Source organism: Copadichromis virginalis, linkage group LG8, assembly GCF_057382275.1.
Source record: "Copadichromis virginalis isolate Kocher_CV1m ecotype Utaka linkage group LG8, C_Virginalis_male_GT1.1, whole genome shotgun sequence".
Taxonomy (NCBI): domain Eukaryota; kingdom Metazoa; phylum Chordata; class Actinopteri; order Cichliformes; family Cichlidae; genus Copadichromis; species Copadichromis virginalis.
This window is the reverse complement of record NC_140625.1, coordinates 25,071,744-25,143,832: the sequence shown is the minus strand read 5'-3', so window position 1 is coordinate 25,143,832 and position 72,089 is coordinate 25,071,744. Positions and strand designations below refer to the sequence as shown.

General features: G+C 40.9%; 2 protein-coding genes across 2 annotated transcripts; both read left to right on the top strand.

Moving 5' to 3' along the window:
* Window positions 1-18,064: 18,064 nt before the first annotated feature.
* cox10 (cytochrome c oxidase assembly factor heme A:farnesyltransferase COX10) lies at window positions 18,065-51,844 on the top strand. The gene is made up of 7 exons (XM_085466744.1): window positions 18,065-18,188; window positions 19,427-19,569; window positions 19,755-20,151; window positions 21,062-21,186; window positions 44,199-44,269; window positions 48,058-48,290; window positions 50,799-51,844. The coding sequence occupies exons 1-7, from the start codon at window positions 18,158-18,160 to the stop codon at window positions 51,230-51,232; spliced, it is 1,434 nt and encodes a 477-aa protein (XP_085322870.1). The 5' UTR covers window positions 18,065-18,157; the 3' UTR covers window positions 51,233-51,844.
* A 3,585-nt stretch (window positions 51,845-55,429) lies between these two features.
* On the top strand, window positions 55,430-71,855 carry hs3st3b1b (heparan sulfate (glucosamine) 3-O-sulfotransferase 3B1b). Its single transcript, XM_085466745.1, has 2 exons — window positions 55,430-56,293; window positions 71,102-71,855. Exons 1-2 carry the CDS (start codon window positions 55,713-55,715, stop codon window positions 71,718-71,720), a joined length of 1,200 nt encoding a protein of 399 aa, XP_085322871.1. The 5' UTR covers window positions 55,430-55,712; the 3' UTR covers window positions 71,721-71,855.
* The last annotated feature ends 234 nt before the right edge of the window (window positions 71,856-72,089 follow it).

The following is a 72,089-nucleotide window of genomic DNA, read 5'->3' as shown; positions in this document are numbered from 1 at the left end:
ATCCAAGCTGGAGGGGGGGAAAAAAGTCCTGTCCTTCCTTAGTTTTTCACCAGAGTAATTGAGCAATTAGCAGTGATTGATTGATTGGGGAGAGCGAGAAGAAGGAAAGCTGCCCGAGGACATTGAAGGAATCAATACAGTAGCTTTAAATTAGTGAGAGAAATAGCAGTAAGCGACTGAGGCTGCCACACATCTGACTGCAAGTGTGGCTGGGGAGGTGCAGTCCCTTCAGCTTAGAAGGCAGATAAGAAAAATAAGACTGTGTGCGTGTGTGTGTGTGTGTGTGTGTGTGTGTGTGTGTGTGTGTGTGTGTGTGTGTGTGTGTGTGTGTGTGTGTGTGTGTGTGGACTCATGCATTTAACCGCCCGTGGGAGAGATAGATGTGCGTTTAGAAAAAAGAAATCTGTGAGGAGGAGGAGAGGTGGAAGGGGAATCGACAGTGTAATTAGTCTCTGAGTGATAGCGAAGTAGCGTCCAACCCGGGAACACTGCAAGTCCAGCATGCATTTTGGGAAGATATTGCTGTTACATGCTGTTAAATTCATTCGTTATCTGGTCAAGAGACAACTGACACAAGGGGATCTCCTTTCTGCATAGTCGACCTGAGGCTTTAATCCCAACCTCCAGTGGACATTTTGAGGTCATTATTGATGAAAAGCTAAGAAATTCATACATTTGGTTTGTGGGCTGTTTTGTTTTTAATACCTGCCACTGAATCATGTCTAAATATGTCAGCCTTTTAAAAGAACTTCGTCTTGAATATAATCTTTGCAGAAGAATAATAAACAGTTACACTGACTTAATGTCTAAAGAATTACACCAGCGCCATGTGATACTGATTAATATTGGTTATTTTATTAGTTGCCCAAAGAGAATGAACTAAGAGATAGAAAAAGGACTTAAATGTGCAGACAATTATCTCTAGGGATCTGTCTGAGCCTGTTCTGCATGTATGACTCCTGCCTGTTCTTTTCCAGCCAAGTATTAATATATGGGCATATTAAATATGACACCTGTGCCAGAAACAAATCTCCCACACTGGGGTTCAACCATCGCTAGTTTATCTGCTGCTGGTGGCAGCTGCGTGACAGAGATTACCTTGCAGTCCTTGGCCCACCCAGGCAGAACAATATCTATACATTAGCTGGGTCTTCACGGCTGCAGCTTCACACATACAGTGGGGCAAAAAAGTATTTAGTCAGCCACCGATTGTGCAAGTTCCCCCACCTAAAATGATGACAGAGGTCAGTAATTTGCACCAGAGGTACACTTCAACTGTGAGAGACAGAATGTGAAAAAAAAATCCATGAATCCACATGGTAGGATTTGTAAAGAATTTATTCGTAAATCAGGGTGGAAAATAAGTATTTGGTCAATAACAAAAATACAACTCAATACTTTGTAACATAACCTTTGTTGGCAATAACAGAGGTCAAACGTTTACTATAGGTCTTTACCAGGTTTGCACACACAGTAGCTGGTATTTTGGCCCATTCCTCCATGCAGATCATCTCGAGAGCAGTGATGTTTTGGGGCTGTCGCCGAGCAACACGGACTTTCAACTCCCGCCACAGATTTTCTATGGGGTTGAGGTCTGGAGACTGGCTAGGCCACTCCAGGACTTTCAAATGCTTCTTACGGAGCCACTCCTTTGTTGCCCGGGCGGTGTGTTTTGGATCATTGTCATGTTGGAAGACCCAGCCTCGTTTCATCTTCAAAGTTCTCACTGATGGAAGGAGGTTTTGGCTCAAAATCTCACGATACATGGCCCCATTCATTCTGTCCTTAACACGGATCAGATGTCCTGTCCCCTTGGCAGAAAAACAGCCCCATAGCATGATGTTTCCACCCCCATGCTTCACAGTAGGTATGGTGTTCTTGGGATGCAACTCAGTATTCTCCTTCCTCCAAACACGACGAGTTGAGTTTATACCAAAAAGTTCTACTTTGGTTTCATCTGACCACATGACATTCTCCCAATCCTCTGTTGTATCATCCATGTGCTCTCTGGCAAACTTCAGACGGGCCTGGACATGCACTGGCTTCAGCAGCGGAACACGTCTGGCACTGCGGGATTTGATTCCCTGCCGTCGTAGTGTGTTACTGATGGTGACCTTTGTTACTTTGGTCCCAGCTCTCTGCAGGTCATGCACCAGGTCCCCCCGTGTGGTTCTGGGATCTTTGCTCACCGTTCTCATGATCATTGTGACCCCACGGGATGAGATCTTGCGTGGAGCCCCAGATCGAGGGAGATTATCAGTGGTCTTGTATGTCTTCCATTTTCTGATGATTGCTCCCACAGTTGATTTTTTCACACCAAGCTGCTTGCCTATTGTAGATTCACTCTTCCCAGTCTGGTGCAGGTCTACAATACTTTTCCTGGTGTCCTTCGAAAGCTCTTTGGTCTTGGCCATGGCGGAGTTTGGAGTCTGACTGTTTGAGGCTGTGGACAGGTGTCTTTTATACAGATGATGAGTTCAAACAGGTGACATTCATACAGGTAACGAGTGGGGGACAGAAAAGCTTCTTACAAAAGACGTTACAGGTCTGTGAGAGCCAGAGATTTTCCTTGTTTGAGGTGACCAAATACTTATTTTCCACCCAGATTTACGAATAAATTCTTTACAAATCCTACCATGTGAATTCATGGATTTTTTTTTCACATTCTGTCTCTCACAGTTGAAGTGTACCTCTGGTGCAAATTACTGACCTCTGTCATCATTTTAGGTGGGGTAACTTGCACAATCGGTGGCTGACTAAATACTTTTTTGCCCCACTGTACATACACTCATGCAGTCAAATGTTAACAGTGTTAACACGGTAAACAGGAAAATGCCTGGATTTTACAAGGACTTGTGTCTGTAATTATGGAAAATGTGAAAACAGACCTGAAAGCTACTTTACATATGTTTAACATAACGTGATTCCAATCAGCAAGCAGGGGCAGAAATTACAGGCACTAATTCTCATTGCTGACAAAGCTCTTTGTTAATGGTCCCACTTTGAACATGCAGCGAAACTTGAAGCAAAAACAAAGTGTGTCTTAAATGGGTGATAAAGGGGTAATAAAAGTAACAGACAGTTGGCATAAAGTGTGGGTCAACAACTTTTCGGAGATTGAATTAAACATGAGAAGACTGGCTGAGTTATTCATGAACCAGGGGGGAACAACCAGAAGGCTGAAGACTCACCGTCATGAGGATGTGCTGAGCGTTTAGCATGCAAGTGCTGCTCTTAGAGCATAATCGATATCTGGCCCAGTGAGCACTAGTGCAGATGTGCAAATATTGAATACATAGAAGGAACTCTTGTGAAATTACAAATGTTGCTCTTATTTGTCTGTAAAAAAATTTATTTGAGTTTCTTACTATATATGTACATATATTTTTAAAAACTGGAACCCTTTCTAAACAGAGTGTAGCATCAAGTCAATTAAACGTCTAAGATATTGATCTGGTCAGTTAAACAGCAGAGGGGCTGTTGCAACTCAGTTTCAGCTGCTTTGGTGTTAAGGAAGGTAAACAGGTGCACCAATGAGACAGCCCCTAAAACAGGAAAGATTTAAAAGGTGGAGGCCACTAACGCTTTTTCCTTCTTTACTTTTTCTGACTGTTTGTTCACTAGTTTTGCATTTGGCTAGTGTTAGCATCACTACTGGAATGGTGAGGCGATCCCTGGACCCTGCTGAGGTTGTACATGTAGCCCAACTCTTCCAGGATGGCACATCAATACATGCCACTGCCAGAAGGAATTGCTGTGTCTGCCAGCACAGTCTCAAGAGCATGGAGGAGATTCCAGGAGGCAGGCAGTTACTCTAATACAGTTGGACAGGGCTGTAGAAGGTCCTTAACCCATCACAAGGACCTGTATCTGTAACCTTGTGCAAAGAGGAACAGGGTGAGCACTGCCAGAGCTACAAAATGACCTCTAGCGGGCCACTACTGATGCTGATACTTTTTCACAGATGAGAGAGATGATTTAAGTTTTCGCTTAGTTTTGCCATTTACTGATTGACAATTGGTAGCACCATGTCCTGATCTTAGATACACACACAATATTTTGACATATGGACTTGGTCATGGCCTCTTGGAACCATGGTTTTTAAGCAAGCTATAAACTTTTTTCTGAACCCTACTTTTGGTGTCTAAACTTAATACTAACTGAAAAAAAAAGTGAAAAAGAAAAATTGTGCAAAACAAACAGCTCAAAAACGTAACATTAACTCTACTCTACTGTTAGACAGTCTTGTGATTTACTCTGACAGTAACAGTTGTATTTAATGCCCTGAGATGAGAAGAGTAATAATTTAGTAATTGTTGCTGTTTTGTCTTTTAATTTTGGAGGCAGCAAATCAAGCAACAAATACAATATTAAAATATGGATACAATAATGTAAAGATTTCATGACTTACTAGAAATAACACAGCCCATTTACCTATGTAGCTCACAGAAACATCAATGCTCACACACATTTCTGGCCACTGGATGAATTTAAGTCCAAAATTCTGTCCACTTGCAGCTCTGTTTGTTCTCCATCACCTCCTTATTTCTTTAAACTCCTGAGGAAAGTGTTCAACAGTTAATCTCTGACTTTATGTCTGTTGTTATGTAATAATACTTGTACAGCTGCTGTTATTGTGTATATAATATTTATATTTCTTCATACATTCTTATATATTTCTATACTGTGTATTGTGTATTTTGTTGTACAGTTATTTTATTTTCAACTTTAATTTATATATTTTATCTTATTCTTTCCCAGTTAAATTTACCCTTCAGTCTAATTTGCGTTGTACAGTTATTTCATTTTTAACTTTAATTTTTATATTTTATTTTATTCCTTCCTAGTTAAATTTACCCTTTTTAATTTTCATATTTATTTCCTATCTTATTCATAGCCTTTTCTTTTTTCTTTTTTTTTAGGTCACGAGCAGTTGTCTAAGCATTTCACTGCGTATCGTACTGTGTACGTGACAAATAAAATTTCAATTTCAATTTGAATTTAAGCAGATAGCATACAGTGGATTTATCATTGGATTTTGGATAAAAAAAAATGCCTCATGCACATTTGTGGTCAAAAATTTAAATTCGCAATTCTCAATTCTTACATCATGTCTGAGTTCTGGACTATCCCACTGATCTGAGTATTCATCAGTCCAGTGAGTGCTGTCAAACAAATCCTTTTCAGGCAAAGGGAATGAACAAGCTGTAGTCAATCATAATCACTAATGAAACGTTAATAGACCCAGGCTGTGTCAAGGTAAAAGTAAAAAAAAAACCTTCTGCACCAATTATTAAAAGATTTAAGTGAGTGTATGTACATATTTGAACCTGTGTGTATACTTTTGACCCTTTATGGATCGGAAAAAATCCAAAATAAATTCAAAGTTGTGCACCCAATTGTTGTTTTCTTAAGTAATTAAAGACGTATGCTGTACATTCATACCGCCATGGAACAATTGAAAGAAATCATTAAAAGCCCAAAATTACCGTGACAATTAAGAATTAAACAGAAATGTGGGGCAGAAAACCAACACAAGAACCTCAAAGAGGCTAAAATGCACCACAAACGTTTTCATGAAAGTATTTTTCATATCAAAAATTAAACGAATGTATATTTAGGGAATAAAAATTAATCAAAATTAAAGAATTCTGTTTGAAGACATACTGGAAATATTGGAGGTGGTGTAGTATGTTGCAATTATTATTATTATTAATAATGTTGCTTATCCGAAGGTACGACCGTAGCTCCCAAAAGCAGTTTTGGTGTTGCCAGTTTTAACCCCAACTTTCTAGCAAAACTTTACACAAGCCAGGTGTCAGCATGGGAGGAAGGTTATATAGCAGACAGCTCTTTACCACTCTGTTGTTTCTACTTTAAACATAACCATCAACTAAAATCTTCATTTCCTTGTCCAGACCTCTGTAGTCCTCCCTTTTGAAAGTGATACAAACCACTGGCAGAGATTCATCCAGCACCTAATGACGGGCGAGTCCATAACAAGCTGGAATTCCAGCTGCAGTATTGCCCAATTAAACAGGCTAAACTGATCCAGTAATACCCATTTACAAACAAGCTTGCCCTTGGTTGAACCTTGTCTTTTTCATTTCTCTCCATCCAAAAACCCTGTAGAAACTGTATGTATTTACTTATTTTAATTTTGCATCTGTGAAGATGCCGCATGTAATCACACCCTGCTTTGTTCTCCAGCCTGAGGTGTGACCTTGGGATGTTTTTTCTTTTCTTTTACACTTGAAATTCTTCCAATAAATAGTTTTGGTTATGGAAATACTCTTAGATGAGTGTAGCAATGAGAACCACTTAGTGAGTAAATGTTTATACAGTAAAACTGTTGAAAAATAAAGTATGGTTTTGGACTTCGATATGACTAGCTACAAATAGCACAAAAGTTTTTTATTAGATATACAAATGTTCCAGAGATAATGCAAGATAATAAAAGCATCATCTTGTCTTTCCAATTTCAGAGAAAAACATGACCCATGGGAAAAGGAAATCAATGTGTTCCCATACATCTGTGGCTGAGAAACAGCGATGGTCTGCGTGTGATTAGCAACACTTGTCACCGAGGGAATGACTGACATTACTCTCGCTTAGCAGCAAGGTCAAAACAAATCTTAACAAAATATGAATGATTGTGGCTTGTGCGTCCCATCACTGATGACTTGTTTACAGGCCAGTAAAGGTCCCATAAGGGCATAATGTCCCGCATGGCCTGCAGTTGGAGGGAGAATAAATACACACGTTCTCTCATCTTAATATCTGGACATGGATAAATCTAATTTATCGTGTTAAATGGCCATGGTGGATTCAGGATTTTATCAGCAAATTTAATTTTGTGGAAGGTTTTAGATTAGAATTAAAATCAATAGGCAATATCAGGCATGAAGCAAGTTAGTTAGATTGGCTTATGTAAATGCTTCAGTGGATTCACATCATTTTGCAGTTATTTGGGAGGTTGTTGGGAGATTTAACAGTGCATGCAGTAGATTCATGTCTCCAGTTCCAGACAGTACAAGCGTGACATTGGGTTCGTCTTTGCATACTTATCAGCAGCTCATCATTCTTCTTGTTTTAAGGGGGAAGATTATGACAAATGTTTGAACGCTCGTCTTTTCTCAGATTTAAAGGATACAGACTGTAAAACAGCAACGTCACATGGAGAAGTATAAATCACAGCTCCATTTTTATTCATTAACATAGGAGCGGCATACCTGGATATGTGCGTGTATTCTGAACCGACTGGCAATTCTTTAAGTTTTTATAACCAGGAGAAAGCCGAGATTATCAAAAGTGTCTGTATTGTGCTAAAAATGTATGGAAATGAAGTGCCACTGGAGGCATTCGAATAAAAACACACACAAAAAGATTGCTTCTCAACCTGGCTACCACATCGAGCACACACATGGTTTTCATTGAGGGGTCAAAACATGTTTTCCATTTTAGTTTAAATCAAATTAGTCCGACAGTATTTATAGGCCCTTCAAAGTGTGCGTACACCTGAATCTGGATAACAGACATTTTTAACTGCGCACAGACATAAAATGGAGCATGCAATGACTTTCCTGGGCACATTTACATAAGAAAAATACAGCTTACATGAATGTGTGCTGTCTACGTCACCTCTTGTGATTTGGCGGGTTACAGAATTCTGGATAAAGCTGAAAACCATTTGGATTCACAGCCGTTCTTTTCTTTTCCTTACATAACTCACAACTCGTTTTCTGGGCATTGTTTTTTCAGGAATGCTGATGGTTTAACATTTATTTACAGCACAGCAGACCTATCGCAACAGCTCTCAAGTCCTATAAAGTTTCCTGGGATTCCTGAGTACGGAATGTCCATCTAATCCTCTTGTCTTCCTTCCGCCCAAGTAACTATATAATGACTATTCCACCTGGCACAAATGGTCTAAAAAGGAGCAGAATCAAGTTGGGAATGAAAAAATAAATCAGTGTGATTCGTTATGCCGATGCTGATACAGAATCTAAAGGTATTAAGCAATTTCATATGGATTTCTCTTAAATCTACATCTGCGACTGGTGACTGTCAGATGGGGGAGATTTAGGAAGGAAGGAGTAAAAACAAAACAGAGCGTCTAAAGTGTTTGACTGACACTGTGACACATACATGCACATCATTTTTTTCCGCCCATTTGTTTTTAAGTAGCAGAGCAAGCGTTTGGCATAAGGAAGCACTTGATTCAGGCAGGGTGATTCAAGTCAAGACACCGGATGGGAAGGGGACATAAAAGAGACCCTTCATGAATCCAACTGGCCCTCAGATCAAGTTTCAAACAACCATCCCCGTCTTTCTACACACTCAAACACACACACACACACCCTTGTGAATACACACATTTCCCTTTAAGATGCACAGTCAAACAGGCTCACACAAAATATACTCCACTGGACACCATGTGTAAAATGTCTTTAGGCTGGAGACATGTACCTCTTAATATCAGGCGATTGTAAACACTCTTTAAAAGTCTGTAAATTAGATGAACCCACTGAGCTTTCGAAAGAACAGGAAGTTAAGGAGATAGACGACTATAGTGTTAAAGCTTGACAGTATAAAAACATTAGCTGTTCTGGGAATGTGTTGTTTGCAAATCCAAAAACTGCATACTTATAGTCCAGGGACACTACTCAAGCTTGGTGCTCACTTACTTGAGTGGTCTATTGACAATGTGTCTGTTTTTGGTGGCTAGAACATTCCTCTCTCTCTCTCTCCGTATCGGCATCTGACACCACAGCAGTAGCTAATATCTCCAGTTTTCTTCCGATTGCACATTTACAGTAGAAAATTGATGCACAGACTAAATGAATCTCATGTCAAGACATACGAGTTCGAATCCTTTCTGTGATTGCTATTTTGAGGCTTCCATTTTGCTTTCATCTCCATCCAAACTGGTTTGGATTAAAAAACAAGCATTCAACTTACAGAATCTCCCTAAGGGTCAAGAACCAGACATGGTTGAGTGGAAGAAATGTCTGGCTAGGGTCTGTCAGTTCTGTGCAATTGTAAAATGGCTTTCTGTCTGCTATTGCACTCTGTTGTAAAGGTAGTCCACTGTAATCTGGGCTCTGGTGGGCAGGCTGTGGTGCTCCTCTGCCATTTATTTCAACAGCAGATGACAAATTAGGCCAAGTGGGGGAGAGAGGGCATAACACTGAAGCTGATTTCAGCCACCTGTATTCCAAAGTGCCGTGCAAGTTTTCCCCCAATGGTACACAGAGAACAGATAATTCCCTCTATGCAAATCTTTTTGGGTGAAAAGAAATTATTGATCATCGATCAGAGAAATGTGGCACCGTGTAGGAAATACAGAGGAGGGGCGAGGAGGCTAGGGCAGGTTGAAATGAGAAAGGCGAAATGAATTATGCAAGTCTCTCGCACATCCACCTTTTCCTCATTATGTGGCGCCATCTGAGTGGTAATTAAATTCATGCACTGATAGGATTCCCTCGTTTTCTGCCACCATGCTTTTCTTATGCACTTTGTCATTGTGGCACTTTCCGAAAAAGGGAGGGGGAGTCATGTTGGAGGGTATGTTAGTAATGAAAGCAGCTATGGAAAGAGAATCACCCTTCTATTGTTGTTCAAATTACTTACAAATAATAGTAATAGAATATTGCAGTGGACCGTAATCCCGATTGGAATCTAATACAAGAGCTCTAACGCTATGTTTGCAGTGCAGGCAGATCACAAGACATCTTAACCGAGGCTTCAGTTCAACACATTAGAGAGTTATAATTAGGATTTAATTGGGTAATTTTAATAATATTGCATTTTATTACGATGACTGCAATTAAGAGTATAATCCAATCCAATCAAATGCTATATTCATGTAAGGATAATGTTAGGGGTTGGGTGAGTGACATTTAGACCACCACCAGAGTAGCTGAGAGGGAAAGTGTAATGTGTGAAACAACTTTGTCCCCACAAGATAAGAAAGGCATCCAGGGATGTTCAGTATTTCTCTGCCTTACAAAACCACTTAGACCACAGCTGCCAAGACTCTGTCATACACCCAGCCATGCACGCTGACCTGCAGAAAGGAAGGTCCTTCTTTGAGGCCATCACACAGTGTGTGTAAAACTAGCTCGTCTCCACTGAGAAAAGAACGTTTTCTCGGAGAATAAGAGTGGGTGATAGTCATTACAGAAAGTGTATGAAAAAGACAAACGAAAGGTTAAACACTGAAAGTTTAAGCCATTTTATGGCAGAGAGATTGTGATAAAGCCACTTTACATGATCTGAAAAGAGAGAGAGAGAGAAAATGAAGAGACGAGCATGACCGTTTTGAACAATTCAGAAGGAATATGCTGAATGATACAGTGGTGTGAAGAAGTATTTGTCCCCTTCTTACTTCTCGTGATTTTTGCATGTCACACTTTCATGTTTCAGATCATCAAATAAATGTTAATATTAGATAAATATAACCAAGTAAATACAAAATGCAATTTTCAAATAATGATTTCATTTATGAAGGGAAAAAATATCCAAACTTAGCTGCCCTAGGTGAAAAAGTAAATAGTTGTAATGTGATGGACTTTGGCTGCTTGATTGCTTAAGAACTTGGATGATTTGCCGCAAATGATGGTACAGCAAATGTCCGGCCATCAGTTTGTGCCCAGAAGCTAAAGTGCTTGTGGGTTATGCAGGAGGACAAAATACACCAACAAGTCCATCTTTCAATTGGCTCAATGTCCAGACTTAAATCAGATTGAGATGCTTTGAGATGACCTTAACCAGACGATTCATGCTTAAAAACCCTTTAATGAGGCTGAATTAATAATAATAATAATAATAATAATAATAATACATTTTATTTATAAAGCGCCTTTCAAGACACCCAAGGACACTTAACAATAGAACGAAACACATAATAGAACAATGACAAAATGAAGAACAATAAAACAAAAGCACAAGATAAAATTAACAAACAGTGGGTTCACAGTGAACATGCAGATTTGAACAGATAGATTTTGAGTTGAGATTTAAACTAGGGGAGAGAACCAATGTTTCTTATATCTGGGTGTAGAGAGTGAGCAGCTAAAAGCTCTGCTTCCCGTGGTGGTGAGGCGGAAAGAAGGCACAGCAAGCTGGATAGAAGAAGAGGATTGAAGTGAGCGGGCAGAAAAGATAGTGCTTAACAGGTCAGAAAGGTAAGGAGGTGCAAGCTTATGAATGGCCTTGAAGGTGAGCAGAAGAAGTCGGTATATTATCCGGAATTTCAATGGGAACCAGTGAAGTTCCTGAAGAACAGGGTTGATATGCTGGTAGGAGGGGATTCTGGTAGTTTTGAACCAGTTGAAGCTTATGGAGGGATTTTTGGGGGAGACAGTGCAAGACAGAATTACAATAGTCAAGGTGGGAGGTAACGAGACTGTGGACAAGAATGGATGTAGACTGGGCAGAAAGAGAAGGAGGTAATCTGTTAATGTTGCGTAAATGGAAATAGGCAGAACGGATGAGATTATTGATGTGAGATTTAAAGGATAGTGAACTGTCTAGGATGACACCAAGGCTCAAGGGAAAACTGTGGAGTTATCAATAGTGAGTGAGAAATGATTTGTCTTCATTAGGTTGGATTTACTGCCAATAAGGAGGATTTCAGTTTTATCCTCATTGAGCTTTGGAAAATTAGAGATGAACCAAGATTTTAATTCAGATAGGCATTCTGTAAGGGAAGAATGTGGGAGGGAGAATGACAACAATTTTGCACAAGAAAGCAGCCCAAAATTCCTCCACAGTGATTTGAAAGACCCATTGCAAACTATCACAAACACTTGATTCCAGTTCTTACTTGCAAGGCTCGCACAACCAGTTATTAGGTTTAGTTAACTTTTTCCACATAGAGCCAGATAGGTTTGGATAGCTTTGTTCCTTTAATAAATGAAATCATCTAAAAACTACATTTTGCATTGGCTTGGGTTATCATTGTTAAATGCTAAATTTAGTTTGATGAAACATTTAAGTGACAGATATGCAAAAAAATGAAAGGGAAAGAAGAGGGGAACAAATACTTTTTCACAGTCCTGAATATATAAAATATGCTTTAGGTATATTTTTATGGTATTCCTTGTTTTTAATAATTATACTTCAGAAATGGATTCAAGTCTAGGACTAAGATTCAAATCTTCATCTGATGTTAAAAAGTAGCATTTAAAACCCTGCATTATATCAGCAGGGAGGAAGAGACAGTCCATTTTGCAAATTGACTCCTTCAGGTGACGGTGGTCTTGAAATATCCTCGCTTCCCCCATATACTCCTCTGCTGGGAGATACACACAAAGCAGGAAACTGATCCCGCAAAGACGGGCATGGATTTATGATGCGAAGGCAAGTGCGACTGAACAAGGCCTATTCCCGTCTGGGCTGGGAGCCGCTACTGCCCGGAGATTTACGACAAGGATGACACGGCTGATTACTCTTGGTTACTGAAGAGAATTGGACATGGACCAGCTACAGGGGTGTTTAGTATGTTTGTGTTTTTTAAAAGGGCAAGGGGAACCACAGATTTGTTTGCAGTCCTTATCAGACTTGATCTTCAGCAAATCACCATGACCTTCATCTGTTCCCAGGGACGAACATTAGGAAAGACAGCTTGTTGTGGTGAATGAATGAATGAAAAGTATTAGTGGGGGAAAAAGGAAAAGGGAAATGGAGGAATAAATAAATAACACACCAGGACTAATGGAAAAAACACACTGAGTGTTGCGCATGTTGTCTGTGGTTGTGAAGAAATGTGGAGGCTCTGCTGTGACCCCATAAACCGCATACACTGTAGGCCTTTTTTTCCCCTCTTGACAAATTTGTGGGCTCTGCATTACACTGTGGCCAAATCATGGACTTTGAGAGTTCAGCCAAACCAAATAACTGCTGCACATTGACTAGGGAGATGACCCATTTGACCCTGTCTGGAGTGTGCTTATGAACTGTGGTCCCAGACATGATGAACCGCTAAACTACCAAGCATCAAGTAGTTGGATGCTCCGTTACTGGGCTTTTAACTTTTCAAGCACTGCTATTCCTAAATAATTAGGTGAAAAAACAAAGTTCTTTGGTCAACACCTGGTTAACAATTCAGCCCAAGTTCAATAGAAGATAGCAAGGAAGAAAAAGTAAAGCCACAGACATCCCCATCTGTTTTGATTGAAATCAAATGTAAATATACAATAAGATTTAGTTTATTGTTGGGGAAGGAATGTGTGCATGTCAGGAAAGACAAAGGACAGACACATACATTGCTTGACATGAGCTTGGAAAAAGCGTGGTTTTCTCACAAACCACTTGCCCCTCCCTAAGCCTACTTTTAGGCCTTTGGGAGACATAGAGTCCATTCCATGGGTCTCATTCCTCTTAGCTGTTTGGATGAGATTTTGGGTGAACGGGGTTGCGCTGTGTGATTGATGAGCCATGGCCAATTAGAAGCTTAACTGTGGAGGCCCACAAAGACACCCGCGATTTCAAACGTAAACACTGATGGCCATAGGGCTTGAGAATACCTGTTGTTGATGGAAAGAGGGCAGGCATCCAGGAGGCAGCTGAGGATGAATACCGGTTCATCTGAGGAGGTTTTGGATGCTTCACCAACTCAGACCGAGTCACCGTGTATTTTAAAATGGAACAAGTGTCTGTCCCAAAGGGAAATTCCATGGCTGATGTCAGTATTCCAGCATGGTGCCATCCCACTGGGGGTAGGGCAATGAATGGCTGGTACGTCTTACACTGTGTGGTTGACGAGCAACTGGGCGCCAGCCAGGAGCTTGTTAGACCAACTATGACAACAAAATGTTGCCCTTGAAAATCAATTATAAACACAAAAGCGTCTCTGCATCTGTTTCTGCTTGGAGTTATGTAGCACTGTCTGCCTTTTTCATTTTTTTTAGAAGGTCTGACTCCACAGTCATTCAGATGGCTATTCCTGTGGGATTAGTGATGGCACTAAAACCTCTGGGACAGTGCTTATAAATCCAAGCAGATGAACTGAGCTGATGACAGGTCTGTGAGACGTCTGTTATTGGACTAGGCCATTTATTGAGGCTTGGAAGGAGAGTGTTTCATTATATGTGGTCAGTTCGTGCGCCAGTGTGAAACATGTTCAACCAGGGCCACTTTTTTTTTCCCAGCAGGCCTATTTGTAAGGAGCAACTGGCCCTTTGTTAGTAATGTCTATTAATTTTCTTTTTTCCAATTAATCTGTCAATTTTCATGTTTGTGAGTATTGAAAGCATATCCTGTGTTCTTTACCCTTACAGTAGTGCAACCACCATAGCATTTTTAATGTTTCTGGTTGCTGATGATCAGACACCAGCCAAACAAAGTTAATAGATGACTCCAAATTGTTTTCCTTCCATGTACGTGGAATTGTACTCTATCCCTGGCTTAAAAGGTCAGAGCCTAAAAGATGTAATTGCAGCTGATTCAATCAGGAATTATAGTCTGCATAGCATTGCAGGACTAAACCCCGTTGCAGTGGGTGTAGTAATTTCTTTGAAGCCTAATGTTCTCTGGCTGACATCAGCCTGCTCTCTGACAAACTATGTCACTCTGACAATGCAAGCCTTGACTCCTTTTGTTTTCTTGTTTCTCCCTGGAGAAGATGTTTACAGCCACTTCATTCTTTTTTTTCAAAAAGCAGTGAAAGCATCATGACAAAAGCCCTCATACTGAGACCACCATCAGGGCTAGAATAACAGTAGAAAATCCTTTGAAAGTCCCCAGTAGGTTGAAAAAACCCTTAGAAACCTATTGTTTCAAAACTATTCTACTCCACTTTGCCCATCTGTTCTTAAGATCCTGTCTTTTGGTCTGCCTTATGGACAGAAGGAGTTAAAAGCATGATTAGCTTTGTCTTTACCCACTGGAGTGCACCGTGCAATTATCTAAACAAGTGAAGCTTCCTGCCTTTCTGCCTTTAAGAGAACAACATCCAAAGTTTTATAAAACCTTATCAGTCTTGTTTTTCAGTATCTTAACACAAAGCCTGTATTTACCTTTAAGAAATGCCAAATTTAGCTGCCAGACTAATGATTAGGCAGAAGGCTATGCGAGCTGGCTCCTTGGCAGTTACTCCCCTGTATCTGTGAGTTTGTACTCACTGATAGATCTTTAATATTCTCAGGTGCAATGAAAAATATTATTCAGTTCCAGTCCAGAAGAGCAGTTTGTCTTGCTTGCCTATTTGTTAATATTAGTCCCTTATATTCTATTAATAACGCTATTCACTGGTGGCATCTGTGACATTGCTGCTCCAAAGATTGAATTTGGATGCAGTGCCCTGCTTTGCCATAAACTCGGTAGCTCTATACCTAAAGCATCTGTGTTCTTATAAAGCGGGCATGGAAAACTAGAGTTGTATAACTGTACCTAGATGTAAATTATAGGCCATAATATCAAGCAATAACCTCGTCTTCACCCCTCACAACGAAACCAAATGTAAAGCTGTAGGATGGGTCATTGTGGAGGGAAATATTGAAGAACAGAACATAACGGTTATATCCTGTAATAAAGGTGCTCTCATGCTGGTACGTGAATGGCCTTGTGTATTATTGGCATTTATCAGCCATTGCATCTTGATGGTGCATGAAGATTACACTGTATAATCTTAGGAGGGAAAGAGGAGTTGGCCGTACAGTGAAATGATTGGGATGAATCAGGAGAATTGGATGCTTAGCTTGGATTGCAGTACGATTTCAGTCCTTCAACAATATAACAACTGCAAAGAATACTCGCATCAAGGCCATTCATAACAGAAAACATGCTTGTCAGATGAGTCGATGTACTCCAGATAATGACCTGGTCTTGTATAGTTCACAACTGCTTATAGTGCAAAACTGTTAAGCAACAATGAATGTTTTTTCTTTACATTGAATATGAGCTCTACAATCCACTGACCAATCGGTGTCCTCCTCTGTGATTAAAACTGTTTTATTAAAAAGTATTGACTAAAGCCAATCTGAAAAATAAGGGCAGTGAAGAGTGCATCTGGCAATTTTTAAAGTTTTTTTAAAGCTTTTTTGTTCAGTTTTCTGTCATGATGATTCCACTTAGATCTGGGTACTTGGGAGGCCTATCCATGAGTGATAGTATTCCCCAGTGTGTTTCCAGATATGGTTTTACTGCATTGGCAGTGAGTTTGGAATCAATATCATGCTGACAAAAAAGAAGTAATTGCCAGTCAGACACTTGCCACATGGTGTTGTTCATCGGGATTCAAAATCTGATGGTACCTCAAGTTTCAGATCTGGTTTCATTACTTTGTAAGACCTAGCATACCTCGGTCTATTCTTCCTATTTCAGTTTCCACAGCTCATTATGCTAAGTTTTTGGATAACATGCCTTTCTCTTTGTCACTTTATGTAGGATTAGGCAATGTAACAACTACAAATCTATTATCCACTAGTGAAATTGGGGTACATGATGCTCTGTGCTGAGTCTGCATAATAAAAAGAGGGTGTGCATGAATGCAAAAACTTCAATATGAAAAAACTCTATTACTGGTTTGCTTTGTGTACAGATTTATGGAGTGGCAGGGTGATTTTCTAGCGTCTGTAATGAATAAAGCTACTTTTTATGTGCTTGATGATTTGGTGGACTGCCTCTATGTGATTAAGAGACTGAAATAATGTGCATGTTTCTTATCTGATCTGTTTTTCCTAAATAGTTCTTTCTTTATACTTCTTTAATGACTGAGCCTTTGCAGGATTGATAACCAAAGGCTCCACCATAAAACATGGAGATTAGATTGAAACGTCTGATTATTCATTCTGAATTATTCTTAGACACTAAAAGAGGTCATCCAACTAATTAGGTTGCCTTAGTTGAGGGTAACATTGAAAAGAGTTGATAACATTTGCAAGCAGAATATTTTATTGATATTGATTACAAGGCACTGCATGCATGACATTATGTCTGGGAGCTGAGCCTGAGCAGAATATCAATGGGATGTTTCGCTCTCTTTATTCATATATATATATATATATATATATATATATACATATATATATATATATATATACATATACGTATATATACGTATATGTGTATATATATATATATAAACACCCAGCGCGCCCCTGCGGGCGGTTTATCCTTCAAGCTCGGGTCCTCTACCAGAGGCCTGGGAGCTTGAGGGTCCTGCGCAGTATCTTAGCTGTTCCCAGGACTGCGCTCTTCTGGACAGAGATCTCCGATGTTATTCCCGGGATCTGCTGGAGCCACTCGCCTAGCTTGGGAGTCACCGCACCTAGTGCTCCGATTACCACGGGGACCACCGTTACCTTCACCCTCCACATCCTCTCGAGCTCTTCTCTGAGCCCTTGGTATTTCTCCAGCTTCTCGTGTTCCTTCTTCCTGATATTGCTGTCATTCGGAACCGCTACATCGATCACTACGGCCGTCTTCTTCTGTTTGTCTACCACCACTATGTCCGGTTGGTTAGCCACCACCATTTTGTCCGTCTGTATCTGGAAGTCCCACAGGATCTTAGCTCGGTCATTCTCCACCACCCTTGGGGGCATCTCCCATTTTGACCTCGGGACTTCTAGGTTATACTCGGCACAGATGTTCCTGTACACTATGCCGGCCACTTGGTTATGGCGTTCCATGTATGCCTTGCCTGCTAGCATCTTGCACCCTGCTGTTATGTGCTGGATTGTCTCTGGGGCATCTTTACACAGCCTGCACCTGGGGTCTTGCCTGGTGTGATAGACCCCAGCCTCTATGGATCTTGTACTCAGAGCTTGTTCTTGTGCTGCCATGATTAGTGCATGGCAGCACAAAATAAGTAGCAATTAAGCAGTTTCCCTGTTATATATATATATACACACGTGTATATATATATATATATATATATATATATATATATATATATATATTAGCCTGAGTTTAAAAATATGTTACAAGTAATATATGTTAAATATTATTTGTTATAATAACTGCACCAGTTTTAGGTGAGATTGTTGGTGTCTTAATACTAACCTCTTACGTGCCTGCGGTTCGTCCAATCTCACTTCCCTGTTTAACATCTCGTCCCCCGGAAGTACTTGTTTTTATCTAAGGAGGTCAAAATGGCGACTCGCTGCATGTGAAGGGGTCCTAACGGGAACCGGTTTTATGATTCGAGATCATGTATAAAACACCATGTAGCAGGCTGTCAGGTAACATGCAATAAAATTTGTATCTGGTTCAAAGGGACGTTATTTTCAGCGCAATTTTAATCTGCGGCGGCTTAAATCAGCTCTTGATGCTAAGGCATAAGCTAGCTCACTAGCTTAGCATTTAGCTAACTAGATGCAACTGAGCTGTAGGCAATAGGCTAGCATTGACCTTGTTTATAGAGGGTATGCGCCCCAAGCAGAAGTCGGTCGCATCTACAAAGGGGAAAAAAGGCTATATAGCGACTGTGGCTATTATTGCACCTGCGGTGTCAAAATACCGAACGTTTACCCTTAAGAAGAGTCAATATTGGACATAACTTCGATGCTTCGCCAGTCGGTCTAAGGACACTGTCAACAGCAATTTAGGATAACGTTTTATCCACAGTAGGATTTGCTGTGTTCGAGCTATCGTATTTAATGAAAATAACAGTGAAAGTGTTACCACTAATGTGAAAGTAAGTTTGGTGGGTCGGATTAAGTTTTAGGAAGGCTAGTAGCATAACGAAATATATATCTCTGAGTTGTGGCATTGCATCAGTGGTATGAAAACCACGTCAAAGGCTGCTGATTGTGTTTTATTTTATCTGTCTGTCCATCCATTCATTTTATTTGGTCATTTCCCCCCCCCTGTCCATAGAGTAAATGTGCTTTTTCCTCATGGTTTCTAGTATTTCTCACAGTATTTGTGGCAGTAGGGTGTGAGCACAAAAAGATGAACAACCATGCTTTTTAAAACAAATAGTAAAAAAATAAGTAGCAATTAAGCAGTTTCCCTGCTAATCTCCAAATCCTTTTTGAACTGCATGTAGCAACAAGGTTGTTTTCTGCTCTGCAGCCTTGGTTAAACATATAAACCAAGTCTCTACCTGCTGCAAATGCAATTTAGTGGTCTTAGAGCTTGCAGCAAACCTTCTGATCTTTACAGCCACCAGACAAGCGAATATGACCACACGTAGCTGAATGACAAAGATCACCACCGCACTGAGCAGGTTACCTTGCCAGAGAAAGACACATGAGGTGGGATGAGCTAGCTGGTTAAATTTTCAAATAAGAGCAATGGGATTGTGCAGTAGTAAATTGACTGTGGTGTTCTCTTGGATGCTGAAATGAGCAGCAAAATGTATCTGGGCAACAAATGTAGGAAAAATTTTGATTAAAGCATGTTTTAGTTTTTAATGACCAAGAAAATCTAACCAAACTGTGACTTTTAATAATTTTATGTCTTGCGTTTCTTGTAGGTTTTGTTGGTGTAAGTGTGAAACAGAAACTAGCTCGAAATGTTCCTCGATGCAACCAGATTGCTCGCAGCCTTATTCAGTTGCACAGAAGAGATCCTTCAAACTGGCTGACGTATCAACATTTTAACTTCCTCAAACGTCAGGTATCATCTTGTCGTCTTCGAACGTATTGTATCTCGTAAAATCAGTTTATTAAACATTTTTGCTCATCGTTAATGCTGATTTATCCCAGTATTCTGAGGCTAGCAGAGTTTCTTCTTTTGCCTCTTTTTTGCCATTAGAAAATATTTACCCAATAAGTCTCCTTGCTTTTGTTTTTTCCCCCCAGTATGTTTCAAAGAACACGAGTGAGCTTCACCAGCGAGCCATCCCCAAACAAGCACCCGTCCTGACTATTGTGGATGAGAGAGATGACAGCGTTGAAAGACAAGTGGAGCGAGTACCAACCATCAATCCTGCAGCTACAGATGCTGGTCCACAGGCAGAGGATGCAACCCATAAGCCTCAAGATAAACTCTCCGTCTTGAAGCACACTGCAGAAAATGCAGCAGCGCAGAATGTTTCCGTTTCCCATATGACTGGAACTCCAGATGAGCCTCCACATGTCCAGGTTGAGACTGAAGAAGGAAAACAGGCACGTCTAGATAGACAGTGGAAGCAGCTGAAGGTTGATAGGGCTGACTTACCGGATATCTATGCAAGACTTTCAAAAATTAAACTAACAGGTAGAGTATTCAACACTTACTTATATAGTTTATTATTACAATATTAGTTGACTCAATATTCAGGCTGTTCTAAATACTTTAAAAAGCTTTTCCTACTGTTGGATTCATATTAGGGAGGAGGGATGTTTATGTTGTCATCTCAGGCACACAACTCTGGTTTTGAGCACAGCAAACTCACCTATCTGGTTTTGAGACCTTCTGTTTGATAGGGGCAGCCAATCGGGAGAAAGCTGAACTAAAATGGCTTGACTGGCTCCACCAAGGCCCAGTATAAGAAGATAAAGGGATTATTTACTGTGAATTGTGCAAAGCTAGACGTGATGATGAACTAAAGGAAATAACATACAAACACTTACCCGACATGCAAACAGAATCACTGACATTGTGTAAAAATTGAGTAAGTAGAGAACACCAGTCAAATAAATAGAAAAATGTACAAGATTACTGTGGATGGGTTAAATGTGCACATAGACATGACTATGTTGTTGTGCTTAGTAATATAATAAACAGGGATTCGTGCCAGTCATTCAGTGAGTGAGTCAGTGGGACTGATCGTCTTCATGAGATTCACTATAATTCATTTCCCTCTGTATCGGAATGGGTTATAACAAGAAATCCGTCACTTTACATATTTAAGTGGAGCTTTGGAGCAATTGGAATTCAGTAGTTTTAATACAAGAACTTAAAGTCATTCTATTAGTTTTTAGATAAAGTGCATGGAAAGGGGCCTAAGCTGAAATCTAATGTGTTGCAGTTTGTCTTGTCCTACTATGTGCTTTTCCTTTGTTTACACTGAATCAACCTTCTAGGGATGTTAAATGTTTTACATATTATTTTGGAGAGATAATACTCTGAGAAACTATAATGGATTATGTTGTTTCTTTTCTTTTTATCACCTTCGTTATTTCAGCTCTGGTGGTTACAACTGCAGCTGCCGGCTTTGCAATGGCTCCGGTGCCCTTTGATCCAGTCATGTTTTTCGTGTCATCTTTGGGAACAGGCCTTGCCTCTTGTGCTGCCAATTCAATTAACCAGGTTTGTTTTCTTCTTTCAAACATATATATATATATATATACACACCTTTGTACATATTAGCATGTGGTTTTTACACAAACTAAGAAATTCTAGTCATCATATATGCATTAAAATCATTTGAGCTTAAACAAACATTGTATCAGCTTTCATAGTTTGGCAGTGAATTTTAACCAACAACTCGTCAATAAATTGTCATTGAGTATGCAGTTTAACAAGCAGCAGTTACTCCTGTGTTAATCTCAGCTAAATTTCCTGCAAATACAGAAGTCCCAGAAAGCAAGAAATATTAAACACATGGGCTGTTTTAACTGCTTCAAGAATCGCAGTAAACATTGCAGATGTTTGTGGTCTTGAATCACTTTGATTTTTAGTACCAATTTCCTTTTGGAACAAAAGTGACCCGTCACAGAACTGGCCTGATATTTGTTGGCCTTGAAGTTGTGTTATATAGTTTTTTTGTAGACATGTTATGACAACATGAACGTGCCTGTTGACCGAGACCCACATCCACAGTTTTCTTTTTAAGTTGTTTTAAGAGATGTTCCAAAAAACGCTAAACGGACCAGCACATCCCCTTATTTACCCAGCCTACATTCCTCTTTAGCTACGCATCTCAAAAATGCATTGAGCTAACTGTAATGCTATTATTAGTTCCATGCTGAAAGCTTTTTTGAAGGTTTAAACAAAGGGGAGCTAGTGTACTTAGACACTTAGAATGCCTAAAGTAGGGCCTTCTCTTGCTCTCTAATGTTGATGTTGTACATCGGAATTCTCTCTGACTTAATAATATTCACATAATGGGTGACCTCTTCTTCAGCCCTGGATTGAACTGTGGTTAGTGGTGTTCTTGGCCTATAATTTGACAAAGACCTTGATTACCCTGCAGGTTCATGGCCTTGAAACAGACTCCCCTACCCCCACCCTGGCTTCCTAGCAGTGTGATTCAGTCATGTGTTCACTGTTTTGCAACAGTGAAATGCCAGGAAGTCAATGAGTTTGTAATAACACTGATCATCTTGAACGTAAACTTGCATTGTGCCATTTAGGTGCAGATGTCTATGAATATGAATGTGCACATGTTTACACGGTTTTGTTGCTGGGACTAGGGCCTGAATAGAGTCAATCAGTCCATTGCTAGGGTTAAAATCATATTGTCTGTGAAACAGAACTGACTCCTCGGTACACCTCACACTAAGCAGGTGTGTAAATATCCTTGAGGTATTTGAAAAATGTCTCCCTCTTTCCACGCCAAATAGTTGAGCCCAGGCCTGCACTCCTAGACATTCATAGCATTGAGTGATGCAAGAGGCGGCAGCCACTGTTCGTGCCACGCGAGTCCCTGTATTTGTTTGCCCTCCTTGACATCCGTCCTGTCAATCTTCATTTATTCCACTAACTCGGCCTGAGGTTAGGCTACAACTTGGCTTCATATTTCACTGAAACTGCGGTATTTCCCTTTAGTGCCTCGATCTACTTGCAAATTGAGTAAATGTGTGTTAAGACCTGAAAATACATAGAATTAAGGTTTCTATTGTAAAAAAAAAAAAAAATAAAAAAAAATGGAAAAGCAAAGAATAAAAATCACAATTTTGAGGAGCAGCCTAGTATTGTCATTTTTGAACCCTAGACCTGAGAAAATGCAGTTGGATCCACATCACGCCCCCAAAATCAGTCATTTACTTTTAATGAATGAGTCACTTTTTTCTCATTCTACGTTGACACCACAGGTGTATCTCTGGTTGGCTTAATGTTCAGGTAGGATCTCAAGGCACTTAGTCTTTTGCATGCAGAACTCCCTGAATTCTTTGTGGCACAGAATCAACAAGGTGCTGGAAACTTTTCCCAGAGATTTGGACGCCTGTTGACATGATAGCATCACACAGCTGCTGCAGATTTGTCAGCTGGGATGATTTGAGCTTTGTGACATGACATATCATACTGCTGGAAACTGCCATCAGAAGATAAAGGGAAGGACATGGTCACCAGCAATAGTCTGGCAGGCGATGGCATTTACACAATCCTCATTTGTGTGCCAAGAAAATATAAATATGCACTATACACTGCCAGTATGAACCACTGAATATTGTAGCAGAAAGGCTCATCAGATCAGGTGAAGTTTTTCCTTACTTCTGCTGAGCTTGTGGCAATTGTAGCTTCAGTTTTCTTTTTCTTATTGACTTACTGATTATTGACGTAGCACCCTTTGCGATATTCTCCTCCTGTAGCCTCTCCTCTTCTCCTTGCTGCTCTTATGCATATATTGCTTGTGACAGGGGTTATTTGAGTTACTGTTACTGTATCTGTGCACCAACAACTATACCACTTTCAAAGTCCCTCATCTCCTTCGTTCTGATGCTTAGCTTGAACTAAAGGCATTGGGTTGCTACCGTGGAATTGGCTGATTACATATTTACGTTAACAAGCAGATGAACAGGCCACTAATGAAGCTACCAGTTAGCATACATTAAACATTCAGGCCTATTCATTATTCACACCATGAAAATGCTTTTCAAGTTCAGAGTTCATTCTGTTTTCAATCTCCTTTTGAGCTCCTTTGACTTTAAAGAACCTCTGACTTACTATTCATGTATATTCAAAGGTGGCTCAGGGACTTTGTCTGGTTAACTTCACACAAGAACCTGATGATCAAAAACAGTGGCATCACTGTAGTTGATCCCTCTGTCTTTGTGTGCCACTGCTTGAGTGAGATCGTTGATTTCCCTGCATAATGTTACAGTCCTTACTCCCATTACTACAGGTTTGCAGAGATGTAGAGGGTGTAGAGATGCATTCAAGGATGACAGGGAAAATTGTCAAGCACTATGTTCAGTGAGTGGAGCAAGAATACCCCTTGTAAGCTTGATGGCTGCACAGGTTCAGGTGGCTGCAGTCTTTTCTTCCTAGGATTCCCTACTGAGTGGCTTCTGACTGATAGATGAGAGGTATGTGGGGTGTATATCTCTGCATGGAAGGATAAAACGGTCTCAGAAGTGTCATGCATTCCAGGTAATTGCTTTTATTGTGGCTTTCAGCTGTTTCAGCATGACCTTGAATGTGCATTCCTTGTATTTACTTCCGCAACACATAGCAGGCAATCCCTTTTTGTCCTTTATTTTGAATGGAAAACACTGCTTCTGACTGCCTTATGATAAACTGATCTCCCAATAGAAAGCTGAATTCCTACCCATCAATCTAATTGGCCAGATAGTCAATTTCTATTAGTCTATTTTTCCTGCAGCATACCCTTACAAAAACACAAACTAATTGTTGATTTAAAATGATAACTCCTTAATTGTGAATTTGAAAGAGGCTGATATAAATGTCGTAACACATCTCCCAGTTCATTTTGCCTTATTAATGTGGGAAAAAGTGTCACATGGAAGAACGTATAGTATTTTAGGAATGCTTCACATGGTTTTTGAAGATAAATACACAATGTCGTGTAAGGAGATCCCGGTGGCAATATTACTCCTCTCTGTTTTCACAAATGGCCTTGAGTATTTAAGCCTGAAATCCATCAGTGTTTACTTTGAGCCCAAGACATCCCTTTTTGTGGCTAGATGCTGGGTATGTGAGCCGGATCCCCCACACAAGTTGGATTCATTCTCCTTCTTTATCCCTTGTTCTCTGTGGGCACATTTTGCATGTCATCATAGTCTTAACTGGAAGGAGTTTGCGATGAGCTTATTTTTTCAGACAAATTAACCACCTGTCTTTAAGGGAAGTTGACTTTGAAGTAGGTTGAAAGTCATGCAAGCGGAAACCTTAAAAGGTGATTTAAAAGAAGAAACACTGTCAGAAAAGCAAACCTGTTTAGTGTGGTTTGTGTTCGTTTTCCTCGGCTCGGCTGGTATAAAAAGTATGTGGCCTTCTACAGACAATCCAACAGTTGTTGTTTGTTTTGCTTTGTTTGGAGGAGAATGTAATTATATGCACAGAAGCAGCTGGGATGTTGTTTGTTATATAATTGCCAGCTGCACTGTCACTGCCGTCATACGTTACACCTCTTTCTAAGATGTAACCTCACCTGGCTGCAGTTGAGCTCAACACCTTGGTTATGCATTTGTTATTGATAATCCAGAAAATCAAGGAATGGAGAAGACAAACATCCCATCTTCTGATCTCCTGACTTTAAAAAAATTCTTTTCATCTTAAAAATACTGGGACTTCACTAATAGTGTGGTTAGCTGTGATCAAAGAACTTTTTTAATATACAAAAAGTAAATCAAACAAAAGCTTGACAGACAAATCAAAGCAGATAGAAACTCTTGTGAAGATCACTTCCGATGGATTCTGCCGCTCCGCCCTAATCCCTTAATGTTCAGCATCTGAAGAGGCACAGCAGTATGACCACAGAGTTGTTGAACCACCTTGAGGGAAGGAGGAAAGTGCCCCGAGGGAGAAAGAAATGCTTTGGCAGAGAGAGCTTGAGTTGAGCTATCAAAAGCAAGGCTGGGTTTTGTCCCACTTGGAAGTGCCCGTAGGGCAAACTGCAATGTTGTGGTTTCTTTTTAAGATGTTACTCTATTTAGGAAACTGACGGAAGGGTGTAAGCGCTGGAAGTCACGTAACAATGGCGTTTTGTCGTCTAGAGTTTCCTGCCACAGTCAAAAGGCTTAATGCTGTCATGTCTGTCATACAGTGTGGTCCGAGAGCAAAGGGATGTAATTATTTGACCTTCCAGTTAAAGTAGCTTAGATTTCCAATGAAGTCTGAAAATGAGGAATGCTTCACACAGACTATACTCTGTAAGGAATGACTACCTCAGAGGTTTGCAGCTTCCTCTTGAGCAGAGTGTCTGTGGTGTTTACACTGTAGCTCAGATTAGTTAAAATATGCTTATTGCCGGGGTCACGTAACTCCTGGACCCCACACCGAGAGCAGCAACTGCAGGTGTTCCAGCTGTCATCGGCTTCTAGTCTGGCCACTACTTCAGCTAATTGGATAATTGGGTCAGATGAGAGTTTGAGGCTAGAGCCTAAAATACCGAGGGGTGGTCTGAAGTCCCCGGCAGTGTAAATAATATAACCCGATATGGCCTTTTACTGTCAAATAATTACTGCTCAGCTATTTTGGCAGCATCGTCACTTTGTGTGTTTGTTTTGATGAAAATTCAAGCTGGCTTTCTCTGCGGCTGACTGGTGTCATTTCTGTCTTTGTTAAGAAGGCACAGAGTTTTCGTTTCTGCGCGTCTGCTCTGTGGTGAGCTGTCTGAGGCTGGCACGCACAAGCGAGCCCCCACAAGCCCCCTGCCCATGCACTCCACACACTTGAAGCTACATCCTTCTCTCATGTCCTGTGTAGGCATGCATTATTTACCCTCGCAGCATGCTTCCTTCTCGATGCATCTTGGCCAGCCCTTTTAGAGTAGATTGGTGCATGACTGAACACACGCACAGGCTGTGCAGAGAATCATGTGTTACCAGTGTATATAATACAGCTGTGTATGAATATGTGGTTAAATACGGTCTAAATCACTTTGAGTTGGTCAGAAAGGCTAAAAGAAAACTATATAAATTCCAGTCTATTTCCATTTCCGTGTAGCGGTGTGTTTGGTTTGCTTTTTCCTAAAAATTTTAAAATACAATACTGGTTAAAGGTTTTGAGCCACTTGAGTCATTTCTTTATATTTTCATTCCAAGGAGCCAGACTTTCTTGGCATTTGTCGTTGTTGTCTTTCTGAAGTTCTTCCAGAAATTTTCTTTGCTGCTCATTTTAGTCCATCCTTGTACCTGACCAATTTTAGAGGATAACACAGTCTGACCAGCATAAAATAGTATTTTTTTTGCACAAACAAGGTGATTCCCAGGGCACTAGATGAACTGCCTTTGAAAGAAGAAATCCTGACAGGGGACCTGAGAGATGAATCTGTCCCGTCAGTTTGATCCGTTACACCAGAACTGGCTTGAAAATCAGTGGCAACTGATGAAACTTATGAAATGATTATTCCAAATTTGAGATTTTTGTTTCAAATTGTCATCTACATCTACAAAAGAGGTCTGTAGAGGCACAGTAGCCATCTGTAACACATAGTAGAGGCTCTGTCATGGTTTGCAGCTTCAATGCAGTGGTGTTGGAAATTTTGTCAAAATTGATGGAATTCTGAGTGCAGAAAAGTACAATCATTTTGATCCGCTGTGCAGTACCATCTGGAAAGTGTCTGCCTGACAACAGCTTCAGCATGGCAGTCTCACTGCCAGTGCAGTAAAAATTGAACCGGATATAAAAACACCATCAGTCGTGGATTGGCCTCCACCTATGCCAGACCTCTCATTATGGAATTAAAGGCAGCCATCATCCAAAGAAGAGCTTTGAATGTCCTTCAAGAAGTCTAAAGAACTGTTCCTGAAGGCTGCTTAAAGAAATTATGAGAGTTTAAACTGTTATATGTATTTCCACGCAAGTTTTCAGACGTTTTAAGAAATGGCTGCACCTATTTCCTGTTTTACTATCAAAATATAAAGAAATGGGTAATATGACAGTGGTGAGAGCTTATTCTGATCCTTTTCACGTTTCTAAATGTACCTTTTAATCAGCAGAATAACAGGAATTGATTCTAAATGATCTGTTTACACAATGAAGCGTCGTCATTTTAACCCTCCGTAACAAGCAGAAGCACATGCTTTTAACAATGAAAGAACTCCAACGCAGCCCTCTATTTCAAACGCGTTCTTACATGCAGTCTTATTCTGTAGCTAGCATCTGTGTTTTGTTTGAAGTGGCAGTCATCTTTTTAATCATGTTTATCAAAAGCTTTGGATGTCAGATTGGTATGCTGTCACCTGTAATGTGATCTGAATCAAACCAGGAATTTCCCTTGCTTTATACATATTAGGTCTTGCTTTGTGGTATATCTAATGTAATCCATAATGTAATCTGAGTTTTTGAACTACTCTGATTTAATATTTTCAAGCTGGTCCTGGTTAAAGTCCTGAAATTGCACTTAGTTAAATTCAGATAACCTCAGCATAAAAAAATGCATTTATTACAGTGTATTCACTCAGTGGGTAAGTTTAAAATGCTGGCTCCTAATCTATAATTACATCCATCTTGGAAGTATTTTGCAGAGCATGTAGCTCTTTTCTGTGCATAGTCCAGCTATTGTAGTGTTCAGAAAGCAGTCAGACAAATTACTGTAGTTATGTAAAATCAGTAGATTTGAGTCCCTAAATAAAAACTATCGGGCAGTTCTAAACTTTAGAACAAACTAAAGTTGTCCTCTTGTCCTTTATGTCCCAGTACATTCTTGCATTTTCTTTGAAAGGATCGCTGTAGCCAACATAACTGAATGCTAAGTCTGTGTGTCAGAAGGGTTGTAATACCAGGATTTCAGCTGATACATTGTCCAACTGCCTGCTGGGTATAATGATTGGGGAATTTTTTTAAATGTAATTTTAAGATATTTGCTAGACATGTTATCAGACTACTCTTGCCATGGGCTATACTTAAATATATAAAAATATCTCAAAATCACACAGTGAGCATTGCTCAAGCAAAGCATATAGTCTGCAGGTGGTCTTTTATTTTGAAAGTTGACCAGATTCTTTTTTTTTGTTTTATTGTGCTTCTGTGTCTGACTTCCTGTCTTCCTAATTTGCCCTGTGCAGCAAGATGTGACACGTATTTAAAAGAAGAAAAGAAAGGCAAAAGTCTCCTATTTTTAAGAAGACAGAATGTGTAGCTGCAAGTGGAATACTCCTAAAACACAGTGTAGCACGTCGGGTGAAATTGCAAGGATTGTTGTTCCATCCCTCCAGTTTCGAGGATTGGAAATAGAAAGCAGCCGAACCTGTTTTTTCCCAGGGTTACCCTCGGTTGTTAAACTGATTTCTGTCCATTTATTTTTGTTAATTACAAGAGGCCTAAACATTTATCCATATATGTAAACATGCAACTGTGGTTCAGTGGACTCCACTTGGTATAACCTTTATTAGTTTTGCTGTGTCGACACAGAAAAAGCATTGCTCTCCTGTCTGTGCCATGTAGCAGGTTTTATGATGGGTGGATAGACCAAAGGATCTTTCCTCTGTTGACAGTATGACTGAAACAGTGACACACTCAGCTGACGGTCATTAGATCTGCTTGATAGCTTTGGCAATACAGGTGAAGAGGAGCCTTAATCTCTCTCATCCTGTGATGAGTTGTCATCCTTTTCTGCATCAGTTCAGAATTGTGACTTTGTGTTTATATCGTCATCTGCTAAAAACAACAACGATAATAGTTATACAATAGTTACTGCAGTTGTAGCTTCATTGTATTTATTGTATGGGCTGAATGTTCATTTATTGTCTGTCAAATGATTTAGTTTGTAACATTTTGTTGACTGCTTTTACTAAGGTAGAGGTCAAATGCATTGAGGCTTTTGCTAAGTGTGCATTTTAACAAGAGTGGAAAGACACCCCCCGCAGATAAACCACAGCTGCCATTCGTAAGATCTTGTTTTCCACCAGTGCATTTAAGACAAAAGAGAAAGCTGATCTTTGACATACATACTTTTTGGCTTTTCCTTTCGACGGTCCCCTCCAAGCTGTTAATTCAGCCCGAGAGAAAGAATGAAAATTCCTTTTTAATTGCCTAGCAAGATGGGACCAAAAGGACTAGATGGGTATCTCTCTGTTAGCGCTGGATTAAAATGAATATTTAACTAGACAGCCCTGTTTAATAGTTAATTTCTTTAAAGCCTTTTGTCTTTGTCAACTGTGGGGTGCCAGTCCATTTCAAACTGTACAAATGGATCTCTTGTAGCCTCAGATGGGAAACAGATGCTATCCTCTGATAAAGTCACGAAGGCTAAATCCATCTATTATATGCCCCAGAGATAATGAACGAGATCAGGCACCAGCATATACTGCTGCCAGGCTAAGTATTTGTTAAGCTTAGATACAAGGATTGATAAAATTCTAGTGTCTAATGTCCACGGTTTGTTTGTGAGTTTGTTCCTTTCTTTTAGAAGAATTTGCCAGCGTTGCAGATCCAACAGTACCTTTATTCAAAAGCTTAACTTGACTGCGTTGTGTGCGTGTGGCCAAGAAATTGTCTGTGTTATTACAAAAGCCTAATATACTCCGTGTTTCTCATTTTAAAGTTACATTTAGCCTGAAGCTTTAAAAATGTAAGTTATTTATGATGTGGCTGTTACATTTTCTGTTCTTCTTGTGTATCTTTCATCTGCTGTAGAGAGAATTAATTGGTAAGTAGGCAAACCAAACTTAATGAAGTAAATGAACTGTAGGAAAGGTTCATTTATAAGGGCTTTGGCAGGCAACAGCCTTACTCTAATGAAGCACTTGTGGGGTGTTAATCTTAGGTGCTTTTCTATTGATGTGAATCCCTAAAAAACTACATTTTTGAGTCAGTTGAAAGCTGCCTCATTAAAGGAGATCAGTGCAAGAGTGAATTTAAAGAAGTACTGAAGGCAGCTAAAGAAATCTCTTTGTTGGTATCAGGTTTCTTCAAGTTGTCTGTTTTGTTTTGTTTTCATGCTTGAATCAAATACGACTTAATTCAGTATTAAAAACCAAAACTTTACATTTATCTGGTTGACAGACCGGTGAGTTTACACATTGGTCAGGCATTTTTCATCCATCCTTAAACAATTCACAAGTCAATAGTTAATTTTATGTCATTTTATGGGCACTTTTCCATTTTCACAAGAATTTCTCTGCCCAGAGTATTGATCAAATTTTAGTTAAATGACTTCATAGTGGGTTTAATTCTCATGAGTTTCTACATCACAGTTAAACTTCAGAGTAAAACTTACAAACATACACTGATATATAATGTATTTCACTTCTTCACTTCTTCTTGTGAACAACCTATGAAAGAAAAAGATTCTTAGCAGACGCGACAACAAGTGTGATCTGGCCTTTTGTCCAGATCACACTTGGGTGATGCACAAACACTCACGTCTGAAGAGCTTTCAGTGCCACAGCCTGTTAGTTTAAACACACGTCTCCACAATAGTTGACTTCACTCCACGGGATAACTGATGGGCAGGTGGAGCACCTCCTCTCCACCTTCCTGATTATCCTTTAGTTTTGAACAAAACACTGTGATTATGGGCTTCAATGACCAACATGGCAAGATGCCGACACAGACAGACCCACACGCAAACACACACCTCAACACCGTCTGGCACCAATGAGCCTTTTTCCACTCCTCACGCACACACACATACATTGGATTCATTTAGCAGTGACAGACCTAACACGAGAGTAAATATTTTTAACACCAACTGTAACACTCCATCTGTTGTGTTTAATTTCTCAGTTGCTATTAATGCTTGCAGTTGAGAGAGGGTTTTTTTTTTTTTTTTGCAGATCGTAGTATCTGTGGTATCTGAAAAGAAGAAACTAAAAGAAGCCCTTGAGATCTGTTTATTGTGTCGGTGCTACTACAGATAGTGTCATGTGCATTCATAAAAATCAAAAACCACACCTGATTTGTAGAGGTCTCATATGTCTGCTATACGAGACCATTCCTCTGTTTCACCACACTGAAATAGATTGAAGACAGTCCTGGCGGGCTCCTCATTTTTAGAAATGACCCTCTCTGCATTGCTGAACATTTGCAAGTTGGAGGCCAGAGAGTTGCATGCCTATTTATTGAATGTAATGTCACTCGGAGACAACTATCCCCAGCCCAAGTGTTTTTTGTTAAGCTGAGCTCAAAATTACCCATTCTGGCATGAACCAAGTGAAAGTATCATGACAGAAAAAGCAATGGCTTTGCAATGATGTGGAACGTCTTTTGTGAGGCTAATGTTAGTCAGATGAGAACATACTGTGTGGTGATATGTACTGCAGCACTTTCAAAACTGTGACAGAGAAGTGAATAATAAATTTGATGGAATGACCTGCTGTTTTCAGTTGGGTTTTTGTTCTTCTTTCTTTTCCTTACTGTGTTTAGTTGCTGGAGGGATAATTGAACATGTGGATATAAAGACAACTCCAAAGCTCACTGATATTTATGCTCTTTATATTAATATGTTACAGGATTTTGGTCTTATTTAGACATAAGGCAGAGAAATAATTCTTTAAAAAACTGCTTTGTGCATGATTGTTTCTGGTTTTACAGCTAAGAAAAAAAGAATTGTTGTTTTGGAAGGCTAATTAAAGTAAGGAGTCTGGGAAATGCATATTTAGAGTATCTGTTTTCTTAATACATCACATTTATGTATTTGTGTGTTCTATTTTTTCACCTTTAAATGCAAGTTTTCCCTCTCTATTTGAACGTAACTTAGCCAAAGGCAAGTAGGAACACTCTTTGTAATGCTGAGATCCATGGATAATTAACAAAAGCAGCCCTGTTTATGGCGTGCCCGTGAGCCAACACTGCATGCTAATTTGATTCAAACCGAGAAGCTTTTGGGGCAAGGGCATCGTTGCTGGAAAACAAAATGGTTCCCAACATGCACCAAGATTTTCCCCTATGCTTATGGTGTTGTCTTACATTCTCCAGCTTTTTTGCATTTTTCTCTAAATGCGATGAAGAGTGCAATTTTTTTCCTTTTTAAATGCCACAAGGAGGGTTCAATTTCCAGCCATTTTCACAAAGAGACATTTATTATATTTAATCTTAAGATAAACGAAGCTGTGCCATGCAGATTGACACCGAAAGATAGCCAAGTCATCTCAGACAGGGTCTACAAAACCCTGAGTTGAGCCACGTTGGACCGTTTCCTATACAGCTGTTGCTCTGCTTCTCACTGTCGGCAAAGAAACTATTGCATCTATTGGAGAAAAGTCCTCAGAGATCGTTTTGCTTTGCTGTTGCATAGTGCACTCTGTCTGCTAAGCATTATGAAGACGTCGCATTATTATCAGGAACCCCAGATATAGACTAGCTGTCTTTTATTACTATTCTGTAGTTTGAATAATTGTTTTGTGTGCTTTCAGCTCCTGCACATATTTGAAATTTAAAAAGGTCTCATGCCCGGTCTACAATGACTGTTATTCTGGCCATATTCACCCAAAGTCTTCAGTACTTCATTATGTAATCACAAAGGATAAACTGAACAGCTGAAAAATGCCACAGCTGATATTTTGCATATAAAAAGGTTGTTTTATGTGATCGTGGTTGCCCTTTTAGTTTTGCTCATAATGGTCTCATTTAAAAGCAGAAATATCCTCCAGGTCTACTTTGTCATTACAGTTATTACCATGCTAAAACTTAACAAAATATGGGGCAAGAAACAAAAGAGAAAAAGATCTGATAATTAGGAAAGCCTTTGAGTACATAAACTTCATTAGCGCTTGTGTATACTTTTAAATCCATGGATATTGACAATGTTATACAATCACTTACCACTTCTTGCTTACTTACTGCTGGGATGGAGCTACTTTTGCCTTGAAACTGTCTTAATTTTAGCACAGACCCAACAAGGTGCAGCAAACTTTCTCCAGAGAATTGTGTTCCTATTGATATGATGGCATCCCGCAGTTGCTACAGATGTTTTGGATGCACAGATCTCCTGTTCCACTGCATCCCAAAGTTCGATTGAGATCTGGTGGCTCTGGGGGTCATTTGAGTACAGTGAACTCGTCATGTTCAAGAAACCAGTTTGACATGATTTGAGCTTGGTGCATTATCCTGCTGGAGACTGTTATTCCAGTACGTATGCTGTGATCGTAAAGGGATGGACGCGATCAGTAACAATACTATGGTGTTTAAATGCTACTCAGCTGGTACTAAGGAGCTTAAAGCGTTTAAGGAAAATATCCCACATGCCATTAAACCTCCAACACCAGCCTGAACCATTGATAAAAGCTAGTTGGGTCCATGCTTTCATGTTGTTTACATCAAATTCTCACCCTGACGTCTGAATGTCACCGCAGAAGTCATCAGACCAGGCAGTGCTTTCCTATTTTTCAGTTCTGGTAAGCCGTGCAAATCGTGGCCTCAATTTCCTGTTCTTCGCTGGCAGGGGTGGTGCCTGCTGTGGTCTTCTGCTGCTGTAGCCGATCTGCTCCAAGGAAACAAGTGGTTGTTTGAGTGTCTGTTGCCTTCCTATCAGCTTGAAACAGTTTGGCCAATCTCCTCTGAGCTCTGGCATCCACAATGCATTTTCACGTTTTTACTGACAATGGTCTGCACACCTTGACCGTGTTTGCGAGGGACAAAATGCTCCATTTGACCTTCATACGGTTGTCTAAACTATGTCTACATGACTAAATACATTAAGTTGGTTAGATGTTTGCATTAACAAGCAGTTGAAGTGGCTTTTTTTGGGCATGTATCTAGTGCCACGCAGCAAATGCTACGATTTATGTGGGTGGTAGCACTGCAAGGGCAGACACAAGACTTAGTAAGTCTGTCATGCTTGTGCTCGGATATGACATTTTAGAGACGCGTCAGTTCACCTCTTTATCCTCCACCCGTCATTCCTCTCACCCGAGGAAGCTATTATTCTGTGTTGGGTGTGTGATAGTTAAAAGGATCTTTGGGCATTTGATGACACGGCAGCCTAGCAGACTCTGTCATGTAGTAACTGCTGATTACTGCTTACAATACAGTTCAAAGTGTGCGTCCCTGGGTGTATACGTACATATTTGCTCAGGCTTTGACGTCTCCATTCATTTCTTTCAACACCTTATATGAGGTAACACTTTTTGTTTTCCCCTCACCTGGGAATCACAAAGGGATGGTGAAATCAAACTTGCTTTTTTATCATCTCTACACTATAATATCACTTGATTGCGTGTTGCTGTACATCGCAATAACCATTTTCTCTCTTTCTAGTCTCGCCCGTAAGCATCACTTTTTCATCCCACAAACAAAACTGGTGTAATCGCTCAATGTAGCCCCCATAACATAACTCTGCTTTGAAGGGGCTTCTGTAATTAAGGCTTTGTTGTCATAGACGTTCCCCTAAATTAATGCTCATGGCGGTTTGTGTTATAAGAGAGCTCACTTGATTGTTCAGATTTAATTCAGCAAAGAGTCTATCTGTGTCTGATTATGCGTGCCTACATGCTTCCAAAGCAAAAGATGTGAATGCATAAAAAAGGGCTTTTAACTGTAAAGGCTGCACCATTAATATAACCTTGTAGCGACTCATTCAAGCAGAAGGACGTAGCAGCTGCTGTGTTCCCATTCATTTTACACCCACTCAACTGTAATGAGTTTCAGAATGATAGACATCTAAAAAAGTACCCTTAGGTGGTTATACCCTATATGTGTGTGTGCATTACATGCAAAATGTATCAGATCCAGTGAATTAAACATTTAACATCTATAGGCTGGAATTGGTACTAATGATACCCGGTAATATGGGTAATAATTGCTTACCATGAGACAGGGTGAGTAGGGGAAATATGGGTCTGATTTTCACCAGCATACAATCATAATGGCACTTTTTTAAATGTGTCATTGGGATTTTATTAATACTATTATTCAACATTATGGTTTTAATGATAGGTATTGACTTACAGTTTTTAACTTAACCATTGGTTTAGTGGCCCAGGGCTAGTAAAAAAGGAATACTTGGCAAATTGATTGGCCATCTGCTGGCCCTCAGATAGTGATGGAGTTTCCATTTATCAGTTCACCTTTGAAGTAAGTTAACCTTGAATAGCAAGTAATTTTGAGAGACAGTGTTTTTACATTAAAGTATCACTAAAATACTTCAATATACCACCCATGGTTTAAATGAGAAGATTAGCAAGTGTTTTAGCTGATCCCATTCATGCCTCAGTTGTTTCACACAATGATCGCAGAACTAATTTAACAAGTAGCTTAACTAAGTTAGTCTGTAGATGAACTATATGGTCATTGAGATAGCTTGGAGCAGAGTTGGAAAAAAAGGTGTTTATGTTGAACACAGCTTAATTTATTATCCATACTCTGTGCTCTTTAATGCTATTGTGGTTTTTTTTTTCAAATTCAAATCAATTGTTGAGTCAGGCACAGTAGTTTCATATCTGGCCTTTTACTGTATGACACCTAATTAGTGACTGGTTGTCTCACGTGGACATACTGACAGATTTTTTGGGAAAAAAACAGCATTTAAATTAGTTTAAAAGACTAAAATTGAATGCTGATGAGCAGATATACTGTCTGTTTGGTTAACCAGCTTTGTAGTTGTTGCAGCCAAGTGTTTATGCAGCATTCATTCTAGGGTTTCTTTATATTGTGTACCAGTTGACATGTTAAACCCCCTTTCCTAGTAAAAAATTAAAGCCTGTAAATTGACATTTGCTGATAATTCGATGACAGTTAGACAATTAGACACATTTTTGCAGTCATGATTTTAACTTCTCCTTGAGAACCTGTGCTAGGGCTCATAGACTCTACAAGTTGTGTTGTGCCACATCCTGACAGGAAGAATATTTGTTGCTTTCACAGGACAGATAGTTGACAGCTCACTTCTAACCCATCAAGATGCTAACTGGTTGCTTTTCCACTTGAGAGGATAGTGAGGGAGATGAGGAGGCACAGATAGAGAGACACAGTGAGAAGGGATGGGTCTCGGGGGTAAAGCTCTGGCAGTGGAGGAGGACAGACTCTGACAGGAACTTTGTTACCCTGTTTACACGCTCTCCTCCTATTTGCTCCAGCAAACAAGATTGTCACTCACGGATAAATAATTTAGTCCCGCTGCTTCTTGCCACTGTTTACTGTCAGATCCCTTGCATTGCGTGTATCTGCATATGTTCTGCCTCCAAATACACATAGTTCAGCTTTTTCCTATTGTGTTTCCTGTCGCTTTAGAAATGTCAAACTGAAAAGGGGGGGCTGCCAGATGTTATCTAAGACTGACAACCACAACTTTTTGTGGTTTATAAGCACGTATGTAGCAGTTGAGTTATGCTAAACATATTGACGCTGGTATGGCTAACTAGGTATAGCTGTCAACCTATACGCTGTAAGGTGAATGTAGAGGCCTGGGTTCCAGCCCGGCCCTGTCTTTCCCCTGCTCTTCCTCTCACCTTTCTTGTCCTCTTTCCAAAGTTCTATTCCAACAAAGATAAAAAGAAATGAATAAAAGACTAAAAATATATATATACATCCTGCCTTTTCTTCACAAATGTGACCAGTTTTAAGTTTTTCTTTAAAACCCTTATCATCTTCCACCCACAGTGCTATGGGTAAATAGGGAAGTACGGCTGTAAATAAAGGTCTATACCCAGCCTTGTCTTCTTCTCGTCCTCATTTTGATTTGAAAGGCTTGTTGAATGAGCCTGTCTAGAGATGAAGAATGGATTTTACCACAGGTCACTGCCACAAATACAAATCTATCAGAGGCGGTGATGGCTTCTGTCATGTTTTAGAGAAGAGCGAGGGCTTTCATATGTGTCCGTTCCCTATTCTATTTTCCTAGCATGTATTTCTTCCAGATCGAGCCGTATCTGAGCCATATTGAAGCAGGCACGCACACACACACACACGAACACCCATTCACACTCATTCCAGTCTTCCTGTGGTCAGACACAGCTGCGGACGAAAAATCTAAACACTCACATTCTCTCAAACATACACATGGTCATGCACATGTCTCTTTTTCAACTGCACCCAAACTGTTGAGAGGCTTTCAAACTGCATGTCATGTCAGTCACACCCTCACAGTTACTTCCAAATGCACACTGATGGCGGAAAGGACTGTTTATTTCTTTTTAAACAAGACCCCCCCCCCCCCCCCCCCCCCCCACACACACACACACACACACACACACACACACACACACACACACACACACACACAGCCCAGTTCTATGAATTCAGCTTTCACTATTTTATTTTCCCACACTTTGTGAGACTGAATAGAAAGCAGTCAAGTGTGCCCAAAGTTAATGGTAATCAGAAACTGGACTGAAATACCCTCATTAGTAAGAATGTTAACTTATCAAGCTGAGACTAGCGATATGGCTGGCCAGCTTTCCAAAGGCATTCCCCTTGTTTGCATAGGTGTGTGTACTGTAGAGTGAAAGTAAGGATCTCACCCAGTGTGGTCAATATCTAGTTCTGTGAGAAATTATACCGACCCCTTCCTACTTTTCTACTTGGAAAACTACTGGGAAATTCATCAAAGGATAGAGCCGTAAGTCCAAGTTTAAGGATTTTACATTGTATAATATTTTAATGATCTGAACGTATCACTAAAATCGCAAGTTTACTGATCTTGGGTGCTATGCACTCTTTCTGAAATCTGTTTGTGAGAGTGGATGCTTTAATCCCAAAGGTTTTCTCCTCTTCAACGTCTCCCCGCAAGAGTCAGTCTTGTAATCTGAGCCCTCCTTCACACTAGGAGGCACTGTGGCCTAGTCATAATACAGTGTAAAAGATGAAAATATTGATAGTTTATGACACGCAGGGAAAGTAAGATGAACTATGGCATCACTTCTAAACCCATATTCCCACAATGCTGGGTCCTAGCAGCTTAAACCGGTCTCCTGCGCACAACAGAAATGGATAACTCATTCATCTTTAGTTGTGCAACAAAAACTTTCCTTCTGGAGGCAAAGCAGCAGCTGTCAAACCCTCCTTTGATCAAATGAATTAGAAGAAAAACATGTATGAAAAATCCCCTGCATTTCCTTTCTTTCTTTCTTTTTGTTAAAGTTGCAGCACTCCATCCTTCTTCATGCTCCAGGCACTGAGTACAGCATGCCTCTGCCCTGCAGTAAGATTTCCCAGATCCTGCCCATATCTTCACAGGCAACGGGACTGATTATCGGCAGGGCAGAGGTAATGCAGCTCTGCCCGGCATTAATTGGCTGATTAACATGGGGACAGTTTAGCGCTTCACTGTCCCACACTCGGCCCATTAATCAAGAGGGATGCTGTGCCAGCTGAACCGCTGCCAACAGCTCCACACAGACCACTATAAAGAGAGCTGGAAGAGGTGTGGGTTCAGCACACAGCTGAAAGGGAGACGTGATCCACGCTTTGGCCAGACAGAGTACTGCAGTCTTTAAAGTGGTGCGTGGGAAGAGACTACGCTATACAGCAGCACTGAGTGCGGCTGGATTTCAGAAAGCTAAGAATTATGGGATGTTTCATTTCAGGTAGTTGCATGCTGTTAGAAGGCTAAAGCTAATAGTCTAATTCTGAACACATACGTGTAACGAGGGAAAGCAATCAGAGCTTTTTGTTTTTAATCAGACAAGCTCGTCTAGCGCCATTGATCACATGAAGAGCCTCAGACACATCTGTCAGCTGTTCATATGTAGCATTCCAGACTCCGGAAGACATTTTTATCTTTCCCTTTCACTGCAGATAGTGTGATCTAAATACTGCTATATACAGAAATGGAGTAAGGGAGATGCCCTAAGGTGACGCAAATATTAAAAGTGCTGCGCTTCTCAAGCAGTTTTTTTTGGGTTTTTTGGGGGTTTTTTTAGCATTAAAGAAAATCCTGCATCTACATTTTCTGGAAACAAATCTTTTCTCTAGCTGAACATGTGTAGCTGAATTCATATTAGGACAGTTGTCTCTTGTGGTGTGTCTCCTTTGCCACCTCGGGCTGTGGCTCAGGAAGTAGAGCAGGTTATCTACTAATCGGAAGGTTGGTGGTTTGATCTTTGGCTGATGCAGTCTGCATGCATAAAGTATCCTTGGGCAAGACACTGAACTCCAAGTATGAATGTGTGTGAATGTTGGAAAGAAAGCGCTTAGATAGAAGTGCTTGTGTGAATGGTGAATGGCATGTTGTATAAAGCACTTGGAGTGCTCAAGTAGAGTAGAAAAGTGCTATATAGAGGAATCATTTCATTTACCTTTTTTTTCCAACCACTTATAAACCACCAACAACCCATCTGTATCGAGGCTTTGCTGTCCTCACAGACATTCACAAAAGGCTCATCTTTGCAGTACTAATAAGTACTTTGGCAGTGTATAACAGGTTTTTCAGGGAAGCAGTGTAAAATTAGAGCATTACTCAAATAGTTCCAAGCCACTTTATTTGCCTCTCAGTTGCATTTTTTGTGACAGCACAGCTCATTCGCTAGAAGTGGAAACCCCTTGAAATAACCTTGATCTTCCATACCATTGTTTAGTGTTGTGACTAGTCAGGTCGCATGCCCTGTCTGCTTTTTTTCTTTTCTTTCATTTGACTTCCAAACATCACGAACGTCTGCCAGAAACATTGAATTGACTTCTGAGGAAAGCTTAATCTATGTAAATCTTTGGCTGCTTGTTTGTCAAGTGGCTGATCAGAGACAGTTCACAGTTGGTGCTGAAAGGGCTTTTAAAAGCTCTGATGCTTTTCTCTTCTTTTTTTTTAAAAGTAGACTTGGCTCGCATGCAGCGGAGCACCACCCACCCCTGTGGATGTTTGACTCTGCTATTCAACTGCAGTGCGCAAACAGGTGACAGTCTTGATAAGTGATGACTTGCGATTGTTGGGCTTACCCGTGCACCTGGGTTTTTTTCGCCAGAACAAGAGAGGGAGACGCTGTTGATGGCCAGCTGATGTTTCTGTGAGCCAAAGCCATACAGCTGCTTAGTTGTGTCTTTTCGCCCTGTGTCTGTGTTTAGGCACACTTTTGCCTCCTGAGTAAACAGAGTGTACTTACTGTAGCACTCCTCTCTTAACCATCGCTGCACTTCCTATTGTTGTTTTTGCTTTCAGATCAGAGATGTGTAAGCGGTCAGTTAACATCTAAATTTGTCTTCTGTTGTTCATTCTTCTTAATTGTTTTACAGGCCAACTTCATGAAAGGATTTTTTTTTGCACATTTTGTTAAAATATGGCCTTAAATTATGCTGCCTGAGTGTTTAAATTACAGTCATCAAACAGATACACTTCTGCACAAGAATAGGAAATGCCTCCCCCAAGCCTGTTATCAATTGAGCCCTGGTGGTTGGCGGTGGATCACGTTCTGTCTTTGATAGCTCAAAGGATCTGGCAGCTGAACACCCCCTCTCCTTTGCCTTTTTTCTCTTTGGTCTCTCCTGCTCTCCATCCTCATCGTCTGGCAGATAATTGTCCCTACAGTTAGGGGTTTTGTGTGTGCGTGTGCGTTCATAATTGAAAGCAGCACTCATGTCCATAGCTTCCGGTCCTACACCAGTCTTTTATTGTATATCCCTAAGCTGATCCATAGGGTTGGAAATGTTGTCAGTTTAGTCATTTCTTTAGCTGGAGCTAAAGATGCAGTTTGTTTGTTGCAGCTACGCAGATTATTATAAATGGCCTATTTTCCTACACTGTTCAGCATTGTCAGGAAATGAATGATGAGTGAACAGTGGCGCTCTTAAAATAAACAGAAACCATCCGTTTCAATTAGACGTCATAGTGTATCAGTGAGTGATGTGAGCAGAGCTGCATGAGGTTAAAAACAAACAAAAAAATCCCCCAAAAACTCAAAGATCTGTTTATATCTTCTTCTGAGGCTTTGTCCACATGCATCACAGCTCAAAATGTACTTTATGCATTAGCATATTGCTCATACCAAAAATAAAAAGAGGCTGTCAAAGTCCTTTCCAAACCTTGTCACAACAATCAACACTCTTCTTTTCACTTTTTTTTTTTTTTTTTTAATCTGGGGGGCATACATTTTTATTCAAAGCAGGGTATTTTTATATATCTCGCCACTAAACACATTTTTATTTTTAAATATAAACCCTACTCTGGTCTTAAAGTGGAGTTTGAAACAGTTTCTAAATGCTATAACCGTCATCCACAGTCAGTTAATTACACAATCAAGGTCTCGGTGTAGTTGAAGACCTGTCAACAATTACAAATCATTACAAACTCGGGACCTACCTGTAGCAGCACACGCGCACACACACAAAACACAACTGGCCCAGTTATTTTAATGCCACCACTGTAACACATGGCGATGTTGGGCGGAAATAATGACATGGGTTGTGAAGGCCGCTAATGCGAACCAGATGAGGCAATTCGACTTAAAAGGCAGAGAGGGAGGAACACGAGCAGGACTGGACAAACTGTGAAATGACAACACGGCTCACGGAACAGGATCGGCCGCGTGACATTTACGTATCAGTCTCTGCAAATGCGCACGACAGCATGATCCAAGCAACGGGAGAGAGATAATTTACTTCACTTCATATGTACAGTACAGGTGTGTTGTTACGCCTGTGGCTGAACAAAAGACAGTCCTGTTGTGCACAGAATTTGTGCTATTTTTTCTTTTTCTTAAACCAAGTGGGATGATGTTATTGGAAACTAAGTGGGTCCTTTTTATGTGAGCAGTGTTGCAGTGAGCTTGGCCCTGGGCCTGCCTGAGGCCAGCTTCAGTCCTGTTATGTTCTAGCCTGGCCGCAAAGTGCATTTCTCTCTCATGCGGCCCCTGACCTGACGCATTTCCTGACCCAGGAAATAGAATTAACACCTTGGCCTGGGCCTTCGGGTCCTACAGCAGCATACGCAGCTGTGCCATAGCCTAGTACAGTCCAAAACCAAGCAGACCAGTAAAGCTGAAACAAAGATGGAAAACAGAAGACAGAAGTTTTCTTTTGAGTGCATGAAGATGGATTATTATTAATTATAGGCTCAGTTTCCCAGACATGGATTAAGCATAGTCCAAGTCCCTTTTTTTTGAGTTTCAGACTAGGCCTAATCCAAGTGTAAGAAACTTGTTCTTGACTGTTAAACGTTTTTATTGGACAGTTTTATTGCATTGCAATTTTAGCAGTAACTGCATCCAAATAAGGAGCTAAACTTTACCCTCAGTTCCAGTTTTGTTCTTTTATCTTGAGATGGGATGTAAAATTGTGACTAAAGAATAGCTGTATCATGTGCAAACAGGCGAAATTAAGTACTTGTATTATATTGTACTATTTGACATGTGTGTAGCATTTCGCAGCCCTCATCTGAATGGCTTAGTGTGCCTCCCAACACCAAACATAGTGCAAACTGATGTAAGGGGACCACAAAGATGTTTGATCTTTCCATCAGTGTTTTTTACTCCAAATTACAGTCGTCTATTATGAGAGATCTTCTGTATCAGAGATTGATGGTGTGGCCCACTCACTAATGATATTAGAAAAGAAAATCTATATGATACCAAGGGTGGCACATTCCTCCAATGTTTTTTATGATATGATTTTAATGACTGCAGTAAATTTGGTAACTGGGGTTTAAGATGAGAAAAGTGGATTATCTGTTTATTAGATATTTTATGTGAAACATATATCAGGAGAGATGGACGTCGATATTCCATAGTTCACATGCTTTATCTGCTTTTTTCGTTAGTCAGATGCTTTATCAGACAAGAAACACACACGTATGTTCATTTTCTCACTTGCACACAGATACGCGCACACACAGATTAGCCAGTTCCTGCATTTAAGCACCCCATATGTTTGCGTTTTAGTCACACATTGCCAATCTCATGGGAGCACTTTGAAGCTTACTCCTCCAGAGCAGATCATAAAACGGGAGTATAAGTAGTTTTTCACATAGTTGTATCCCAGAACACTCCCACCACTACCACCTCCCACCCAACAGCTAGCTCACTGCCTCCACCTTCCACCTCCAGTCCATTTACTCTTAAAATGCAGTGTGAGCTTTCGATTCAGAGAGTTGCTATGACCGTACATAAAGCGGGTCCCATCATATCGGTTCTGTTCCTATGCTGCAGTAGAAAGGCTGACATTGGCAGTAACAGTGAAAGTCTCCCATGTTTGCTCTATGAGGCACACTATATTATGTACATTTCTGTGAAAGCTTAACCAGTATGGGGTTTAGGCTTTTTTTTTTCCTCCTTTTTGCATCTGCATAATGTTTGAATTAAAAAACAAATAAAAACATGTTTGTCTGGGTCTCAGCCCAACCTTTGCATCTCAACAATATATTGAAAACTCATTTTAATTTGACAAACTGCATCTTTTGAATTGCAGTGTAGAAAGTGTGCAAGAATTTACCTTAAACATTTTGCAAAAGTTCTCATTTCATAGACTGATAAATATTCTCCGCTGCATGCCGTACAGAAGATAATGTCTCACAGGACAGCTCCTCCTTGTTTCTTCTTGTCTGGTGTCTTGTATCTGGAACTTGACTGTCACTTTCCTGCACTAACCCACTTGTTCTTCTGTCTCCACAGTACTTCGAGGTGCCCTTTGACTCCAACATGAACAGAACAAAGAACCGTCCGCTCGTCAGAGGACAGATCAGGTAATATTTTCCTTCCTGCATATTAAACACTGTATGATTGATTTGGTATAGAACTACCATCGGTACGTTTTATCCTTTTAGAAAGACTGTAAAACAAATTGCCAGAGAATGCACATGAGGAGTGAAGTGCACCAGCTTCACCACGAGTTTGGGTTGAGTTTAGTGCAGCGACACTGTGTGACAGCTGCTCAGCCACCCTGACTAACTCTTGTACATCTCACTGGGTGAAAGACAAAGTGTGTTACTGTTTTCTTGCTCACTGACCTGATCCTTACCTTGTGCCTTAGCTGGATACTTTTCCTGGGGTGAAACGTGATCTAGCAGCTTGTGATGTCAGAGCCTCTGCGCACTTGCAGGCGATATGATGATTACTGCTTAAATAAAACAGTAGCACATATTAATTTACACCTTTCAGTTCCAGCTTTCCTTTTTGAGTTATTGTGGTGTTGAACCAGAGCAATAGCTGTTATGTAGAGAGACCTTAGCTGCCAGGAAGAGAAATGCATGCCAGCACTGATGAGCCTCTGCTCTCCACCTGTCAGGTGTAATTTGAACTTGTCAGCAGGTTGGAAAGGAGGGTGATGAGGTTGAGATGAGGTGTAGGTTACCTAACCACCCTCACTGTGCTACCTCTGCTCTTTAGATATCAGATAACCTCTGTTTTGGTGCTCAGTGAACTATGTGGATTGCCACGCTCCTACAAATCTTACTCAGTGACTGGATATGCTGGTCTCTGCTTGCCCCTTTTGAAAGACTAGCACCTTTAAGCAGCAGGCAAACACATGGATTTTCACTGATGCATAAACCCAAACAGACTACAGGTCTTCTTCAACCATTATCATTGCCAGGAAATTGCCTCATTTGCCGTTCATTCTTACAGGATGAACAGCTCCCCAAGAAATAAAGCAACCTGTTGATGTGCAGCTCTCTAAATATAGACTGAATGTCCACACAATCTTTTTTTTTTGTTTAACTAAAGATTCTGTTAGTACCATGACTGGTTCTTCACCCACACCACAGCTATCTCATCCCAGTTTAAGGAATTCTCCATTGACATGCTGTTTAAAAGTGTACTGGTGCTGCTGAGGTGGTTATTGGAAGTGCTCTCCCTCTGTCTAAACACAGCCTCTCTTCTCTGGCTTTTAGCCTTCGTTTGACAAGAGGAGGTGTACGTCTGTCTCTGAGATTCACAAAATAGCTGCATCTCTTGCTCATTGTTTCTAGCACGTCTCCCTTCTCCTCATTCACACATACAATCTCGTGTGGAGACAGAGAGCAGATTGCAGGCCGGACTGTCCTGTCAAACAAGCCATCAGGAAGCCACATTTTACACATCTCTGTGTTGCCTTTAGGAAAGCGCTTTGTATGAGTTAAATTGTGTTACCCAGCTTTGTTTGTCCTTGCTGCAAAACCTGCTCCGCCTAGTGTGATGTCAGTGTTGGATGTAGTTTGTTGTGTTACATCAGGACAATACTAGTATATCATCTTTCCCACCTTTTTTTTTTCTTTTTGGAAATGTGAATGACAGTCACCCTCTCTTAGTTGTGGTCTTGTCAAATTTGAGGCTTCCAGATGTGGTGAGGCAGTAGATCATTTTGAGTATCTCTAAGGAGAGCAATTCAGATTGCAACTGTTACAACCAGAGTTGGTTACAGTGTGGAAATCAGCACATACTTAAGTCAGAGTGGGATTTCAGAGTTTCAAAGTTCAAAGTTTTAATGGATCTGAGACTACTTATTTATTTATTTATTTATTTATTTATTTAGGACAGTGCATGTTAATGAACATAAATGTAAAAAAAAATTACATGAATGCAAAGATACCAGATTATAGCCAAGGGCTAATTTCCATCTGTTGTCCTTAAGCATAAAAAATAGACATAATAATTCATAAAAATTCATCATTCATTCATAATAAAAACTCCATCACCAAACTTACACATACACACCATTCTGTTCCCAAATAAAACATTAAAACTATACAACTCCTACATGATCACACACTTGATTTGTCCATAACCAGTTTTTAACCTTTGCCTTAAACAAATTGAGTGTAGAGCATTCTCTAATGGGTTGAGGAAGACTGTTCCACAGATGGCCTCCCTTAACAGAGAGGACGTTCTGCCCAAATGCTGTCCGTCTGTGGGGTATAAACAAGTCTCCTCGGATTGAAGCTCGAGTGGTCCTGTCTGAGCTTTCTTTATGCCTAATGAACTGCTTTAGTGGTGGTGGAGCAAGGGAGTGTAAAACTTTATATATTAAACACACTCTTTTAAGTTTCACTAAGTTATTGAAGTTCAGTAATTTATGTTTTTTTAACACATGACAGTGGTGGTGGGAAGTCTGTTTTTTGTCAAGTATTTTTAAACTTCTTTTATAAATGTTTTCAATAGTTTTAAGTGTTGTTGGACAAGCAAGTGACCAGGACGTCAAACAATACTTACTAGCTTTTATAAAGCCATCAATGCATCTCAGTTTTACCAACAGATTTTATCAAACAACTATTTCAGTAACGTGAACTAAACTTTGAGTAATTTAATCATATTTACAGAACAGTATACAGTATTACATTTATTTAAATGCTAGTAAAATGCAAGGTAACTGAAGCGTAGTCACCCTCAGTGCTTTTTCAACTAAATATTCAGTTTTTGTGTGTAAATTTCAACAAAACGAGTAAGAAAAACAGGTTTTGAATGTTTTCTTGAGATTTTTGTGGCAGATTTCATGTCAGTGGATCAGTAGGCTGTTTTTAGTAATATGTGAGTGGTGTTGAGTCTTAGAAGGTTCCATAAATCTGTATTCAGTTTCCAGTTTTACACCAGTCCCTCAAGCCGCTTTATTTCTGGTCAGGCTTGAATAGAGAAGGTTTGCTTTCCACAGTTTACTTTGCGCTCTCTGACCGTTTGAGTGCTTCACAGATTACAGGGCTTTAAGTAGATTCATCTTGTTTCTTCAACCTTATGGGTGTTTTACATTTGGATCCATGACCTTGATTGTGGTCTAACCAAAAGGAAACCTGTTGGGCTTTCTGTATTGACATTAAGAGCCTGACGTTATGACTGCGGCTGTGTCGAGCTGTAAGCAAAGGACACTAAACCCACCTCAGGCCATGTGACGCACTCCCTTCCCTGACCCCCACTGAGCCAGCCCAGAGCCAGGCTGTCAGCTGCCCAAAGCCAGCCTGCACGGCCCCATCTCAGCCCACATAAAAAAGACATAACACCACTAATCACATTAATGCTCCAATCCCCCTGTATGGCCACACCACCAAAATAAAAGCCCCGTTTGCTTTCTGAAGAAAAAGGCCTGCGTTTGGTCAAGATTTTAATCTCCTCCCTCTTTAATTTATGAAGCATTTACTGGTGAATTTGAACCAGACGTTGCCATCGCTGCTTTCAGTTAAAGATGAGGGGTGAAGGAAGAGGAGGAGGAAGCCTTCATCCAGCTAAAAGCCTGAGCCACAGTGGTTTCCTTCAGCTAGTTTTGATCTCTGGTGCGTGCACATGCTCTTCATCTTGCGGCGCTACTTTTATCCCTGACAAACTCTTATCAGATGAGTGTCCTCCATGCCTCCTGTTTTGAGACTCAGCCATGCTCGGCTGCTGACTGCTGGCCCCCACGGGTCTGCGTGTGTCTGTACTGAACATTTGAAGCTATTATTGTCTTATCTGGTGTCTGTTAGAAAGACTTAGGAAACATTATCAGCACACTGTTCCCATGCTTTCACCTGAGCTTTGTATAGTCGATATAGCTGACTCCCTCTCTGTTTGTCTCCCTTCCTTATATCAGCCCCCTCCACGCAGTGTCCTTTGCTCTGGCCTGTGGAGTGCCAGGAGTCGCTCTGCTCACGCTGGCAGTAAACCCCTTGACAGGCTTCCTGGGCGCCCTCAACATCTTTCTCTACACCTGTTGCTACACACCGCTCAAGAGACTCAGCATCACCAACACGTGGGTGGGTGCCGTTGTGGGGGCGATACCTCCTGTGATGGGCTGGACTGCGGCCACAGGTTGTCTGGAGCCAGGTATGAATGTAGCATTGTACTGTTCTGAGCTTCTTACATATTTACCCTTCTTAAATAACACCCATATTATCATTTTTAAGGTGCTGTTATTACAACCTTTCCCATAGGTGTTCAGTTGGGGTGAAATCTGGAGACTCCAGAAGAAGCCCAGAAAATATGATTCACATAGTTGTAATATTCAAAATTACACTGTTATGTCCCCGAATGAAGGGACGCGTTGCAAGCCTGGTAGAGACCACTCCTCTCTGCAGATATTTCATCACGTATTGATTTGTCGTCCAACATGCTCTAACAGCATAAGCGAGTCTTCTGATCCCGTCACTTAGTCGAGGTCAAAGGTCGCATCTATATTTTTGATACTAGTGTAGACATTTTAAAGTTAGTTGTAGGAAAACCTGCAGCTTGAATAGATTTATCAAACACAGATGCCAAATATCTGCTGCACACACAGCTCTTCAAATGTGATTTCGATTTACTGCAGATCTCTGTTCTATATCATTGTAAATCAAATATGTTCTGGTTTTAGACAGCTGAACAGGATGGAACAAGTCATTTGAAAACATCTCAAGTATAATGCCCCCCCCCCATTATGGGACATTTGATATAACTAAATAATTAATCGAGGAATTATTAAAAGATTAATTGCAGGCTTACTGCACAATGAAACCCATACTGCGCCTCAGTATTACTGTCATAACGTCACTGTTCACTTTTCACTCGTGCCAAACTGTGATGCGATACAAACCCAGCATGTTATTCCAAACTAAAGGCGCGTGCTGTTTCGTGTCTTCAGCCAGTCTGTAGGAAAAAAGGCTGCATATACAGTACACAGACATGGCTTCCCGGACTGCCGTCTTCTAAGTTTTTTAGTCGTGACAAAATTATAGCTTCACTTACATCCATTTAAACCAGAATGCCCCAAAACAACAGATTTGAGCTTCTGAAATATAGCTTTTTGCTAGTTTTCCTTCATAATACTAATAACATTACATGAACTACATAAATCTTGATGAAAATAATTATTTGTTGCAGTAGGTAATTTGATCATGTGGCTGTGCTCTTGTGCTAACTTATTTTAGTGTGAGACCGGGCCTGATTTTAAAGCACATAAAGCTCGATTTACATAATGCCCAGGGCCCCTGTAGCATTATTAGTGCTTTTGTTCGTGTGGAGTTTAAATGCAAAGTGTCAAATGAATTCGGTATTAAATGAAGATGTTGGAAAGATGGAACCCGAGCAGGTTATTCAGCATGTTTGGTGACACATCAAGTGTTCGGTTATGACATCTTTGTGAGATGTGGTGTTATGTTGCTGCTCTGTTGTCTTAGAAATGTTCATCTTCACATTTGTTCTACTTATTGGGGTTTTTTCTGTCTTTTTACTTTTAGTTTGAAGTAATTCATCATGAAGTAATAAATAGGCCAGAGTTATTTAAGGGGTTACGTGACCTCTCAAAGTAAAGTGCACTCATTTCCGTTCATAGTCATACCAAAGGTGTGTTGCTCTCTTTTATCACGGGACTTAACCTCATAGAGAGAATTTGTATTGTACTGTGTTTTGTGCTGAGAAAGCACAAAGACCCACAGGTCTGTTTTTTTATGTTTTTATTTTTATTTTTTTAAACACTTGTGCAGGATGTAAAATACAAGCCACTGCCGCTAAAACAAAGTCTTGTGGCGAGGGAATTAGATCAAGTATTTTCCCTTCCTGTCAGTTTGTGCACTTCTTCTTCTGGTTTGACTCACTAATTATGACAAAATGGAATAATACTTATGAGAAAAGCTGCCTCTAAGCAGAAAAAGAAACCACTTTTGTTCTCTTTTATTAACCGTTAGCTTCGTTTCTGTTTTAGACGTAGGCCTGAATGTTTGTTTTCTTGTAAATGAGAATTGTATTTATTTATTTATTTATTTATATATTTTAAGCAAAAGCCATTAAAAAATAATACAGTACTGGTTTGGACCCATTTTTGCTTTTAGGCCTTTAGACATGCTCAGCAATAATACTAAGGTAGGCCATAGCATTTAAACTATTCTCACTTAGTAGTAAAGGGGTTCAAAGTGTGCCAAGCAAATATCCCCACACCATGACACCACCACCACCACCAGTCTAGCTGAAATAAGGGCGGATTTATGCTTTCATTCCAAATTGTGACCCAATCATCTAAATGTCACAACAGTAATTGGGACTCATCAGACCAGGCAACATTTTCCGGTCTTCTGATGTCCAGTTTTGATGAGCCCGTTTGAACTGTAGTCTCAGTTTCCGGTTCTTAGCTGACAGGAGTAGCACCCGGTGTTTTGGAAGTACATTTAGGTGTACCTAATAAAGTGCATGGAAGTACTGTCTCTTATTGCTTTTTTAAGATTAAAAATAGGTGGTTTTATTTTACACCTTGACCACAATTGAGTAATCTGAGTGTGAATTAAATAAGCACCGCATCAGTTAAACATTCATGTCTCTCTCACCCCCCCCCCCCCCCCCCCCCCCCCCAATCACTCCGTCTAGGTGCTTTGTTGCTGGGTGGTTTCCTGTACAGCTGGCAGTTTCCCCACTTCAACGCCCTCAGCTGGAACTTGAGGGAAGACTACTCCCGTGGTGGCTATCGAATGATGTCCGTCACCCACCCTGCCATGTGCAAGCGGGTGGCCCTACGGCACAGCCTCGGTCTGATCGGTCTGTCAACTTTAGCGCCCGTGCTGGATGTCACCACCTGGACCTTCCCCGTCATCTCCTTACCCATCAACCTGTACATCAGCTACCTGGCCTTCCGGTTCTACCACAAGGGAGACCGCAGCAGCGCCCGAAAGCTGTTCTTTTGCAGCCTCTGGCACCTGCCCATGCTGCTGCTGCTGGCACTCACTTGTAAAAAGTATAGCAGTAATCAGGAGGGCGCCGCTCTACCTCGGGCCTTTTTACCCCTCACATTTCCAGCCAGCTAATTTCATAGATAACCCATGACATCAAAGACAGCTGTGGGACCCTCATTTTAACCACAATACTCCTTTAGTGTCTTACTTCAGTTGGATGGGAATGTGATCGGTGCTGACTTCATATCAGGACATGAGCTGGAAGCGGTAGCTGAATTACAGAAAACACACTGAATTATTACATCAGGTTGTAATCATTTGAATGTGTGTGTACTTTATATATATATTCTGTATTTATTTATAACGGGGCCCACTAGTTGATCTCTCTTTTACATGACTGATGTTGACATACTGTAGAGTATAAATTGTACAAATGCAAAAATCAAATCATCAAACGAAATGTTTTATTTTCAGTCAGTGTGTATAAAAACAGGACGAATCAAAGTTTATCCGGCAGCTGCAGCATAGCAGTTATGTCGATTTTTGCTCGACTTTCACTTGATCCCTGATACTTGACGGTTAATAGGCCTTGTTGCGTTTTGCTTTTACACTGATGGGTCTCGATTCGTTAACACGATGCTTTAATTCCACATGGTTTGCCTGCACCAAAACAAAGGGAAGGCTTTCACCCCTGTAAGGAACAAGGGCAAATGCTCTCTGACAATAAATACGCCATGATCGTGATTCTGTCTTTTGTGTCATCATTTACTGTGTGTTAATAACTGTGCATGCAGTTGGTTTCTCTATACATATTTAAAGAACACACACGAACTGCTAGCACACCTCGTTAGGTGTTGCTGCCTGCATGATGTATGGATTTAGGTTTCAATTAAAGCCTTAGTGGGTATGCTCACTTTCAGAACAAATCGCCATCCCTCCAATGAGCTCCATTTAGCAGACCACCTCTGCACCTGTCAGTCAGCATGTGCTCCCCTTCCGCCTTTTACCCCTAGTTTTGGTATTTGGTTACATTTCCATCACCGCAGTCGGTGAAACAAGTGCCCCCTTCCTCTCGCTGCCATCCTCCTGCCATAAAAGGGGGCTGTAGGATTTAGCCGTGGCCGAGAGACCTGAAACGGCTCGACATCCTCGTAAAGCGCCTGACCGGATACAGAGTTTCATATCAGAGGGCTGAAGGAGAGCGATTGAGCCAGCTGCTACAGTTGGGGTGGGGTGAGGGGGCACACAACCTGTGTGGAGATTGAATGTCTTTACCAAACCTCACAGCTCAAAGTGATGGCCTGTTGTGGTTTACACGTGTTCATATAGAGATCGAGTGGTGAACCTCGCCTTGTACCATCAGGCAAGATAGTTGAAGTCTTATTGCTTTTTGTGTTATTATGTCCAGCCGTTGCTCCGAGTATAGAACAGTTTTTGAGTTTCTCTTCAGATTTAAGGTAAAAGGAAAAGAAAAATGTTTTGTTTAAATCATAGTAATTACCACTGAAAATCTAGGGAAAGTTCATTCTCAGGAGGAAATGTATAGAAGCTATTTAAAATTGCAGAAAATTAAAATAAACCTACTAGCTAGATTTTAAAAGAACTTTATTGGTTTCTCAGCAAAATTATATATGTGCCCGACTCTTTTTTTTTTTCATTCCTGTGTGTCACCTTAAATATAATTTCAAATATTTGATTGTATCCAATAATGTAAGTTCTGTAGGGTTTAATTGCTGTAGCTTTAATGGAGGGTGGTTTTAAGGAGACTTTATTGTGGTAAAACTTACAGTAGACATAAAAAAAGAAAAGACTGTTCAAAGCAGGAGAATTAAGATGTCTAAAGCGAAGCTAGAGCAGCTCTTTAAGTATTTGATTTCCAAGGACACCACAAGCTTCTGTTAGTAATAATACTTTACATAAAAGCTGACTCCTATATTACATAATAGAGTACATAAAAGCTGACTCCTATGTTACGGGGCATTTTAAACTTTAGATTTATCACATTTACTCAAATGTCGAATGAAGAAAAACTTCAAAAAGGCTGTGTCTATTATTATTTTATAAGTCAACAATATTTTATGAGTACTCTTCTCCCTTATTTCACTCCTCTCCATGCATAAAAACATGGAGGTCTCTCTTCTTCCCCATTGCTGATATCAGCCATTAAATCATTCATGTGATTTGCCAGTTCAGCGCGAGTGGGAGCTTTCATGCCAGAGTCAACAAAGTGAAGAGCGAAATATGCATCTGTAAACAGGGGAGACTCCCTGAGCAGCAATCTGCAGTCCAGCCCGGTGCAGAAAGCTTTCATATCCAGACTGAGACTCGGATCAGAGGAGGAGGGAAACGCTGTGCAACAGCTCGGATTCCAGGACTCTTCATACTCTTCAAGCGCAGAAATCTCAGGATGAAGGATGACCTCTGGCCTCTTTTCAAAGGTTGGTTGTTGCAAAACAGAATCCAAATAGCTGCATTAATCCTAAAGAAATATTTAGAGTGAAACTATACATCCAGCGCAGTAAAACTACATCCAAAAAGTCCCCGCAGGAATATGCTATTAGAGTAAAAAGTGACTCTGATGCCATGGGGAGAAAATATTCAGTAGGCTACGATAAACTCGCCGTGGAGCATCAACACAAGCAACAGGTCCTTTTACTGCAATGCCATATTTTTTTCCACCAGGAAAATTACTCATATTTATATATTTAAAAAAAATAGATCTGCTCTTAGAAATGCTCTGTTTGTGCGTCACGTTGCGGGCTCGGGATGATTATATTATCTTCAGTTCTTATTACAATTCAGGCCGTTGTTGCGACGTGGCTTTGACTCTTGCAGTCAAAACTTTAGGGGGGAAATGAATCGTGCTTGTTCGTGTGTAATAACACGCATGAAAAAGAAGGCTGCACAAATCATTAAAAAAAACCCCACAATAGTTTATCAGTGGGTTGGCTGTTTCATAAAAGGGGCTAAAATACCGCGAGGTTTAAATCATCGATCTGTTTTGAGTCATCTCCAATCGAAAAGCACTCGGTGTCCCTGTTCTCCTCTCTTTTTCTCTAAAATGAAAATTTAATGCATGTTTCCGATACTCGATGCGTTTTATTTTCTGAGTTTGCTGAGCTTTGGAAGTTCTCAGATAAAAAAACAAAATCATAATAATAAATAAATAAATAAAATAAAAAGCATGCCTTGGTTTGGAAGATGGCTGAACTATGACCAAAAAACCTCTCCAAACAAACTATATTTTAAAAGTTTGCCTACATTAATGCGAGGGATACTTTTTTTCAAGAATAAATTAATAAAGACACCTTCATGGCATACTTTCTTTAAAAGTAAAATAAATAAATAAACACACGAAAAAAAGATTAATAAATGCAGATTAAAATCGTGATTTTCTGCTTCTCAAGCTTTTGTCAGAAGCAGGATATTAGAATAACAAAGCCCGGGAGAGCACTCATGTTGGATTATCGAAGTATTGTTTCCTGCTTTGCATCGTTAATTAACGTGCTGAGTACTGAAAAAACTGCAAAACTAAGTTGGAGAACTAAGCAAAGTTATTGTAATGCGCGAAAAAAAATCCAATTAAGACACACGTTTAATACAAAGGAAATATACCTGGGAGTTATAGGCTAACTATTATTATTATTATTATCATTATTATTATTATTATTATTATTATTATTGTTGTTGTTGTTGTTGTTGTTGTTGTTATTATTTAGTATGTCATTGTTAATAGGTTCTATTGCTCTTTATGGGGGGGGAGGATTGAAATTTTTGATAATATGTACAAAATATCAACTAAATAATGAAGTAACGCTTCCTGTTTCCAGTTCTAACCGCCAGCACTGTGCCCTCCTCATTTCTTCGCATTCACTCACAGTCTGTGTCATTCAAATTATGTGGTTTGTGAACTGAGATTATTTTTGCACTGTTTATGTAGCCTATAGACATTTTTTCACCACCATTTTTTCATATTTCTGACAACATTAGCTTTGGAATTCGTAGTTGAAAAAAAACCATTTTGAAAATAGATGGGGGAAAAAACTGTGTGAACGATGAGTGAAACATTTAAAACTTCAGCTAATTGAACTCTTTGCCCGGTGTGAAAGTTTTCCAAACTCTCAGCAGAGTCCCGCACACACGCCTCATTTCCATACCCAGGATCCCACGGCCGGACTCGCCCATGCTCCCACCTGATTGGCCCGCTTGTATCAACATAAGCCTTGCATATTTATCTCCCTCGCGGCTATTGGCCGTTGCCGCCGTCATTCTCGCGCGCGTCTCTGTATAAGGTCTCGCGCTCACCCAGGAGCTTGTGCAAACCTGAGATGAGGCTCACGCGGGGCTGTGCTGCGCCTGTCGCAACTCAACACTTTCCCCAAATTTAAGTACCCTTGTGATTATCGTTTCCTCCATGCCTTCTCATTCCTGGATGCACCGATCCATCCGCTTTTATTTAGGCTAGTTTATTTGTTTGTTTTATTTGTAGGGTTTATTTATTTTTAGTTTTTTTCATGAGCATGTGCTTAATTTTGCAAGGATTGCAAAGGTGCCACCGGGAGTGAGTTAGGCAATATGCGCCGCTGGGATATGGTTTTCAACCGAAAGGCTTATGGAATATAGCCTGATTTTCCACAACCTGTATGCCTTCTGGTCCAGCCCCGTGAAGAAGAAACTAATACTGCTCAGCATCATGTTTTTAATCTGGGTATACATGCTGTACTCATGCGTGGGCTACTGTTCCACCATGCCAAGTTTGGTCGTGGAGAGTTACCGGGGCAAGGAGACTGGTTCTGCGGTGGGCAAGAGGACAGAGAGCAGCAGGACGGACCTGGTGTCCAGACTGCTGGCCAAACCGCAGCCCTGGGAGGATATAGAGAGTGACTATGAGGAGCCGTCCATCAGGACCGCTGCGTCCAGAGACCTGCTCAATAACGAGCTGGACTCTGACAGAGCCGAAGACTGGGACGAGATGCACGGGGAGCACCAAAGAGCCCCGGAGCCCAGCGCCATGTCCAGCTTCTCCAACGGCTCCGGGAGCAAGAAGCTGCCGCAGGCGATCATCATCGGTGTGAAGAAAGGAGGGACCCGGGCTCTGCTGGAGTTTCTCCGGGTCCATCCTGACATCAGAGCCGTGGGAGCGGAGCCTCACTTCTTCGACCGCAACTATGACAACGGGCTGGAGTGGTACAGGTAAAACTAATCACCGGGCGTTTGTTTATCTGGATGCAGGGCGAATACACTTTTCCGGGGGAAGAAACTGTACGAAAGAATTTGCAATGCAGTGCAGAACAGCGATGCTGAATTTATTTAGTAAGCCAGACAAACAAGGGTCGGAAAGGCTGTAGATTTGTGCGTCAGATTTAGAGGTTGCACACAATTTTTTGTAAGCTTGTTCATTTTTCAATCCAACAACATTTAAGTCATTTTTCTTTTTTAAACACAGCTTAATCTATTTACTCATAAATTGATTTATATGTCACTCATTTGGAGCCCATCAAAGCACACCAAATTCTAACAATTATCCAACAGGTTTTGAGTTTATTTCACAACTTAAACCTTTAAATAAACACACGGGTTGTTACCTCCGCTTTGTTCTGTATGTTTACGTCCTTTTGGATGTCGGCAGCACAGATTAGGCATTTTTAATTAACTGTTAATTTTGAGGGTTAATGGCTTGCTTTTTTCCCCCTTCCATCGCGTGCGTAATTTTGTTTTGAAAGAATCGAAGAATTGAAAGCGCATTATGTAGCCTGATAGAGATTACGGTGAGATTGGCGTGTTTCTGCGATGTGCAGTGATCTCTGTTGGACACAGTGCAATATTGCACCTCCACGGGGATGCGTACTCAGGCTTGTATGTCAGATTCAAACCTACTTTTCCAGTTTCTTTGATTGAGTCGTGTTATTTTACGACCAAGGAGAGGTTTTAATTAAATTATTTCTCATTTATTACGTTTGTACGGGCTACAGTCAGGTCCTGACCGACCTTTCTCCTTCGCTTATAGTGAACAAATACGGACAAATTTCAGACTACTCAGCTACAACGCCTTATGAAAAGAGTCTTGAAGCGCAATTCAAGAAAATCTGACCAACCTCACTGTGTTAAGACCCAGTTAAGAAAAAGGTAAAAAATCAGTTGATTTGTTAGATCAGGTTTGGAAAATTAAAAAATCTCAATATTATTACATGTTTGTCCCGTGGAATATTTTACCTAATAGTGTTTGTTGCTCTGAAAGGGGTTCAGCTATTGTTATGTCAATGGGCTTAATGCAAGTAAATGGCATGTAAAAGACAATGAAAGGATTCTTTATAGAACAAAAGCCATTTACCATCTTCAGAGGTCCAGTCTGAGATTATCCTGGTCACTTAAGTGTTAATATAAGGAGCTGAGGGACTATTGAGCTTAATGACCATACTTGGCAGGTCACAGCACAGACAGACTTAAAAATATATTCTAATACTAGTTTTACACATATTTTGTTTCGTTTTAGTTATATTTTACTTATCTTATTTTTATCAGTGCTCAGGTATTTTTTTAAGCTATTTTTAAAATGCAGGTAAAGTTCCAGCTGTTCATTTACCAATGGTCAACTGATTTTATTGATTTATTATCATTTACTAATTGATAAAATGACACCTACAGATGCAATGTTATTGTTTACGTTATAATCACGCTTTCAAAAACATTTACCCAATGTGGTTAATTACCATCTTTATTTATTTATTTTTTTAAGTTTAAGTTTTGTATGAATATAAAAAAAGCAAAGTTCATCAAAAGATTTTACACTTTAAATTGTGATCACGTCTTTGTGATTTGTTTTTCATGTGCTCGCTTTGATAGAATCATTGATTTATTGCAGCCAGATTAACTGGTTTGGGAAGGCGGTTATTTAACTGACTTCCAGCGACTGCATGCCCAACTTTTCTTGTATGGGGAAATGTGAAAAAGTACAGTCAGCTTTTAGACTATGAAATTCAATACTTTTTCAAAACCATGTAAAGAAATCAGGACTCAAGGTTTTGTGATAGAATTTTATTATTTGTTGATTATTTTGCATTGGAAACACAAGCTATTCGACAGCACTGGAGCAGTGTACACTCCACATTATTTTTATGTGTTTTATTTTTTGTGATAAAGGCGTTTTATGCTTTGGAGGCACATCTAAACAGCGCTTATGTTAAACAAAAATCCATGAACTTTTTGTTCAAGTTCATTCAGATTGGTAACAGCAAAACCTGTTATGAAATACTTCTGTTAAAGAACTGCAGTGAGGAGTGAACATTACAGTGAAACAGCTGGTGTAAGCAGTCCCTGTAGTGAAAAAAAGGGTTTCTTTTTCGAGGGTGAGGATGGACAGAGAAGGGAAATTATACTTAATTCATTGCTGATCCCCCTCACTGTCCCATTAGAATAAAATACTGGAGACGATTTGGCAATTTGGGAGGGGAATACTGACATTTTCCAGACAGAAGCAAAATTGTGTGGCATTGAAATATTTTCTGTGGGAATGTGATCAGAGATCATGGTCATTTATGGAGACAGTTATGTGTGTGTGTTTGTGTCTGAGTTGTGTAACGTACCTCTCATTGTTTGTTGATTTGCACAATCTCCCTGTCATGCACCATTGTAACTAGCTTGCACCATCCTCGCCTCCCCCAATGGGCACGCATTTAGCGTTGGAATTCCACCAAGTAAATGCAGCCGCAGAGAGAGACAGAGAGAGCAGAAAAGACTCGGGCAGGCAGCGGGAAGAGAAGTTTCAAAATGAAAGGAGGTGGAGATAACAAGTCCTTTTGTGGATTTCTGATGTTCTTTGACAGTTTTTAGTTGTGCCAAAGACAAACACATGATTCATGCTTTTGACCGAGGGGTCCTTGTATCAGGAGGTACACATTTTCGCAGTGAGGTCATGCATGAACTAGCCCCGACGAACACACACGCACACACACACAGAAAGAGTGACTCAGAATTAAGCAGGCCACTGTGACTGAATGTGAAGAGGAACATTGGTTCTTTATTTTCTATTTGCATCTGTTCCCTGGAGTAGTGTAAGCGAAACCGGTGTTATCTGATAATAATTTTAAAAACATGTATGCTTCTCTATAGCACACACATTAATGGCATAATTGCAGTAAGGTCATTCATAAAATAAAAAACTAATAGCTCCCAAAGAATAAGCACAGGGAAAACAGTGCAAGTGCTTTTTTTAAATTAACCACTTTCATTTTTGTGTGATTTTTCACAGACTGGTGTAGAACAAAGATAATTAGCAAGCAAACGTTTGTAACTGTGTTTCACTTGATGGAATAAAACAATCAGAGAGAAGTGACAGGAACGCTCATAAAAAGTTGGAGTGGTTTGGCTTTTTTGAGAGTTTATAGAAGTTTGTATTGAAGTTTTTAAGAAACTGCGAATAGCTTAAATCAGTTTTTTCCCTCAGTTTGTATGATCTTGTATGTCACCTTGAAACATGCTTTAACTCATGCACATTAGCTGAAGGCCTCTCTCCTTCCACACCGACTTTGTTTTCTTCAACTTGCAGTATTTTATTTATTCCTAACTCTTGTTGACTACAGTCCTCATCCCGCCCTGTCAGTCTGTGGTGCATATTGCTCTCTTCATATCCCATTTAGCCGTATTTGCTATGAAGGGGCTTTGATATGTAATTACTGTGCTGTGGTTTTGCTGTCGTGTCGCGGGCTCTGGTCTTAGCTCACTGTCAGGCCCAGGCACTGTTGACGCTGTCGCTCCTCCCTCGGAGTGGCTTTAGCATTAAACGAGAAGCTGTACACATGTCGGGCAGGGTGCAGTAACATAGTTTACGGCCATATAGTGGTATGTGTCATAGGTTTTCATATTGTGGTGTTAACTTGTGCTATTACTAAGCTCGTTTTAATTAGAACCTATCAGAGGCTGTCAGCTGTTTGTTCTCCGCATGAGAATTTTTAAAAAGGTTTGCTTCTGGTTGTGAGTTTAAAGAAGTGGTGTGTCGAAGTAAAGTAATATAACAGTTGGATCGCACACTTCATGTGATTTGCAATCAAAGGTGATTCCAGTTCTGTAGAGATTGTTCTGTCTGAATGGGTGCCTTCCCTGAGCAGGATGTCTCGCTGGTCAACCTTTGTATCGAGTCTGTGATAAAACACCGTGGAGGTAAACGGACTTAAAAAGCAGTGTCAGTAAAAGCTACTTACAGCACCACAAAAGGACAAGTGGAGCATTGTTGAAAGGGGAACTTCCTTTAAAAAAAATGAAAAGAAACCAAGTTCCTCTATCAGACTTAGGATGCTTGCGGAAGTCTGCACTGTTTGAAAGCCGTTATTTATCTCTACCCCCACTGCTAGTTCTTGAGGTGGAGTCAGACTGCATCTCTTGACCATGTCAGAGACGGTTCTGGATGGGTGCACGTCCTTTATCTGCTCGCCACAGGGGAGCTCCTATTTCCATGTAGGTGACCCATCCACTTTCTGTTGCCACTGACCTCACCCTCCTTTCTTCCTCTGAATGGCCAAAAGGGCCACCTGGTTCTATAGAGCATCATTTGACCAACAAAACATCGAGTGCTAATGTTTGCATACACGGGATGTTTTAAGGAAAGTCAGTGGGTACGTGGAAGTGTTGTTCATTCAATACATACAGCGTTATTGTAATAGGCTCAGCTGTGAAACCACAAATAATCTTCAGTTGATGTCACAGAAGACTGAAACTGTCAGACATCATACACAAATGTCTCCATGGCCTGACCCCTCTGGGATAGCCAGTATTGATTGGTCAGGCTTGATTGGAGGTAATGTGTAGAGGTGGGTTAAGAGCCTTTGACTGAGGTCAGACCCACGTCTGCTTGCTGACAGGGTCTGTGTGTTGACCATCTGCAGAGCTACAGAAAGCTGCTGGAAGCTACAAGCCCCACAGGGGATCTTACAACGCTTCATAAACAATCGCACGACAGCAGAAAACCTACTGAGTTATGTACAGGAAGACTTAAAAAAAACATTATTTTTAAACTGTGTTTGATAAAAATCAAGTACTGAAAGTTTAAGTGGCTCTCATTCAGATGGAGCTGCAGTAAAGACAATGCCAGATTCATGATTAGATACTTTGGCCCTCTGATTGTTTCCTGATTCCTGGAACTCCACAGTTCCTCTGGGAATGAGCGCCCGGCCAGCCAACCGTACAGCTGACAGCAGGTTCACATCCTCTGCTCAAATCCTCAATAGCAGTGGCCAACGTGAAAACAAGCAGTTTGAAACTGTGCCTCCGTGTTGGCTAAACTTCCACCTTCAGTTCCCATATGGGTGGATTATTCGTCAGTGGCACCCTGTTTCTCATCGGTGCCTCCCAGTTCTTCCCCCAAACATCATCCTCAAATCTCTTCCTTCTTTTCCAGTTTTCCAGCTGCGCACTTGTGTTGCTGATGTGCAAGAATGGTGTCACATGTCATACTTGGTTTTTACATTTCTGGGTGGGGCTCACTGCAGGCCTCGATGACCAGCCGTGACCCACTACCAGAGAAGGCTTTGGTCAGTGTAGAGGGGCGAGGGAAGCCCTCTCCTCTTTGCCTAAGCTGGCGTAGCCCGGTCAAGAATACAGAGTGACCTTGGGGGAGGTGGAGAAGCAGGGAAAAAAGGCAGCTTTTATCCCCAAATTACAACCGGTTAATAGTGAAAGGGGAGACCTGTGGAGAAGGGAGTGGCAGCGCTGTGCCGTGGTGGTTTGCATCCCCCATCCTTCTCCTGTTGGTGTGCAGAGAACACTAGCCACACCAGTGAAGACAATATAGCTGCAACAGACAGCAACCTCCTGCTGAATCAGAGGATAAAAGAGGAGGCTGACAGGAAGTTGCTGTCAACATTTGACTCAAATGGATGATGCAAAGAATAAGAAGACAAAGTCATTCAAACAAACACAAATAAACCCACACAAACACATTTTTAAAAGACACATTTTGTGGCATTGTTTTTTTTTTTGCAGTTCTGTATAAAAGGAAGGTTGGATTGGGGGCTATGTTGGAGTGACTTAGGGATTGCAGTGCATGTAGTAACATCTGTGTAAGTCAGGACTGGCGCTGCTTTGTTAGATGTCAAACTCCTCTGGTTACACAATGCCAGCGTGCTATGCAAAATCACACACCGGGGCGGCATTACACTGGCTTGTGTCAGTGTAAATAAACAATGGCATCATAAAAAGAGGCTTGAATGGCATTGATGTAAAATCTCTCTGTTTATAATGCCAAAGTAATTCAAGCCCACCAACAATAAAATGCAAAGAATTCAAATGAAGTGGTCTTGGAGCAAGGAGAAAGGAAGCTTAGGATGGAGAAAGCGGTATACAAACCCTCCCTCTGTGTTACGTGTGAATTAGACCCTTTTTAACGAGGTGATAATTTGGATGTTGTTTTACATGTCAGAACAGAACCAGACATCCTCCCTCCAGAGTTAATGGTCAGTCATTGCTGCTAAATAAACACTTTCTGGCACATTAAAAAGGTTCCCCTGGAGGCTGCTGGAGACAGACACCCGTATACCATTTTGTTAATTATTTACTGTTACTCTTCTAAAGGTAGGTTAATCAGGTGAGTCTTATGTCCTTTCCAAAGGAAAGGAAAAGTAATTTAGGAGTGGGAGGAACGGAAAAAAACTGATGACGGTAGACCTTTACAGCTTCACTTGTCCCAGGTATTAAGTCCCAGAGGTAGCCATTAGGGTGTTGGAGAGCGAGCCTGCCTGTGGGAGAAAGGAGGACACGCTTTCTCTCTTACACTCACTCACTCACACACACACACACACACTCACACACACACACACACACACACACACACACACACACACACACACACACACACATAACACACACAGAAAGAGAATGCAAGGAAGGTCTCTCGAGGTTTCCATTAGCCTGGCAGTAAAAGAGCAGAGCTCATTAGAAACCTCGAGCTGTCTCCCTCCACCTTGGCTGCTCGACACTAGTCACTCTCTCCATTTAGATGTACTCCCAGTGCTGTTGGGCTCTCGTAAGAGCTGTAAGAACACTTCAGCTCACCTCTAAGACAACCTGGCCAAACTCTACTCAATGCCAATTATTTTTCCACCACGTGCAGTTTTTCTCTTCCTTGTTTAACTGATCTAAAGCTGAAAACTGCACTCAGTTACTTTAGAAGCAAAAACTACTCCTCCATTATCTGTAAGTTATATTAATATTACTGTAGCGGTTATGTGCTAATTTAACACCAAAACACCCCAACAGGAAGTCAGATATTAAGATCTTAGTGAAGTTTATTTATGAAAGGTGGACTAAATTTTATTTGCTGAAAAAAAGATGAAAAGCCTGATGATTTCTATCTTTGTGTGAAGAGTGCCATCAAAATAAGACTAAAGATAGTTTCCAAATCGGAAAATTTAGAGCATTCTGTGTTTTGGCATGTCTGTTAAATTATGGATGTGCGCTGGCATTTGGAAGCCAGAAATACATCAAAGTGAGCTTATCACGAATGTGTTTAATCGCAACATTCTTTTTTTCCCTCCTAAATACTGCAAAATTATTAATTGCGTTGCTATTTTTAGACCCTGGCAGCACTGGAAGCACTTGCAGAATTCAGGAAGGTGACTTGACATGTAACATGTTTATTTACTAAAACCACGGTATTTCTCTAACCCTAGCAAAGCATAACACATAACCACCAGTTGGAATCTGGATGGAAACCCTGCTCTTCTGTGTACTGAGAGCTCTGTTTGCCCACCTCCTTAGCGAAAAATGCCTCTGAATGGAATTTATAGCAAACAATGCAGCAAAACATAACTTAGTTCTATAAAGCTGAAGACAGAGTTATTGCTTGGAGATGTTATTGTATATTTATATAAAAAAATCTATCCTTTCAGACCAAGGAAAAGAGAGAGATTAAAGGATAAAAACTGCTTCTGCCACTGTTTCCATCTCGGAAAGGAGTAGGTTAATTGTCATGCTATCCCTACTCAGTATAGCTAATTATATGTTTGCTTGGGAGGCAGGCTGTCTTTAGGAATTTGTAAACCATTAACCTGCAGCAACAGCTGCAGTGTGAGTAATAGAAGCAAAATGATAGAGCCCAAACACACGCAGAGATGGTTTTGGACTTGGTGAGTGACATACAGTAGACAGGAAATCCCCTCTTTCTTGCACACACACTTTGTAGTTCACCTGTCTTCAAAAAGGTGTGCAGGCAGTTACGGATGACAGCCAATTCAAACAGGATGCAAAGTAGCTTGCTCGCTCCCTCTGTCTCTCTGTGTGTGACTGAGTGTGCGCCTAGGGAGTGGGGGTGGTGGCATGTAAGTTCTTCTTGAGTCTGTTTCATCTTTTATTCATCTCTGCTGTAGCTAGATCAAGGAGTCATGTGCCTCTTGGTGCATGTCAAGCGTCAGGAAAGCAGTCAGAATGGCTGATTCTGACTGCACACCCACACATCAACACCCAGATATGCTTAGACACACACAGAGTAGGCAAACACTTGCTCCTATACACAAACCGAGTCTTCACCTGCAGCTCCCCGTTGTTGTTTGCCCCGTTGTTTTTTCTTTTACGGTTCACTGGTTTATTTCATCCCAGCTGTCATCCAGTCGCACCCTGATACTGATGGAGTGGTGGAATGCGTGGCTAGCTCCGGGGTAACACCTTCAGCAAACACCCCAAGCAAACACATTAATTAAAGAGGATTACTAGTGCTAAACAAATTTTGGCTAGTATCACAAAGTGGAGGCTTTCACAGCGTGTCCGTCTGATGGCTGACGCACACGCAGCGAGTAGCTTGATCGCTGTGGTGGTGTCAGGTGAATCATCTTGTATCACATGTCAAACAAAGTGATGAGATGTAGTCTTAAGTGATGCTTAGATGATGGGATCTTTCACTTCTTTAAGGTTGGCCAATTAAAGCTTTTTACTTTTTTTCTTCTTGGCCGATGCTTTTAAAAGCCCGAAGGAGGAAAAATAGGACAGCACTTGCGAAGAGTTGCACATTCAAAACGGGAGGAGTTACTGCTACTTTCTTCTCCCCGCCATGCCTTTCACCAACTCCTCTGTTTTATTTATGCCACATGGTGGGCTCCCTCGCTTCGCTGCAGGGTTATTAACACTCAGTAATTCTAGGCAGCCGCCTATGGCCACAGGCCGGTGTGGTTCCAGGCCTGAATAATCTCTGCGGCTCCACACATTCCAGTGTTGTTTTCCGAAGGTGCCAGATAGCAACAAATGCACTTGAAAACAGATTTTCCGAATAGGAAAACTTATAGTTAGTTTTAAAATTGAATAATTTGTGCTTGTCACGCCTCTGCAGCGCTACCCATCATAAGGTAACCACGACAGCATCAGAGAAGAATGTCTCAACCTCACTTAAGTATTTTCAGGACATTACAGAGGGGGGTAAACATGAAGCCCATGGCATTATATGTGGTGGTTTGTTCTCTATTTATTTATTCTGCTTTACTTGTGTCTGATGTTGCCTCCAAAACCAGGCTGGGTATGAGCCCAAACGAGTGTGCATGGTCTGCAAACCGCAAGGCCTGACTCCCCTTCTTTCCCACTTTCTGTCTTTCCCTCTCTTGTCGATTCACATTGTCTCTGTCATTCACGCTCCCACTCCTACACACTGTTTTACACACACATTCCTTCTGTAAGAGGCGCTAAAATGAAGAGGAAAAAAAAAAGCTCCACATCAGTGAAGTGCAACTCCCTGACTTCAGCTTAAAATGATGGATGGACGGGTTGCGACGGTTGGGTTAACTGTTTTGTTTACTTGGAGGGTCAGGATATTCCCAGGCTGCTTTGACATAGCGCAATGTCTTGATGGAGTTCAGGGCCTAGGAGTTACATTTATCAACCAAATCAGGACTTCAAGCCCAGAATTTCTGTGTCAAAGTGTCACAGAGCTCTGACCAGTTTGTCCTCTGCAATCTGTGCTGCTCTGAGAAAGATTAAAATGCTAGCGAATAATTACACCCTGACCTTTTAGACCCGGCTGTGGAACCTTTGGCTATTTCCTTTTTGTCCTTCCTTCCGTTCTTGATAAGACCTTGTTAGCAGAAATGCTGTGATAAATGTTCTAGGTATGACCTTGAGTCAAGACCATGGGTACTATTGTTGGTGAGACGGTGGGACTTTCTAAACAGAATCGCTTTTTAGTAGAGGAACAGAGATAGGGGTGGGAAGTGGTCTGCAGTAACTCCATTAATACTGACAGGCACTCTTGACAACAGCATTCCCAGCAATTCGGAGGAGGAATTTTGCTTTCAAGCAGCACTCCTCCTTTTAGCTGCAAGATATGCCCCATCCCATGCAGGGTCCTGCTCTCAAGGTCTGAGTGTGTGATACTAGGCTAGCCTGCATTATTAATCCCTTTAGCAGACAGAAGATTTGGAGGGGCTTCCACTCAGCCACCTTCTCTTTACAGTGAAACCATTATGCACTGAAGCCAGGCTGTTAATTTGAGGCTGTAGCATGACTTTGGTGTGTGTGAAATGTACATGCACATATGGAGACTTACTCAATAGTATGGCCAAAGGAATGTATAGTTTTTGGGGTTCCCAAAGATATATCACCATCAAACTGTAAGATAAAGATGCACACAGACACCTTTCAGCCTATACTCCTGCAAGATCTCATCTTTAAGCAGGGGTGTCTGGCTCTTCTCAGCCAGGAAATGAGCTGTCAAAAAGCTCTAAGTGACCACATACTAACACCTGGACTCCTCTTCGAGTGCTTGAAAGAGAGACCAGATGAAGCTTCTGCGACTCCATTCAGAGCACTCCTCCCTCTCTGCATTGGAGTGGCCATAAACCATCTTCTTTATTCTTTTAATTTACAGCCAAAGCCATGCTCTGTGGTAAATATAATGTCAGACTCCAGGCACTGTGGAGCGTATTTCAAAATGTCTGGCTTCTGTATGTACTTAAATGCTACTTTGAAAATATTCCGTGAACCAGCAGAGCCGTGCATGCTTGCCTCCCTCAGTAGCATCTGTAGTGCGCATGTCGTGTAAACATGTTGCTTACTGCTGTTTCATAGCATGCAGGCTACTATGAACAAAACCCTCATCCATGAATTCTTTCATATGCGTTCGTGATGCACATGAAATGTCCTGCATTTCCAAATCAGGCTCAAATGCTTGTTGTCTCCTGGGTTGAAAAGATGGAAATAGGAACACTTTGGACTGTGAATGAACAAATGGCTTTCGAGATCCTTATCATCAAGTAAGGAATAAAGATGTGTCTTTGTATTTCCTGAAAATGCTTGTACGTTCAGCGCATTGGTTCATGAGAGGGTCTCGGAAGGAGGCCCTTGGAAAAGAAAGGGAGCCTTTCAGTACCTCTTCCCTCATTTCCTCCCTCTCCTGCTTTATACTCGTGAAGTGTCACTTTGCTATCGGACTTCAAGGCCTGATTGCCAAGGGTCGAGTGAACCTTCTTAGATCACTGGAAAAGAGACCGGAGTGAATGTAAAGAAAACTCAGCACAAAGTTAAGTGCTTGATTCCTCTGAAGTACCCGATTTGTTTGATTTTCTTACACTAGTGTATGCTGACAGGTTAATTGAGCCTGTACATAAACATGCTTAGAGCACTGTACAGTGTATACTGTTGTATACTGTTGTTGTGGGTGTTGTTACCTCCCATGGGACGGTAATACTCACTCCAGGGTATTCAAGCCATAGAAATCAGAGTGCATTAGCTTTAAATGCCCACGCGAGTAAAGCCACACCCTCCCTTTTTATGGTCGATACAGAATGCCCTCCGATTTGTCTGTATTCAAATAAACAAACCCTAATTTGAGATTCAAATGCTTTCAACATCCAGACATGTGAGATAATTGAAAACCTTTTGTATCAAATATAAAATCGACAGACGCACGCCAAATAGCTTTTTTCCTTTTGTCTTTGAGCAAACCAGTCATTTTGTCAGGGATGCTGTGAAACAGACAGCTCAGTGGCAGCCCGTTATCATTGAATCAAATGTGACAGGAGGGAGGCAGAAACATCAGATCGAAATAACCCTCATTCTGAGCTCTGATGGGATGAGGGCTCTTTAAAGCGCAGGCCAAAGGGCCGCTCCGCTGGCCCTTCTTTGATGCTGTCATGTGACAGCGGCTTCTGCTTTCTGTCTTATCACTGTTTTTAGCTTACCTGTCAACTTGGAATTATTCTTAATGGAAAACGATGTCCACACACACACACACACACACACACACACACACACACATAAGTATATATATGTATATAACAATTTCAAAAGTGCCACCAAGCAAAGAATTCTTTGTGATATACTATATGAGGTCCAATAAGTTATTTGGAGTGTTATTGTTTCCTATAAAAGACATGAGTTGCTTTTATCTAAAGGGGACAGGGTGATGTTTGCAGGGCAATTTTGGCACACGTTTCACTTAAGAGCTCTCCAAACAGCTTCTCTTGAGGTTGAGAAGGATGGCGAAGTGCTCCACTCAGGCCCCAGTAAGCACCCACCCTCCACTTTCTGCCCCCTCTCTACCCTGCCCCCATCCCCGCCCCTGTGCCCTGACCACTGCCCTGCTCACCCCTCCGCTCAGGGACAAAGGCTCACTTTCAAAGAAAAGGAGGAAAAAAGAGGAGCCCGGTGTCACAGAATTGCCTGTTTGCTGACGGAATCTTTAAAAGCAGCACCTCATAAATCAAAAGAGAGTATAATAGGCATTGTTTTTCCAAGAGCTACTTGTCCCACTTAAATTCCCCTCCTTTTCTCTCTTTTCTCCTTTCCTGCCTTTTCCCCTCCGGCTTCTTTGGCAGAGAGAGTGGGCAAAGTCTGAGGTGGAGATTTTTTATTAGGGGGGCCCTCTTCTTGTGGATTTGGCGCCTTTTAGGGGTTTCCTCGCCACTTTCTGACCATCCCCTAGTTTTATGCTCCTTCAACCCCCAACACTTGATTTTTTTTTAGGATTCCCTGAGCTTGGATCAGCATAATCTATCACTATGCACATTGTAACTCAGGCCTCCTCCCTATCTCCATGCCACATTGTCGTGTTGAAATCGGATTAGCTCGGGAGCCATTTGCCTCTTCTGTTTGGCTCTGAACTCTTTTTGTATGTTAGCACAAGGAATGACAAAAAGCTTGCAGGCAGTATCACCATTGTGCATCGAGAGAATGAAGAATGGCATGCAGTTTGACTCAAGCATGTTTGGTTTATACTCCTTGAGGAGATTCAAGAGGTGCTTTTCAAAAACGTAGCGTGTGTTCATGTGCTGTTTGCATTTATACATCCAGAAATGGCTTGCTGGCGTGCACGTTCTGATTTCAACAGGCTATTAATGTTTGGAAATAAGCTCGCTTTTCCCTCTCGTTTGCTCCGTTCACTCGACTGATGTGTCAGTAATCAAGATGATATCATCATAATTAGATCACAAGCACTGCATTAAGATTACACAAATGCCAACAACATTTCCATGAGACATTTTAGTGATTACCCAACATTACCCTGGGTATTTTTTTTCCCCTCCCCACTTTTCAACCTCGTGCGCACTGATATGTGCATTGACGACAGAGAGCTGATGTTACATGAATTAACCACGAGCTAAATGGACATGAACTAGATTCCAGCCTTTAGAGTATATTCCTGAGGAGCAGATGGAGGTCTGGGAACGAATCAAGCATTACAAATATCTAAATGTACAGAATGTCTTCAGCCTTTGTCACCTGTAAACATATTGTGTAGGATTACAAAGTGTTTGAATGGGATCTGCTACCATAGTACTGTCTACACAATGGGCTATTAGTGTTCTGGCCTTAACAACAAAGGCGAGCTTCAGGCTACAACAGCCTAACAGGAACCTTATCTGTGAGAGTGTTTTCCCTGATAGATCAATGCCCTCAGTTATCTCTCCCTTCCTTTGAATGATTTCAACTGCTTTTTCTTCATTCTTTGTTGGGATGTTTTATGTCTTGAATTTCAGCCCATTTTGTGTGTGTGTAACAGTCCTTTAAATCCTTTCCATCCAGCAAAAAACAGAAACATATTTGATCTCACGTACATTACACAGGCTACTTTTTCTCCCGGTCTGGGGGCCAAACAGCGAAAAGCGATCCACATCCCAATGTCAGTCAAACCGCTCTTATCGCCTCCACCATAATCTAGACTCTGAGTTTGGCCACTAGTTCTGAAATCCGATGCGGAGAGAGCAGAGTGCGTTCACTTTTCCTTCAAAACCAGTTGTTCCCATGTACCTCTTGATTATATGTCTGCATGTAACATATATGTTTAAAGCCCATTTGCCAGTTTTCGCACAAAACCAAAGCCATTCTTGTCAAAAAAAACCTTTCTGAAACAAACATCATCATCTTTCTGTGGTGCTGCATTTACTGGGGGTCCAGTAGGGTGGTAGAGAACCGTGGCCATCTATACCTGAATCAGCAAGGCAAATTTTTTGTGCCTGTTTGCTCCATTGGGCATATCAAGAGATTTTGATTAAATGTGACCACTTTGAAACATATCCAGCAGTGAGGTTTGGGGAAAAGCTACTCAGGGAAGACACATCAGATAATGGAATCTGCACATGCTGTGAGTTAATTTGGAAAGAAAATACACTGTAAGGCTCATCAGAATTATTCACAATGAAATGAAATGAAATCTTGCCCCTTCTAGGTGATCTGGGTGTTGCATTTGTCTTCTCAACCATGCAAGTCTGTGCAAGGCTTAGAAAACCTAATATGGTTAACGAGAGGATTGGTCACATTTAGAAATTCCTCTAGTTGTTTGATTCTGGAGTAAATAAAGGTTTTCTGTTTTTTCTCAGAAGTGAGATATCTCATGAGTGAGTGAGCTTGTTGATGTTGGAGAGCTGCCTGCACTAATAGGTTTTCAAGCCCTATAATAAGGCTTTACAGGCTTAGTGAGTCATTGATTGCAGAGCACAGTACACTCCATCAACTTGATTACATTATGCAAGAACTTACTGCATCTTACCCTTCTCCTAACCTTCTTTTTGGGCCTGCTTTCTTTTTTCTCTGCAGGGAGCTGATGCCCAAGACCCTGGAGGGCCAAATCACAATGGAGAAAACTCCCAGCTACTTTGTGACCAGGGAAGCTCCTGCCCGAATCTCCGCCATGTCCCGGAACACCAAGCTGATCGTCGTAGTGAGGGATCCTGTCACTAGAGCTATCTCCGACTACACACAGACACTGTCTAAGAAGCCTGACATTCCCTCGTTTGAGAGCCTCACCTTTAAAAACAGGACTACAGGGCTCATTGACACGTCATGGAGCGCCATCCAGATTGGCATCTACGCCAAGCACCTGGACAACTGGCTGCAGTACTTCCCCATGGAGCAGATCCTGTTTGTGAGCGGCGAGCGTTTGATCAGCGACCCAGCTGGAGAGCTGGGCCGTGTGCAAGACTTTCTCGGGCTCAAGAGGATCATCACAGACAAACATTTTTATTTCAACCAGACCAAGGGATTCCCGTGCCTGAAGAAAGCAGAAGGCAGCAGCAAGCCCCACTGCCTTGGAAAAACCAAAGGGCGAACCCATCCAAACATTGACCCTGAGGTGGTGCAGAGACTACGAGACTTCTACAGGCCCTTCAACATGAAGTTCTACCAGATGACAGGACATAACTTTGGCTGGGATTGATGTGAAAATGACTTTTTTTTTTTAATTTTTTGAGAAGTTGTCTTTTTTCCTCTGTAATTCAAAGGCAAGATGTGGAGATATTGTTATGTATATGTAAAATGTACAGAAAATCTATTTTATAATAATTTATTTTTATTTCTAAGCAATTAATTCACTAAGCTGCCTAACCATATTTGTACATAACATCTGACCCACGTGTTGTTTTTAACATTCCTCGTTTTTATTTTGAATTCTCATGCTCCTCCCTTGTGGTCCTGTAAACTCAGTGGATTTACTGGTGCTTCATAATGCAGATAATCAGCGAAGATTGAAGCAGAAACTAGGGCGGAAAGTGTAGAGGCACCATATTACGGGTACAGAGTGCTCACA

Bases quoted from the DNA above. Each gene is read 5' to 3' on its own strand.
- cox10 (XM_085466744.1), top strand. From the start codon at position 18,158: ATGTATAAAACACCATGTAGCAGGCTGTCAG. The intron at 21,187-44,198 runs GTTTGTTTTCTT...CTGTCTCCACAG, and splicing joins CTGCCAATTCAATTAACCAG to TACTTCGAGGTGCCCTTTGA. The intron at 44,270-48,057 runs GTAATATTTTCC...TCCTTATATCAG, and splicing joins CTCGTCAGAGGACAGATCAG to CCCCCTCCACGCAGTGTCCT.
- hs3st3b1b (XM_085466745.1), top strand. From the start codon at position 55,713: ATGGAATATAGCCTGATTTTCCACAACCTGTATGCCTTCTGGTCCAGC. The intron at 56,294-71,101 runs GTAAAACTAATC...TTTTCTCTGCAG, and splicing joins AACGGGCTGGAGTGGTACAG to GGAGCTGATGCCCAAGACCC.